Source organism: Entelurus aequoreus, linkage group LG17 (assembly GCF_033978785.1).
Source record: "Entelurus aequoreus isolate RoL-2023_Sb linkage group LG17, RoL_Eaeq_v1.1, whole genome shotgun sequence".
Taxonomy (NCBI): Eukaryota; Metazoa; Chordata; class Actinopteri; order Syngnathiformes; family Syngnathidae; genus Entelurus; species Entelurus aequoreus.
Window position 1 is genome coordinate 14,501,015 of NC_084747.1, and position 72,089 is coordinate 14,573,103.

The window sequence follows — 72,089 nt, forward strand, 5'->3', positions numbered from 1 at the left end:
AATCACAAGTCAGTAGGAGCTGCTTTGTTCTCGTGTTTGGAGAAAGCTGAAGAGTGATTGTCAGCCTGACATTGATGTGTCTCTGAGAACTGAACACATTTTTATAACTTATAACAAAATGTGTGTTTATACAGTAACCTGCTCACATGAGTCACATTACAGCAGGGGTGTCAAAGTCATTTTAGCTCAGGGGCCGCATGGAGGAAAATCTATTTCCACTTGGCGGGACAGGGAAAACCATGGCATGATAACTTAAAAATACAAGTACGACAAATTCAGATTGTTTTTTTTGTTTTACTTTGGCCCAAAATAGAACAAGCACATTCTGAAAATGTACACATCACAAATAAAACATTTTTGCGACATCCAGTGGACACAATTAGAACAGCAGTTTCTGTCATTAAAAAATGCAGCTGAATTTTACACTTCGCAAACTCATCTCGCGGGCCGGATTGAACCTGTTATGCCCGAATGTCGAGGGGGGGTGGGGGTTGGGTTGTGGGTGTTGGGGGTTAATTGTTCATATGTCTCTGATTTGCACATCAATCAGTCTGAGGAGTAAAAGTTGGCAGTTTGTTATGCAAACAGTTACCCAGCATCACTTATGCGTCAACGTCAGTTTTGATACATCTCAACTTTGCAGTGAAAAAGGGTGTAGTGCAGGTTTTTGAGCGTGCACAAACTTGACACATGAGGCCCCAGGTCCCTGGACTGAAGAAGGAGTAACCAAGCACTTGAAGCATCATCTATCTTACTGTTCAGGAAGGTTTCAGATACAGAGAAGACATGGGGTCATGAGTAGATAAGATTATGCTCAAAATAATCCAAGTTTGTATGAATACCTCAGATATTTGTGAAAGAAGCCGTGAGGAGGTCCTGGGTAGGGTGGATGTCACCACATATGAGCAACATACCACAAACTAAACAGCTATTTTTCCCCCCCTCCGAGGACTCTGGCTTCCTCCCACCTCCAAAAACATGCACCTGGGGATATGTTGATTGGCAACACTAAATGGGCCCAGGGGATAAATGTGAGTGTGAATGTTGTCTGTCTATCTGTGTTGGCCCTGCTATGAGGTGGCGACTTGTCCAGGGTGTACCCTGCAATCCCGAACGGGACAAGTGGTAGAAAATGGATGGACAGTTATTTTCCCTTGTGTGTTCTTATGTGTTTTACTGCGTCTGCATTATGTGTGAACCTTTTACAGCACACTGAACAACTAAATGTTTTTTCTCCAGCGTGTGTTCTCATGTGTCGACACAAAGAGCTGCTATGAGGAAAGCTTTTGCCACAAACTGAACAATTAAATTGTTTTTCACCTGTGTGTGTTCTCATGTGTTGAGTCAAATGGCTCTTAACAGAAAAGCTTTTGCCACATGCTGAACAATTCAATGTTTTTTCATCTCTGTGTGTTTTCATGTGTCGAGACAAACTGCTCAAAATAGAATAGTTTTTACCACAAATCGAACAGTTAAATGTTTTTTTACCTGTGTGTGTTCTCATGTGTTCAGTCACATTGCTAGTTTGAGAAAAGCTTTTGCCACAAACTGAACAACTAAATGGTTTTTCACCTGTGTGTGTTCTCATGTGTTGAGCCACATGGCTATTTCGAGAAAAGCTTACGCCACAAACTGAACATTTAAATGGTTTTTCACCTGTGTGTGTTCTCATGTGTTGAGTCAAAATGCTATTTTGAGAAAAACCTTTGCCACAAACTGAACACTTAAATGGTTTTTCACCTGTGTGTGTTCTCATGTGTCGAGTCAAACGGCTCTTTTTAGTAAAACTTTGACCACAAATTGAACAGCTCAAACATTTTTTACCTCTCTTCTTCGTAGAGCATTCAGAGTGTTTGTTGTCAGTGTGAGTCCTCATATCACCTTCACAGTCTGTATCGCTGCTCAAAGGTTTTCCAACCTCGTCTTCAGCCTCACTATCTGATAGTGGAGCTAAGAAGTTGTCTACTTGTGGTTTCTCTTCATCATTTTCAGTCTTCACAGAGAGAATACTCAGTGGAAACTTGGTGTAATCAGCTTCCTCTCGTCCTAGAAGACACTCTCCCTCCTGAGTGATGCAGAGTTCCTCCTCTTCCTTTTTAATGTGAGGGGGCTGTGAAGCCTCCTGCTTCAAAGTGGAGCTGCCCTCCTTAGGCTGAAGGGGAAGTTCTTTACAGTCAGTTTTCCTACTCATAGGTTCTTCAACCTCGTCTTTCGCCTCACTATCTGATAGTGGAGCTAAGAGGTTGACTACTTGTGGTTTTTCTTCATCATCTTCAGTCTTCACAGAGAGAATACTCAGTGGAAACTTGGTGTAATCAGCTTCCTCTCGTCCTAGAAGACACTCTCCCTCCTGAGTGATGCAGAGTTCCTCCTCTTCCTTTTTAATGCAGGGTGGTTGTGGAGTCTCCTGCTTCAAAGTGGAGCTCCCCCCTAACTGAGGGGAAACTTCTTCTGGATTACCGATCAGCTGCTGGATGTCTGCAAGACACAAGCACTTTAATTTAGTGTTGTTTTGAAATGTCATCTTAGTGACATCATGCACAAAAGTGCACTAATAGCTTGTTTTAAAATGTCTCTGACAATCTTGCACTTTCTGTTTTTGAATTTACATGAATGTTTGTGCCACTGCTTAATAACTGTTTAATAAATACACTTTTGGTAAATTGACTTAGTTGTGGTTTCCCTCTCTGCATGAAAGTTTAAAATGAGCATATATTAATGCAGTATGAAGAAGAATGTTTTAATGTAGACACATAGAATCATCATACTGCTGTGATTATATGCATCAAGTGTTCATTCAAGGCTTAGGCAAAATATCCAGATATATATGGCCTAAAAATATTGAGATATTAAAAAAAGGCCATATCGCCCAGCCCTAGGATGAGCTACAAGTTTTAGAAGCTGAGTGATAAGCAGATCAAGCAATTAGCACTATTGCTAAGTGCTAAACAAAAAATACAAAGTATGAACATAACTAATTTCTGTAGAAACTGCTCAAATGCTGAAACTGAACTGAAATGCTGATGGAATAGGGCTGGGCAATATGGCCAAAAATATGATCACGATTATTTTGTGTATACCATCCCATCCGATCTTGATTAATATAACATTGTTAAATTTAATTAAAGGCAGATAATAGCGAGTACAGTTGCATCCCTACTATTTACTACCACAGTATCTTGTAACAGACATTTCCGCCATGTTTGATGGAGGTAATATATGCTCACAGCTGACAACTGTCATTTTGTTCATATCTATAATTGTGTTTACTAGAGGTGTAACGTACAGGTCACCCACGCTTTGGTCCGTACCTGGTTTTAGGACCACAGTTTTGCTTCTTTTTCCTTACATTTTGTGGGGGTAAAGAGAACAACCTGTTTTCCTTTTTTTTTGCTTGTCATCACAAACATTCTGCAGGAAACAAAGTATCAGTGGTGTACTGAATACTGTAGGATTTTTAATTCAAGTTAACATTTACTAAACAAAATTTTATTTTATTTTTTTAAATATTCCTTAATTACTTTAAAATGTCAGTACTTTTTACCAGTGCTTGGAAAAAAGCAAGCGGTTCCCCGATTTTATATTTAATAAAAGTACATTAATTTGAGGTACTGTAAAATAATGTGTACCAACACATTAAACAAGTATAATGATTATTTCAGGGACAAAAATGTTTGTATCCAAAAACTCAAAAATGATTTAAAAAAAAGAGTGTAGGCAGAGTTTATAGTACACAAATATTTACATGCAAAAATTGCTTTTTTCTGATTAAATTAGTTGGTGTGTTTAATCTCCCAGTTAGGACGAATACAGTAGTTCACTCACACACACATTCTCACACACACAGCATCACGATATCAAGTATCGTTGCTTGCCTACTGTTTACTACTGCGGTAACTTCTAACAGACATTTCCGACATTTTGGATCAAGGTAAAAATGCTAACAGGTTCTTTGTTTACATTGTCAACAAAGTCGGCTAATTTCTATTTTTAGGGCTTGGAATTCCAAATAGCTTTCAAACTACGGAAATCAACTCACTCACCTTCATCTTTCGTCTTTATCTCCGTTGGTGATTTGCTGGAAGTTGGTGGCGCTGATTCTCTTTCATGTTCTCTTTTAGCGGACGTCGCCATCTTAGCATAGCAGTAGTCGTCCATCTTCTATCACGTCTTCAATCTTCACTTCAGATAACACGCCATCGCTCCACACTCAAAGTATGTTCCCTGGCGAATAGTTGAGGTATTTGATGCTATTTTTGAATCTATAAGATCGTAAATGTGAAACTTCTCCGGAAAGCCACGCCGCTAAGTCCGCCATCTTGGACTTTCTGCTTTACCACTGTTCGATGTGTTTGCGCATGCGCCAGAAGTTTGCAACTTCCGTTCGACAACTGCACTTTAAAAATTAAAATACCTTTTGAATAACTAGCGACCCTTTTCATCTTTTCTTACATTTCTGGCTCATAATTGAAGTGCTACTTATCGCGAAAATATTTTTGATATCAAAATACTTTGGAAATAGAAATTAAACAAAAGTCTACAATGTTGTATTCTGTCTTTTATTGCAGTGGTCCCCAACCTTTTTGTAGCTGCGGACCGGTCAACGCTTGAAAATGTGTCCCACGGACAGGGGGGGATTATTATTATTATTACTTTTTTTTTTGTCATAAAAAAATACAATCATGTGTGCTTACGGACTGTATGCCTGCAGACTGTATTGATTTTTATAGATATATAACAGTGGCGTGCGGTGAGGTTATGTCTGGTGAGGCACTGACTTCATCACAGTCGGATTTACAAACTTATGAACCCTAAATAGTATCTTATTAACCATTTGATTGGCAGCAGTTAACGGGTTATTTTAAAAGCTCATACCAGCATTCTTCCCTGCTTGGCACTCAGCATCAAGGGTTGGAATTGGGGGTTAAATCACCTACATTGATTCAAGGGCGCGGCACCGCTGCTGCCCACTGCTCCCCTCTCCTCCCAGGGGGTGAACAAGGGGATGGGTCAAATGCAGAGGACAAATTTCACCACACCTAGTGTGTGCGTGACAATCATTGGTACTTTAACTTAACTTTAACTTTACACATACAAACTGTAGCACACAAAAAAGTACATTTGATTAAAAAAACGTCATTATGGTCTCACCTTTACTTATAAGTGCGGGAACAGTGGTGTTCGTGTTGGAAGAGTTGTGAATGAATGAAATATGAAATCCGTGCTGCAGTCTGCAGGTGTACCTAATGTTGTGTCCCTGCGGTCGTTCGCGGCTCCTCCAGCGCGAGCATTGTTGTTTTTGCACTTTTTGGCTTCTTGTTAAGTGACTTTTTTTGGGTGGATTCGGTCTTGCACGTGGAGGGTTTGGGTGTGGGCTTTGGTTGGTGTGGCGCTCCCGTCGGGCGGTGCATTCTGCGGCGGAGGTGCTTGGCACCAGGAGGCGGGGTTATGAGACGAGCCTCTCACAGTGCGTCTTCGCAGCAGAGTTTTATGATCGCTCAGTACAAGAAATACGTTACACACATACAGTTGTTGACAAAATACACTGTACATTATATACCTCAGCTAACTAAACTATGGAAATGTATAATATAATTCATATAGCAATACGGTCTCACTGCACAGCAGGCCAGCAGTTAGCCGAGTCATTGTGCACAATCCATGTTGAGGCACAACGCAGTGACGTGCCTCAACTGGCTGCTGATCACCGTCTCTTCTCAGTATTTGAACGGCAAATGTGAAAATAAAAATAAAAATAATTAAAACTGGTGAAGTTAAATGGAAAATAACTTTAGTATAATCACTGGATACATATAACAATTTAAGTATTTTTTTTTTCTTTTTACTTTTTTTGACTGCATGCCACTGATATATAACGTAGGAACCAGAAATATTAATAACAGAAAGAAACAACCCTTTTGTGTGAATGGGGGAGGGGTTTTTTTTGGGTTGGTGGACTAATTGTAAGTGTATCTTGTGTTTTTTATGTTGATTTAATCCAAAAGTAAAAATAAAATAAAATGTTTTATTTTTTTTTATTTTATTTCTTGTGCAGCCCGGTACCAATCAATCCACGGACTGGTACCGGGCCGTGGCCCGGTGGTTTGGTACCACTGTTTTAGTGGGTTCAAGCAAACGGCAAGTTGTTTGACAAAGTAAGTGTTGTGAAAGTGTGAAACTCACACTACCCCAGTATACATTTTCAACATTATAGCATTTCACCCTTTTGACGTTTTTTCGTCTTGACTTTTATCAGTAATATCCTCACTGAACGATGACTTGTACTCGACCTCGGACCAACTGCACTCAGTGAGGAAACAAACACGCTCACATAAATATTGCTCTTATTGCAAGCATAGACAGCAGAACACTTCTATTTTCACTTTTGTACACTGACTTTAGTTATCTGCTGCACTGACAAGATGCCTGCTCGGTGCGTGTTGGCGACTGTAGCCAAACTGCTGTGTCAAAACTGGCGTGTGACGTCACCATTGACTTTTTTCTTTTACACACACCCGGGAACATGAAAACAAAATAATGGGCTCTGTTGGCCACTTACTTAATAAACATACAGGACAAAGTGCGTCCTGATTCTTTGATTCTATTTAAACTTGATGTGTGCCGATGATAAGAAAGTTTGTCGCTGCATTACTGATTAATAACCTCACTTTTATCTGAAGTTCCATCGAGGTTTGTTTTGAAGCGAAAGTGGGCGCAGAGCACATCCCTCTACCACTGGTGTGTGACGTCATCGCTGCCTGTGCGATGCGCACTGCCTTCCTGCGCCGGTCAAAACCAACACTGTGATTAATCATCATTCATTCATGGTAACGCGATATATTCTTTTTAATAATCACATCCGTTAACATTGACAGCCTTAGTTGAACCCATACTTTTTTTCTGAAAACTCTTTAAATTTCTGACCTGTAAATTGTGGCCCATTATCAGTGTTACTCCCTCCGAGGTCTTAATTAAGGCTCAAGTCATTCGTTTTTCTCACAGACATTTATTTCAGCCACATCTTCTTCACGTTACCTACGATGCCAAATATAATGCCGTCAGAAGTAATAAAATAAGCAAAAATAACTTACAATTAGTCTGACATCCAAAAAGAAAATACATAGATTTCACAAACATATCAGATAAGACATGGGGTCATGAGTAGATAAGATTATGCTTTATACTAATCCAAGTTTGTATGAATACCTCAGATATTTGTGAAAGAAGCAGTGAGGAGGTCCTGGGTAGGGTGGATGTCACCACATATGAGCAACATACAACAAACTAAAAAGCTAATTGGTTTTTTTCCCTTATGTGTTCTTACGTGTTTTACTGCATCTGCATTATGTGGGAACCTTTTACAGCACACTGAACAACTAAATGGTTTTCCTACAGCGTGTGTTCTCATGTGTCGAGTCAAAGGTTATTTTGAGAAAAGTTTTTGCCACGAACTGAACAATTAAATGGTTTTTCACCTGTGTGTGTTCTCATGTGTTGAGTCAAATGGCTATTTTGAGAAAAGCTTTCGCCACAAACTGAACAATTAAATGGTTTTTCACCTGTGTATGTTCTCATGTGTCGAGTCAAAAAGCTAATTCGAGAAAAGCTTTTGCCACAAATCGAACAATTTAAATGTTTTTCAACCGTGTGTGTTCTCATGTGTTGAGTCAAACGGCTCTTTTTAGTAAAACTTTCAGCATAAACTGAGCAGCTCAAACATGTTTTACCTCTCTTCTTTGAAGAGCATTCAGAGTGTTTGTTGTCAGTGTGAGTCCTCATATCACCTTCACAGTCTGTATCACTGCTCAAAGGTTCTTCAATCTCGTGTTCAGCCTCACTATCTGATACAAAATTAGAATGATATGGCATCAGAGGGTTGGTCTTGAATTGGGTAAGAAGCTATTTAACCAATAGAAAACAATATGTGAAGATGGGTGAACATACGTCAACACGTCTAGATATATATTGTGGTGTACCCCAGGGATCAATACTGGGACCAAGATTGTTTAATCTTTATACAAAAAACATTTGTAAAGTTACAAAAGACTTAAAGTTAGTTTTATTTGCAGACGACACAGCTGATTTCTGTTCTGGGGAGAACACACAGAAGATAATACAAATAATAACAGAAGAAATGAACAAATGAAAAAGATGGTTTGACAAAAACAGACAATCTTTGAATCTCAGTAAAACTAAAATAATGCTATTTGGCAACAGTAGAAGAGAAAGTCAAACACAAATACAAATAGACGGAGTAGATATTGAAAGGGTAAAATAAACTAGATTTTTGGGTGTAATAATAGATAACATGAACAGGAAATATCATATAAAAAAATATACAACATAAGGTAGCAAGAAACATTTAAATAATGGACAAAGCAAAACATGTTCTAGACCAAAAATCACTTCATATTCTCTACTGCTCACTAGTGTTACATATCTGAGTTATTGTGCAGAAATATGGGGAAACTACAAAAGTGTGCTTCATTCATTAACCGTGTTACAAAAAAGATCAATTACAATAACACATAATGTTGGATATAGAGAACACACAAACACTTTATTTATTGAGTCAAAAATATTGAAGATCAATGATTTGGTAAAATTGCAAAAAGCTAAAATGATGTACAAAGCAAACTATAACATGCTACCCAAGAATGTACAACAATTCTTCTCAAGAGGAGAAATATAACCTTAAAGGGAAAACTAATTTAAAACATTTGTATGCTCATACAACACTTTAAACCTTTAGCATATCAGTATTTGGAATGATTAAGTAAAGAAGTTAAACAATGTACTGATATGATCCAGTTTAAGAGGTTGTTCAAATGAATAGTGCTTACAAAGTACACAGAAGAATAATTATGAGAAATGCCTTCAACCTTATTAAAAATGTGATTCTTCATCTCAGTATGTTTATCATGACTAACTTAAAGGCCTACTGAAACCCACTACTACCGACCACGCAGTCTGATAGTTTATATATCAATGATGAAATCTTAACATTGCAACACATGCCAATACGGCCGGGTTAACTTATAAAGTGACATTTTAAAATTCCCGGGAAATATCCGGCTGAAACATCGCGGTATGATGACGTATGCGCGTGACGAAGTCCGAGTAATGGAAGTTATGGTACCCCGTAGAATCCTATACAAAAAGCTCTGTTTTCATTTCATAATTCCACAGTATTCTGGACATCTTTTGCAATTTTTTTAATGAACAATGAAGACTGCAAAGAAGACAGTTGTAGGTGGGATCGGTGTATTAGCAGCGGACTACAGCAACACAACCAGGAGGACTTTGTTGGAGCGCTAGCCGCGCTAGCCGCCGACTTCACCTTGACTTCCTACGTCTCCGGGCCGCCAAACGCATCGGGTGAAGTCCTTTGTCCTTCTGCCGATCGCTGGAACGCAGGTGAGCACGGGTGTTGATGAGCAAATGAGGGCTGGCTGGCGTAAGTGGAGAGCTAATGTTTTTAGCATAGCTCTGTGCAGTCCGGTTGCTAAGTTAGCTTCAATGGCGTCGTTAGCACAGCATTGTTAACCTTCGCCAGCCTGGAAAGCATTAACCGTGTATTTACATGTCCACGGTTTAATAGTATTGTTGATTTTCTATCTATCCTTCCAGTCAGGGGTTTATTTCTTTTGTTTCTATATGCAGTTAAAGCAAGATGCTATCACGTTAGCTCGTAGCTAAAGCATTTCGCCGATGTATTGTCGTGGAGATAAAAGGCACTGAATGTCCATTTCGCGTTCTCGACTCTCATTTTCAAGAGGATATAGTATCCGAGGTGGTTTAAAATACAAATCTGTGATCTACAATAGAAAAAGGAGAGAGTGTGGAATCCAATGAGCCAGCTTGTACCTAAGTTACGGTCAGAGCGAAAAAAGATACGTCCATCGCTGCCTCTCAAGTCCTTCACTGTAACGTTCCTCATCTACGAATCTTTCATCCTCGCTCAAATTAATGGGGTAATCATCACTTTCTCGGTCCGAATCTCTCTCGCTCCATTGTAAACAACGGGGAATTGTGAGGAATACTAGCTCCTGTGACGTCACGCTACTTCCGGTACAGGCAAGGCTTTTTTTTTTATCAGCGAGCAAACGTTGCGAACTTTATCGTCGATTTTCTATACTAAATCCTTTCAGCAAAAATATGGCAATATCGCGAAATGATCAAGTATGACACATAAAATGGATCTGCTATTCCCGTTTAAATAAAAAAAAATCATTTCAGTAGGCCTTTAATTATCTATTACAAGAACTGCTGTATTAATCATTCACTTATGTAATCAGTAAATGAACATATGTATTTGTAAACACTCTGAAGTGGGAAAGGGGTAGGATTAAATAACCTTTTCTTTTTCCTACTCCTTTTGATGTAAAGAGAAATGATATGAAATTGTGTGATGTATTATACTGTAAGTATGTTTATGTTCGAAATAAAGCGGAAGAGCGATTGTCAGCCTGACATTGATGTGTCTCTGAGAACTGAACACATTTTTATAACTTATAACAAAATGTGTTCATACAGTAACCTGCTCACATGAGTCACATTACAGCAGGGGTGTCAAACTCATTTTAGCTCTGGGGCCGCATGGAGGAAAATATATTTCCACGTGGGTGGGACGGGTAAAATCCTGGCATGATAACTTAAAAATATGACTTCGACAATTTCAGATTGTTTTCTTTGCTTTACTTTGGCCCAAAATAGAACAAGCACATTCTGAAAATGTACATATCACAAATAATCTTCTTGACAAAACACTTAAAATTAGTTAAAAATTTAGAGAAAAAAAATGGTGCATTTTCAAAAACACCTTGAAGACATACTTGCCAACCCTCCCGAATTTTCCGTGAGACTCCCGAATTTCAGTGCCTCTCCCGAAAATCTCCCGGGACAACCATTCTCCCGATTTCCACCCGTGCCGGCCCAGTCACATAACATCTACGGCTTTTGGAGCTCAGTGCACAACTGCACATTTATAGCTTAGTTATCCATAAGTTTATCTATAACCCATAAAGTAGACAGGCACGGAGCTATTTCTCAGCGTGTGTTTATTCCACCCAGCACGTTAAAACAGTGACACACAACATCCGGATTCCCATCATGCATTGCTTCAAAATTACAGCAAGTAGTAATGTCCAAAAATATAACAGAGACAAAGCAGAAGAACGAAGAAGAGACAGTCATGGCGAGGACGAGTAAAAAGAAGAAGTACGCTTGCAAGTTCCAAAATGATTGGAAACAAGTATTTCAGTGTAACACATGCCGAGACAAAGATGGCTATGCTGATAGCTGCAAGCAACATCCCGTTCTCATTTGCGGATGCTTTCAACAAATCCGTGAAACATATGTTCCCGGATTCAGAGATCGCTCGCCAGTACTCAAATGGCAGAACAAAGGCTACTCAAATAGTGAAAGGTAAGTGTTTTTTTGTTTTGTTAAGTAAGCAGCAAGTACAGTACAGTTAGTGGAACAACTGTGTTTTCATTACTGTGTACTGTACTACATATATATATAATTATATATATATATAATTATATATATATATATATATATATATATATATATATATATATATATATATATATATATATATATATATATATACTTGAATTTCAGTGAATTCTAGCTATAAATATACTCCTGCCCCCTTAACCCCCCATCTCCTGAATTCGGAGGTCTCAAGGTTGGCAAGTATGCTTGAAGAACACAATGAATTTAGACTTAATCTAAGTGTTTCTACAAAGCAATTCAACTTTAAGTCACAACCCTTCTAGGATTGAACAAAAACTAAAATAAAGCATGAATAAAAAACTATTCTATGAATCAACTACCTCATTTGTCATTTCCACATATTAATCCTGTGCTAACTCAACAAACCATACAAACTGAGGTAGAAACTATTCAAGAGTGTTGAGTTACTTCCTGTCTTCTAGACATAATGTGTATTGATAGAAAAATAAAAGCTGTGCAATGTGTGAACAATTTCAACAAAGCACAAATAAAAAGTTAAAAGACTGACAGTATTGCAGTAAATCACACACTGTTCACTTTCTTTACATTTGCACAGAAGACAATCATTTTCACAGAACTATATCAGTGTGCAGTGTCTCATGCTGCATTTTAAGTGGGGTTACTGATTGCTTATTTTACTCCTGTTTTACGTTGGGTGGAGGGGGAGGAGTCACAGCCCCGCTTTACCGTGTACCTCTTGCTTGGTATACTTGCTCACCCTGGTATGAACTATTTGCTTGCCTAACAGAATTGCTATTGCGACATCCAGTGGACACATTTAGAACAGCAGTTTCTTTCATTAAAAAATGCAGCTGAATTTTACACTTCACAAAACTCATCTCGCGGGCCGGATTGAACCTGTTATGCCCGAATGTCGCGGGAGGTGGGGGTTGGGTAAAAGTTGTCACTTTTTTATGGGAACAGTTATCCGCATCACTTATGCGTCAACATCAGTTTTGATACATCTCAACTTTGCAGTGAAAAAGGGTGTAGTGCAGGTTTTTGAGCGTGCACAAACTTGACACATGAGGCCCCAGGTCCCTGGACTGAAGAAGGAGTAACCAAGCACTTGAAGCGTCATCTATCTTACTGTTCAGGAAGGTTTCAGATACAGAGAAGACATGGGGTCATGAGTAGATAAGATTATGCTCCAAATAATTCAAGTTTGTATGAATACCTCAGATATTTGTGAAAGAAGCAGTGAGGAGGTCCTGGGTAGGGTGGATGTCACCACATATGAGCAACATACCACAAACTAAACAGCTAATTGGTTATTTTCCCTTGTGTGTTCTTTTGTGTTTTACTGCGTCTGCATTATGTGGGAACCTTTTACAGCACACTGAACAACTAAATGTTTTTCCTCCAGTGTGTGTTCTCGACACAAAGAGCTGTTTAGAGGAAAGCTTTTACCACAAACTGAACAATTAAATGGTCTTAGTCCAGTGTGTTCTCATGTGTCGAGTCAATATTCTCTTAACAGAAAAGCTTTTGCCACAAACTGAACACTTATATGGCTTTTCATCTGTGTGTGTTCTCATGTGTTCAATCAAACTGCCCTTAAAAGAAAAGCTTTTGCCACAAACTGAACAACTGAATGGTTTTTCACCTGTGTGTGTTCTCATGTGTTCAGTCAAATATCTCTTAACAGAACAGCTTTTGCCACAAACTGAACAATTAAATGGTTTTTCACCGTTGTGTGTTCTCATGTGTTGAGTCAAATAGGTATTTCGGGAAAAGCTTTCACCACAAACTGAACAATTAAATGGTTTATCTCCTGTGTGCATTCTCATGTGTTGAGTCAAAGAGATATTTTGAGAAAAGCTTTTGCCACAAACTGAACACTTAAATGGTTTTTCTCCTGTGTGCGTTCTCATGTGTCGAGTCAAATGGCTTTTTTGAGTAAAGCTATCGCCACAAATTGAACAATTAAATGTTTTTTCCCTTGTGTGTGTTCTCATGTGTCGCTTCAAAGAGCTATTTTGAGAAAAGCTGTTGCCACAAACTGAACAACTAAATGGTTTTTCACCTGTGTGTGTTCTCATGTGTTGAGTCAAAGAGCTATTTTGAGAAAAGCTTTTGCCACAAACCGAGCAGCTCAAACATTTTTCACTTGTCTTCTTTGAAGAGCATTCAGAGTGTTTGTTGTCAGTGTGAGTCCTCATATCACCTTCACAGTCTGTATCGCTGCTCAAAGGTTCTTCAACCTCGTCTTCAGCCTCACTATCTGATAGTGGAGCTAAGAGGTTGTCTAATTGTGGTTTCTCTTCATCATCTTCAGTCTTCACAAAGATAATACTCAGTGGAAACTTGGTGTAATCAGCTTCCTCTCGTCCTAGAAGACACTCTCCCTCCTGAGTGATGCAGAGTTCCTCCTCTTCCTTTTTAATGTGAGGGGGCTGTGAAGCCTCCTGCTTCAAAGTGGAGCTCCCCCCTAACTGAGGGGAAACATCTTCTGGATTACCGATCAGCTGCTGGACGTCTGCAAGACACAAACAACAAAAACACACTTTCTTCTATGTACTGTATGTAGTGTGTAGTGTTTCATGGCCATTCATTTAGCGCCTTGCCAGAATGATGGACCAATGTTTACATGACTTGTCATAGACTCAGAAAAGTTCAGCTAGAATCACAGAAAGTAGAAAACATCTGCTTCGATGGACATTAGGATACTACAAACTAACAGTGGGGAAAAAGTCAATATTGAAATACATCACAAAACTAAAAAAGATAATATCTATTTCAAAGAAGTCTGTCTCAAAGAAGTCTGTAGTTAAGAAGTAGAGGACTTTTTTAGATACCAAATGCAAGAAATTTGATCCACCTTCTGTACAATTGCAATGATCATTTTATTTACTTTTTTTTTACCCAGTTTGTCCCAAAAAATATTACTGGCATCTAGTGTACTTATATAGATTTATTTTAAGCATTTTTTTTTATTTTTCAAAGACTCTATAAAAATCGCAGTAAAACTCCATGTCACAATATTGCAATGGACTATTGTATCGTGACTCAAGTACCGTGATACATAGTTTATCGTGAAGTCCTTGCCAATACCTCGTCTAGGGCTGGACAATTATGGCAAAACATACCAATAACTATTATTTTGAGTCATTTTGGAATCACGATAAATAACACCATTATTTATTCATTTGAAAACGTAAAAACAGTCCCACTAAAATTCAATTTTAAATTGAATCTAAAAGAACAATCAGATATCCACGAGTAACAAATAAATAACACGTAAAATTACAATCATACTAACAATAAATTAAAATGACTATAGCAATATGAAAAACAAATCTAATTCAGGTTTTCGGTTTAAATTTTTCTGAATTCCGTTTCTTACCTCTTACACTTATTTTACCACAATAGATTGTTTGCTTTTCGTGTCATAAATAACATTTTCCAAAATCAATCAACCAATCAATCAAGGCGAAAAGTGTGAGTTTTGACAAAACTTGAGGCTGTAAAATAAAGAAAGCCTCTCATGTTGCAACTGCTTTTCTGTTTGTACATTGATCTTACATCGTGATGCCGTTCACAACAACACAAGAAGTGTTTTGTGGTGTATGGATTGTTCTTGCTAGCTTTAGCTTCGTAGTTTAGTCGCTGTTTCAAGTGGCCGTCTCCACATTGTTTAGTTCGGGACAGCGTGGTTGAGTGTTTCGGGGATGAACGAGGGGTACCGGACACAATATTTTCACAAACAAATTTTGCTTTTCCTCACAATGACAACATTTCACTCACATTTATGTCAATTTCTGTGAAATTCTGCATTTACCAGCAGATTCTGTTTTAGTGGTCAATTCCGAAGTTACGCTAAAGCGAAAATCATGTGGTCTTACTTTTTTGTTGAGTACAGTGATTACTGATTAGGCATATTGTTTATTGTTTATTGAATGGGTCCCCATTAGCTGACGCCAAAGCCACCGCTAGTCTTCCTGGGGTCCATATAGGAGCATACAAAACAAAAATACAAAGAATACATGCATTACCAAACATTATACAAAAGAGAAGTACAACATAAGATAAAAAAGCTAGTTAAACCCAGTATTAAAAATTCATGTCATGTGGGCAGCTGCAACAGGTGTATCTTCAAAGCTGTCTTGAATGACAATTTACTTTGTGAGAGATTAATGTGAGATGGCAACCGATTCCAGAATGATATACATCTATACAGGACTGTATGTTTGAGGGGATTGGTCCTGGGAACAGGAAGTGCCAAATAGCCATTGCTGGCATTCCTAGTGTCATGAAAAGGTGTGTTAGTTGATTTTAAAAACTGTTTGTAAAAGTAATCTGATGATTGATCTAACATGATAGTTCTAAAGAACATAAGGAGACTACAATGCATCTTTTGTTCAACAGATAACCAGGACAGGTGTGAGTGCATATCTGAAATATTAGTGCGCAAAGAACATTTAAAGGCCTACTGAAAGCCACTACTACCGACCACGCAGTCTGATAGTTTATATATCAATGATGAAATCTTAACATTGCAACACATGCCAATACGGCCGGGTTAACTTATAAAGTGACATTTTAAATTTCCCGCTAAACTTCCGGTTGAAAAAGCCTTTGGAGGATGACGTATGCGCGTGACGTAGCCAGGGGAACAGAGGTATGCCTTCCCCATTGAATACAATACAAAAAAGATCTGTTTTCATTTCATAATTCCACAGTATTCTGGACATCTGTGTTGGTGAATCTTTTGCAATTTGTTTAATGATCAATGGAGATTACAAAGAAGAAATTTGTAGGTGGGATCTGTGTATTAGCGGCTGGCTGTAGCAACACAACAAGAAGGACTTACTTGGATAGCAGACGCGCCAGCCGATGCTAGCCGCCAACCACGTATGTGTTGGGGTGAAGTCCTTCGTCGCGCCGTCGATCGCTGGAACGCAGGTGAGCACGGGTGTTGATGAGCAGATGAGGGCTGGCTGGCGTAGGTGGAGCGCTAATGTTTTTATCATAGCTCTGTGAGGTCCGGTTGCTAAGTTAGCCTTAGCGTCGTTAGCAACAGCATTGTTAAGCTTTGCCAGGCTGAGAATTATTAACCGTGTAGTTACATGTACATGGTTTAATAGTATTGTTGATCTTCTGTCTATCCTTCCAGTCAGGGATTTATTTATTTTGTTTCTATATGCATTTGAGACAGATGCTATCACGTTAGCTCATGCTAAAGAGCTTCGTCGATGTATTGTCGTGGAGATAAAAGTCACTGTGAATGTCCATTTCGCGTTCTTGACTCTCATTTTCAAGAGGATATAGTATCCGAGGTGGTTTAAAATACAAATCCGTGATCCACAATAGAAAAAGGAGAGAGTGTGGAATCCAATGAGCCAGCTTGTACCTAAGTTACGGTCGGAGCGAAAAAAGATATGTATTTCACTGCATTCTAGTCTGTCACTCTAACGTTCCTCATCCACGAATCTTTCATCCTCGCTCAAATTAATGGGGTAATCGTCGCTTTCTCGGTCCGAATAGCTCTAGCTGCGTTGAAAACAATAGGAAAATATGAGGAAGTGAACAACGGACAACGTCACGTTACTTCCGGTAGGGGCATGGTTGTTTTTTTTTATCAGCGACCAAAAGTTGCGAACTTTATCGACGTTGTTCTATACTAAATCCTTTCAGCAAAAATATGGCAATATCGCAAAATGATCAAGTATGACACATAGAATGGATCTGCTATCCGCGTTTGAATAAAAAAAAAATCATTTCAGTAGGCCTTTAAGTACCAGTCTACAAAACCAAGGCCTGTCTGACTTGACCCATTGTTGAGGATATCAAGTAGGTGGAGCACTTTCTGACCTTGGCTAAACCTCTTCATTAAAATACCATCAATATGATCGGACCATGACAGTTGATTATCTAATAGCACACCAAGCAGTTTTGCTTTCTTAACCTGCTCAATAGGTATACCTGGCATTGAAAGATGAAGCTGAGGGTCATCAACAAGCATATGCCTGGATCCAAAATGAATACTTTTCGTTTTGTCAATATTCACAACAAGTTTACGATCTTTTACCCAGCATGACACTCTCTCCAGGTCCTGATTGAAGTTATTTTCTATGTAATTTAAGGTAGAGGCAGTACTGTACAGAGTTGTGTCATCTGCATACGTAACCATATTGGTGTTTGTTGTAACACAGGGAAGATCGTTAGTAAAAATAATAAAGCGTAAAGGACCTAAGCAGCTTCCTTGAGGCACGCCGCATTAATTGTACTTGCGTTCAGATAGGCTACCATTAAAACACACTCTCTGTGATCTTCCTGATAGATAGATCAACATCCAAGAAAGTGACATCCTATTAAAACCATATTTTCTCAGTTTGGAGATCATTACGTCGTGGTCTACGACATCGAATGCCGCACTTAAGTCAATCAGGACAGTGCCAACCATCTTCTTGACATCTATTTGTGACAGCCAGTCATCAGTCAGCTGAGCTAGAGCAGTAGATGTTGAGTGACCTTGCCTGTAAGCATGCTGGGAACACCACATCACTTTGTTGTAGGTAAAGTCATCTTGAATTTTGTTTGAAAACAACTTTTTCCATCAATTTCCTAAGAACTGGAAGTATGCTTATTGGTCTACTGTTTTTACCAGTGACATTTTTATTTTTGTCCTTAGGATGACATTGGCCTCCTTCCAAACCCCAGGACAGACTCCATATCTTAATGACTTATTAAATATATGACAAATCGGAGTTGATACATGGCATGCCGCAATTCTTAACAATTTGCCATCTAGCGTGTCCGTCCCCGCAGGTTTATCAGATGGCAAGTGATGACAACAATTTCTCAATATCAGAATTACTAACGGGTACAAAATGGAACCTGCAGCTTTTACCCTTCATTATGTGATTTTCAATTAATGTGCATGAGAGGGAGCCATCAGAAGGTGTCATATTTACTCTCAAGTTTTCCACCTTCTTTGTGAAGTAATTATTAAAATATGTGGCAATCTCCATTGGCTTAGTCAGGTAAGCTCCATCAACTTCTATAAACAAATTTGTTTTACATGATGCTGATCTTCCCATTATTTGATTTAAAATGTTCCACAATGGTTTTCCATCATGTCTAGAGTAATTGATCTTTGTCTGATAATATACCTTTTTATTACTTCTATTTGTTTTAGTTATACAATTTCTTAATTTACTTTCGATCATCTCATCAGAAAGTAGACCAGAAGAGGCTGGTTATGTTGCTTCATAAGTGCTTTGAGGTCATTCCCTAACCAGGGGGCGCCATTTGCCCTGACAGTTGTTTTCCTTACAGGAGCATGCTTATCTGCAAAAATAACTTCATGAATGTGCTCAAAGAAGCTTCAGGATCCTCCTCAAGACACACAGTTAACCAGTTAACATCATCTTTAAATTTTACCTCATTAAAATATTTATAGGACCTTTTATGTATAATCCCACTAGGAGCCTTGGAGAGCTTGGTCTTCCTCTTTATTGCAACTAGGTTGTGGTCCGTAAAGCCAAGAGCTATTGATACTGTTTTAGTGCATTAATCAGGAACATTAGTGAATAGGTGGTCAATGCATTTGGATGATTTTAGCCAATTTCTATTTATAGTTGATCTGGTTGGTAGTGTAATGGTCTGTGTGAGGTTACAGGCATGAGCTATAGCAATGAGTTTATTTTTCAGTGGGTACATAGTAGACCAATCAATGCTTGTGTCCCCAGTAAAATATATCTCTCTGTTCTCATCACTAGATTTATCCAACATCTCGCATATTAAATCCAGGTATTTTATGTGAACCTGGATCCACAGGGCCTCAATATCGGCCAACATTAAATAATTTCTTACTTTCACAGGACTGTGACTCTGCACATACACAGCTACACCTCCACCATATCTTGTTCTATCCTTCCTAAAAATTGTTTATCCATCTACAGCTAAGTCAACATCCTCAAAAGAGGAGTCAAGATGGGTTTCAGATAGGGGTGTAACGGTACGTGTATTTGTATTGAACCGTTTCGGTACGGGGGTTCCGGTTCGGTTCGGAGGTGTACCGAACGAGTTTCCACACGGACATATTAAGATAGTACTTTATTGATTCCTTCAGGAGAGTTCCCTCAGGAAAATTAAAAAGTAGTAAGTAGCGTAACGCACGTTGTGTAAACAATGCACACCGAGGCACAACACACGGCATGCTAGCAGCTAACGGGCTAGGATAGACTGACCATACGTCCTCTTTTCACCGGACATGTCCTCTTTTGCGGAGCTGTCAGGACGGAGTTTCTTAAATGCCTCAAATGTCCGGCATTTTGAGTTAGGGTTGCGTGTATTTTCAATGTACGTTCAGGGTTAAGAAGGGGTTAAAAACAAAACAAATTGTGCGCGCAGCAGCATTGGTGAGGGAGGGGCAGAGACAGAGAGAGCGAGAGAGTTATGATAAACGCGTATGCCTCGCCAGACTCTGCTTTTTATCCATAGATTTATCAGATTTAATTCCACCAAAAATATTTTTGGTGGAAGATTTTGCAAATTTGGTAAATAAATAACCCAAAAATTTATATTTTGTTGTTTTCTTACTGTACCGAAAATGAACCGAACCGTGACCTCTAAACCGATGTATGTACCGAACCGAAATGTTTGTGTACCATTACACCCCTATTCATCAGACATCGAATGTGTCAAGATCACTGATGTCGTTAAAGACCATGACTTTCTCCTCTTCTGGGGTCGTACCGTTCAGCTTGACAAAAACTTTACAGTGCATGTAGACTGAATTTTGCCTTGCTTCCCGAGGATTCGTGCGCGCCTGGCGATCTCACCATTCCTTTTGGTGAGGTGTTCGTTAATGTACACCTCCGTTCCTTTTAAAACCTACTCAGTGGCCTAGTGGTTAGAGTGTCCGCCCTGAGCTCGGTAGGTTGTGAGTTCAAACCCCGGCCGAGTCATACCAAAGACTATAAAAATGGGAACCATTACCTCCCTGCTTGGCACTCAGCATCAAGGGTTGGAATTGGGGGTTAAAGGCCTACTGAAATGAATTTTTTTTATTTAAACGGGGATAGCAGATCTATTCTATGTGTCATACTTGATCATTTTGCGATATTGCCATATTTTTGCTGAAAGGATTTAGTATAGAACAACGACGATAAAGATTGCAACTTTTGGTATCTGATAAAAAAAAGGCTTGCACCTACCGGAAGTAGCGTGACGTAGTCAGTTGAACATATACGCAAAGTTCCCTATTGTTTACAATGATGGCCGCATGAAGTGAGAGAGATTCGGACCGAGAAAGCGACAATTTCCCCATTAATTTGAGCGAGGATGAAAGATTTGTGGATGAGTAAAGTGCAAGTGAAGGACTAGTGGGGAGTTGAAGCTATTCAGATAGGGAAGATGCTGTGAGAGCCGGGGGTGACCTGATATTCAGCTGGGAATGACTACAACAGTAAATAAACACAAGACATATATATACTCTATTAGCCACAACACAACCAGGCTTATATTTAATATGCCACAAATTAATCCTGCATAAAAACACCTGCGTGTTTGTTATGCTAGCTCCTAGCTCCTCTGCTAGCTCCTAGCTCCATAGAACACGCCAATACAATTCAAACACCTGATCAACACACACAATCACTCAGCCCAAAAGACCGTTTACCTAACCCAAGGTTCATAAAGCTTATATATTTTTAAAAAGTTACGTACGTGACGCGCACATACGGTCAAGTTATCGAATGTTTAGCAGCCAAGGCTGCATACTCACGGTACCTGATATTCAGCTGGGAATGACTACAACAGTAAATAAACACAAGACATATATATACTCTATTAGCCACAACACAACCAGGCTTATATTTAATATGCCACAAATTAATCCTGCATAATAACACCTGCGTGTTTGTTATGCTAGCTCCTAGCTCCTCTGCTAGCTCCTAGCTCCATAGAACACGCCAATACAATTCAAACACCTGATCAACACACACAATCACTCAGCCCAAAAGACCGTTTACCTAACCCAAGGTTCATAAAGCTTATATATTTTTAAAAAGTTACGTACGTGACGCGCACATACGGTCAAGTTATCGAATGTTTAGCAGCCAAGGCTGCATACTCACGGTACCTGATATTCAGCTGGGAATGACTACAACAGTAAATAAACACAAGACATATATATACTCTATTAGCCACAACACAACCAGGCTTATATTTAATATGCCACAAATTAATCCTGCATAATAACACCTGCGTGTTTGTTATGCTAGCTCCTAGCTCCTATGCTAGCTCCTAGCTCCATAGAACACGCCAATACAATTCAAACACCTGATCAACACACACAATCACTCAGCCCAAAAGACCGTTTACCTAACCCAAGGTTCATAAAGCTTATATATTTTTAAAAAGTTACGTACGTGACGCGTACGTACGGTACGGTACGTGTTATGCTAGCTCCTAGCTCCTCTGCTAGCTCCTAGCTCCATAGAACACGCCAATACAATTCAAACACATGATCAACACACACAATCACTCAGCCCAAAAGACCGTTCACCTAACCCAAGGTTCATAAAGCTTATATATTTTAAAAAAGTTACGTACATACGCAAAAAAAAGCCAAAGCTGCATACTCACAGTAGCACGTCTGCGTCTTTGTCATCCAAATCAAAGTAATCCTGGTAAGAGTCTGTGTTGTCCCAGTTCTCTACAGGCGTCTGTGTATCCAAGTCAAAAGTCCTCCTGGTTAGAGTCTCTGTTATCCGAGTTCTTCCATCTTGACTGCATCTTTCGGGAATGTAAACAAAGAAGCGCCGGCTGTGTACTGTTGTTGCTGACTACGTTCGAAAAATACGTCCATTTCGCACCGACAACTTTCTTCTTTGCTTGCTCGGCTTCCTTCTCCATAATGCAATGAACATGATTGAAACAGATTCACGAACACAGATGTCCAGAATACTGTGGAATTATGAAATGAAAACAGAGCTTTTTTGTATTGGCTTCAATGTGGAAGGCATACCCGTGTTCCCCGGTTTACGTCACGCGCATACGTCATCCTCAGAGGCGTTTCGAACCGGAAGTTTAGCGGCAAATGTAAAATGTCACTTTATAAGTTAACCCGGCCGTATTGGCATGTGTTATAATGTTAAGATTTCATCATTGATATATAAACTATCAGACTGCGTGGTCGGTAGTAGTGGGTTTCAGTAGGCCTTTAAATCACCAAAAATTATTCCTGGGCGCGGTCACCGCTGCTGCCCACTGCTCCCCTCACCTCCCAGGGGGTGGAACAAGGGGATGGGTCAAATGCAGAGGACAAATTTCACCACACCTAGTGTGTGTGTGACTATCGTTGGTACTTTAACTTAACTTGCGACCCTGTTTTAGGATCGCAATCTTGTTCTTTCTGTTGGTGAAGCGAACGCTAACCGCTGGTGTCGCTCCTTTGGTTCTCGTAGGCAGGGTGTGACAGGCTTCAATGTCCCTCCTGTCCACGGAGATCCCCCTGCTCCCCAAAAAGCCGACCACCTGCTGCTCCAGCGATTCCGTCTCCGACTCAGATTGAACTCCCTCCCGCCCTGCGGGGCTGTTCTCCCATGCTGCCACACTGGCGTAAGACCGGTGTTTGGTCTTCAGTCCGCTGACGATCACGCTGTTCATGCCAGAGAACTGCTCCAAGTCGGCCACACGACATCCCAGAACCTTTATAGCTTTGTCTTTCTCCGTGTTCAGTCTTTATAGTGACTGAATAACACCCATCAGATCCACAATTGTGTTTTGCTGGTCAGCAATTGATGCGATCTCAAAAGATCTCTTAGGGAGGTTTCTAACCGCTCTCCTTGGCTTCGGACCCATGCTAACCTGGGCCACGGCTGAAGGCGAGCCTAGCCCGGCTGCAGTGCAACTGGATCTAGGCTAGAAACGAGCCACACCAACGTAGACACTTAGCGACGCCGGAATTTACTATTTCACCAGGCACTCCAGCACAGCACATGCCGCTCATGGAAGATAAATTCCCGCTGTGAGATTAGAGACTGATCTGAGGTTGATAACTGAGTGAGTGTGAGGAAGGCAAGGGGAAGGGAGAGAGTCTGTGTCATACTAGCACTGTGTCAAACAAAAAGTAGCAAATTCTAGCAGACATGGTCTTTTTTTCCAATCATACGCTCACTCATCCCTTTAACCGTGACATGGTCAAGAATTTGCATGCACGTTCCGCGGGCCGTTCATCTTTCTTTTTTTTTTACGATAACATTTTTATGATCGTGACAAGTCTTAATTGAAATTGAGATTAAAATCGGATTAATTGTCGAGCCCTAACTCAGCCCTACTAAGAACTAGGAAATACAATTCAAAAATGCCCCAAATCAAATCCTGGCGCAACAACATAGTTTTAATCTTTCACTGGCTTTGATTGATTGAAACTTTTACTAGTAGATTGCACAGTACAGTACATATTCCGTACAATTGACCACTAAATGGTAACACCCGAATACGTTTTTCAACTTGTTTTAAGTCGGTGTCCATGTTAATCTATTCATGGTAAAGCTGCTACAGTGTTTACAAGATGGAGGATGACTTAGAGTTAGTGGCTGTTATGTCCACTCTAACATCCATCCAATAACTTGACGGACTCCATGAATAACTTAGCTTAGTAATGTGAGCTGAATATTTCATTTGTGGCATTTGCCAAACAGGAAGCGGTTGTTTTGCTCTTCCACTTTCTTCATTTGACTTTTGCATTCTTTCATCTCCTCTGATGTGAACTCCACTGCCTTCTTCAAGCTAACAATCATGGCGGCTCTTTCTTTACGTTCTTCAACAAGGTCGGCTAATTTCCCATCAACACTTTTTTCAGCGCCTATGATAGCTTTTAAATGACAAAACTTCAAGTCGCTCACCTTCATCTTTCGTCTTTATCTCCGTTGGTGATTTGCTGGAAGTTGGTGGCGCTGATTCTCTTTCATGTTCTCTTTTAGCGGACGTCGCCATCTTAGCATAGCAGTAGTCGTCCATCTTCTATCACGTCTTCAATCTTCACTTCAGATATCGCTCCAAACTCAATGCACGTTTCGTGGCTTTGGAAAATACCAATTGAGATATTTGTTTCTATATTTGCTGTGAATCCTATGACTTTAAGATCGTGAATTCGAAAAATCTCCGAAAAACCATAGCATGCGGTCTTCGTCTTTTTCGTTTGCTTCAAGTACATTTGCGCATGCGCTAGAAGTCAGCAACTTCCGTTTCCTACTCCTCAGCAGTAGTTTTTCAAAATAAAGGCAATTTAATCTTGTTTTAAAGCAATGGTTTGAAAAAGTATCTAACATCAAATACTCAACTACTCTTTGAAAATAAAAATAAAATATATACATACAGGCACGTGCACATACTTTTTCAATGGCTGTTGTTCAAACCAGAAAAAGGGCAAACATCGAAGACAAAAATCACCTACATTTTAAATACTACAAGAAACACATAAATATTTTTCAACCTACTTAGTTGTTTTAGTTAATAACCTTCAGAAAGTCAAATGATTACTCTGAATAAAGAAGAAAAGCACTAAGAGTGTAGATCTCCACCAGGACCAATCCTATTGTTCACGTGCTACTAAATTGTGTGCCATCTCATGTGTATCGTGTGCTGGTATGACAATAAACTTCCATGAATCCTGTAAAACACCAGACAGTTAGTAATATGGTTTCACATAAAAATGTTGGTGAAACTGCTCATTTCTACCTAGCGATAGGTGGCTCTAACTGTAGTGCTAATCACTCACCAGCAGAAAGCCCTCATCGCACTGCTAATCAATAACTACCATCTTAGGCACTTAACATCACTAATCGCCAGTTAACAGCTATCATGCTAAATGTCAACTATCTTAAATGCAAACATGAAAACAAGACACATTAACGTCTTTCCGCATTACAAACATCATAACACAATCTAAACTTATATAAACACATTACTGTCTGAGCATATAAGATATTCAATTGTGTTACATCACAATTTATTATATTGAAATTAGCCATGTGATTAAGATGGGCACGGTCTGACCAATCACAAGTCAGTAGGAGCTGCTTTGTTCTCGTGTTTGGAGAAAGCGGAAGAGCGATTGTCAGCCTGACATTGATGTGTCTCTGAGAACTGAACACATTTTTATAACTTATAACAAAATGTGTTTATACAGTAACCTGCTCACATGAGTCACATTACAGCAGGGGTGTCAAACTCATTTTAGCTCAGGAAAATCATGGTATGATAACTTAAAAATACGACTACGACAACTTCAGATTGTTTTCTTTGTTTTACTTTGGCCCAAAATAGAACAAGCACATTCTGAAAATGTACATATGTCACAAATAATCCTCTTGACAAAACACTTCAAGTTAGATAAAAAATTCTAAGGATAAAAAATGATCCACTTTCAAAAACACCTTGAAGAACACAATGAACTTATACTTAATCTCAGTGTTTCTACAAAGCAATTAAACTTTAAGTCACAACCCATCTAGGATTGAACAAAAAACAAAAACCATGAATAATAACTATTCTATGTATCAACTACCTCATTTGTCATTTCCACATATTAATCCTGTGCTAACTCAACAAACCATACAAACTGAGGTAGAAACTATTCAAGAGTGTTGAGTTACTTCCTGTCTTCTAGACATAATGTGTATTGATAGAAAAATAAAAGCTGTGCAATGATCTGTCAAATCATAGTCAGACGTCAGAAGGCGGGACATATACACCGGAAGTCAGGGGGCGGGACTTTAGTTTATTTGCATTATTTTTTCATATTAAATTTATATGACGTTATTACTTTTTGCCGGAACGTATATCCTATATTCTCTACTGTGTAAATATAGAAAAATAAAAGCAGTGCAATGTGTGAACAATTTCAACAAAGCACAAATAAAAAGTTAAAAGACTGACAGTATTGCAGTAAATCACACACTGTTCACTTTCTTTACATTTGCACAGAAGACAATCATTTTCACAGAACTATATCAGTGTGCAGTGTCTCATGCTGCATTTTAAGTGGGGTTACTGATTGCTTATTTTACTCCTGTTTTACGTTGGGTGGAGGGGGAGGAGTCACAGCCCCGCTTTACCGTGTACCTCTTGCTTGGTATACTTGCTCGCCCCGTATAAACTGTTTGCTTGCCTAACAGAATTGCTATTGCGACATCCAGTGGACACATTTAGAACAGCAGTTTCTTTCATTAAAAAAAATGCAGCTGAATTTTACACTTCGCAAACTCATCTTGTGGGCCGGATTGAACCTGTTATGCCCGAATGTCGAGGGAGGTGGGGGTTGGGTTGGGGGTTCATTGTTCATATGTCTCTGATTTGCACATCAATCAGTCTGAGGAGTAAAAGTTGTCACTTTTTTATGGGAACAGTTACCCAGCATCACTTATGTGTCAACGTCAGTTTTGATACATCTCAACTTTGCAGTGAAAAAGGACGTAGTGCAGGTTTTTTAGCGTGCACAAACTACACATGAGGCCCCAGGTCCCTGGACTGAAGAAGGAGTAACCAAGCACTTGAAGCATCATCTATCTTACTGTTCAGGAAGGTTTCAGATACAGAGAAGACATGGGGTCATGAGTAGATAAGATTATGCTCCAAATAATCCAAGTTTGTATGAATATCTCAACAATTTGTAAAATAAGCTGTGAGGAGGTCCTGGGTAGGGTGGATGTCGCCACATATGAGCAACATACCACAAACTAAACAGCTAATTGGTTATTTTCCCTTGTGTGTTCTCATGTGTTTTACCGCGGCTGCATTATGTGGGAACCTTTTACAGCACACTGAACAACTAAATGTTTTTTCTCCTGTGTGTGTTGTCATGTGTTTAGTCACATGGCTCTTCATAGAAAAGTTTTTGCCACAAACTGAACAACTAAATGGTTTTTCACCTGTGTGTGTTCTCATGTGTTGACTCAAACGGCTCTTTAAAGAATAGTTTTTACCACAAATTGAACAGTTAAATGGTTTTTCACCTGTGTGTGATCTCATGTGTTGAGTCAAATGGCTTTTTAAAGAATAGTTTTTACCACAAATTAAACAGTTGAATGGTTTTTCACCTGTGTGTTTTCTCATGTGTTGAGTCAAACGGCAATTTAGAAAAAAGCTTTTGCCACAAACTGAACAATGAATTGTTTTTTTACCTGTGTGTGTTCTCATGTGTTGAGTCAAATGGTTATTTTGAGAAAAGCTTTTGCTACAAACTGAACAATTCATTGTTGTATTACCTGTGTGTGTTCTCATGTGTCGAGTCAAACGGTATTTTCGAGAAAAGCTTTTGCCACAAACTGAACAATTAAATGGTTTTTCACCTGTGTGTGTTCTCATGTGTTGAGTCAAATTGCTCTTTTGAGAAAAGCTTTTAGCACAAACTGAGCAGCTCAAACATTTTTTACCTCTCTTCTTTGAAAAGCAGTGTTTTTTGTCAGTGTGAGTCCTCATATCACCTTCAGAGTCTGTATCGCTGCTCAAAGGTTCTTCAACCTCGTCTTCAGCCTCACTATCTGACAGTGGAGCTAAGAGGTTGTCTACTTGTGGTTTCTCTTCATCATCTTCAGTCTTCACAGAGAGAATACTCAGTGGAAACTTGGTGAAATCAGCTTCCTCTCGTCCTAGAAGACACTCTCCCTCCTGAGTGATGCAGAGTTCCTCCTCTTCCTTTTTAATGCAGGGTGGTTGTGGAGTCTCCTGCTTCAAAGTGGAGCTCCCCCCTAACTGAGGGGAAACTTCTTCTGGATTACCGATCAGCTGCTGGACGTCTGCAAGACACAAACAACAAAAACACACTTTCTTCTATGTACTGTATGTGTGTGTAGTAGGCTTGTACAGTACACCGATACCAATAAAGTATTGTGGTACTAATCAATTGAAATCGGTACTATACCACCTTTGAAAAGTACCGGTACCGTTCTTTCATCTGAATGCCGCTGTGCGACGGTGACTACAGAAGCCAGGCCCTCAACATCATTGTGTGACTTTTGGATGAATGGTCGAAAATTCCTATAAAGTCAAAGTACCAATGATTGTCACACACACACGAGGTGTGGCAAAATTATTCTCTGCATTTGACCCATCACCCTTGATCACCCCCTGGGAGGTGAGGGGAGCAGTGGGCAGCAGCGGTGGCCGCGCCCGGGAATCATTTTTGGTGATTTAACCCCCAATTCCAACCCTTAATGCTGAGTGCCAAGCAGGGAGGTAATGGGTCCTATTTTTATAGTCTTTGGTAGGACTCGGCGAGGTTTTGAACTCACAACCTACCGATCTCAGGGCGGACACTCTAATCACTAGGCCACACTCCGCAACCTTGCGGACAGCCTTCCCAGGGAGATGTTAGCTCGTAGCTTTTTCACAACACAGCACCAATAATATTATTAAAACACCACTACACGTTACACAAACACAGTGATGTGTATCAATAAACTAAATGAGTCTTATATAATCAACAACATACTCACATCGTCAAAGACTAGAACACCGATTAAACGTAGCAGAGAAACAAGTTACCACACATTCACACACCTCAAAAGGGAAGTGGAAGTGACACAGTCAAGAAATGCTTCAAATAAAAGTATCTGGAGAATTCTTAACAGACATCATATTGAACCCTATGGGTTAGGAATGGGATGGCACTTCCAGTTCATATGTGAGTCAAAGCAGGTGGCCAAATACTTTTGGCAATATAGTGTACTACTCTCATAAGTTAACCAGCTCCCCTGCTGTGCACATGTAGATACGTAGAACTTGATGCCAAATATTAGCGCAGTTAAAACTGCCCAATTAGCAGTCAACTAATGCAAGTGAAATGACTACATTTTGTAACAAATTCCTACCATTTGTGTTTTGTCTTTAATAAAGGTGCCTGCTAAACCTGCTACATGGCTTATCTGTGTACATTTACCCATTGTTTCGTTATTTAGTGCCTAATTAATATTTGGGTGAGTGTGAATGTTGTCTGTCTATCTGTGTTGGCCCTGCGATGAGGTGGCGACTTGTCCAGGGTGTACCCTGACTTCCGCCCGAATGCGGCTGAGATAGGCTCCAGCACCCCCCGCGACCCCGAACGGGACAAGCGGTAGAAAATGGATGAATGGATGGATTTTTCCTAAAGCACAGACCAGGAGTGACAACCATAAATCATGAATACTTTAATATGTCAGTAAAACTTTATGTTTTAATCTAATCCTTGATTATAGCAGACTATATTTAATATGGAAAATTGTAAATTGTTATTTGAGTGCAACAAGAAAAGCCCAATGTGTTTAATGCATTTTAATTTATATTTGAACCTTGTAAATCGTTCTTTGTGAGTGTATAATGTAGTGTAAGATGTTCTCTTTAAAATAAAGCCAATATTGAAATTTTTCATAGTTCCCTTTTTTGGAAAAGTATTTATACATTTAGTACCTGTACTAAATTATTAATATCGGGACAACCCTAGTGTGTAGTGTTTCATGGCCATTCATTTAGTGCCTTGCCAGAATGATGGATCAATGTTTACATGACTTGTCATAGACTCCAGAAAGTAGAAAACATCTGCTTCGTTAGACATTAGGATTGTCAGAAAGTGTTTGTTTTATCTTATTCTGACGCAGTTTTACGATGTTAGATTTCCTGTACTCTTATTTTGGCGATCTGGGACGTCATTTCCTGTTTGTAGCGTTTTCTGCATCATAGGTGAGGGCGGACCAACGTCACTTCCGCCTACCAATCCCCTAGCAACCGGGAATTCGTTGAAAACAACCCAGCTCACAGCGAACACAGCATTGACAGAAAAAGCATTTAACGAGCGTTGTGGCTTGGAAGTCGGCGTTAAATCCTTCATTTACGCATTTTTACTTATTCGCATATCGTGTGAAAAAACGAAAATGTATTATTTGCGTCAGACTCGTCTCAGTGAACTTTAAAGCTTCTCAGGCTTAGCTTAGCTTGCTAGTTAGCTTAGCCTGTGCGCTACTAAGAAAGAGACGCGGAAGTTATCAACAACAAGATCAAGTGTTAGTGTATAAAATATTGAGAGATTTGAGGGCTACATGTATTGTTTAAGTACAACAAAGAGGAGTTTAAACAGAGAAGGGGGAGGTGGCAAAATAACCTAATAAGGAAAGTAATACCAAGATTACGGGTAAATAATACTGGAATGTCCGGCAAAAAACCCAAAAGAAAGCAGACTGACCCCTAGTAGCCTGGTCCTTGTAAGTTGTAGCCTTATGAAGGCGCAGTACAGCAGGCGAATAATGTACAAAATATATGTCTTTGTATTGAAAAGTCTTGCAGACAGCATTTTGCGACTGTTTTCAAAAGTTGATTAAATGGCAACATGAAAATTATAGGGTTTATTGGTTTTTAAAAACCCAACTGTTAAGTGCAAATTTAAACGAAACCGGTTTTCGAAAATATCTAGCTAGGCTATAGACTATATAGTATATAGTATATAGTATAACAACTTCAGCTGTCGAACGTTATAAGGTACAAATTCAACAAGTACAACATTAGCACGGACGGTATAGCCAAGTTGTGGTTAAGAAGGTGGATTTTTGTTCCTTATATTTACCAGAAACGAAGTGATCCAAACACACGACCCGGGACTTTGGGGGACTCCAGTGAGAACTGTCCTTGTTTTCCCCGTGTAAAGCTGCGAGCCATTTGTCTCATCTCTGTGGGCTTTTATCACGCTTTGGCAGAACAAAATACAACCTTTGTTTTCCCTGTTTCCAGTTGTGGTTAGCACAACCAAAAACAACACAGTTTTTCGGCATTTTGGAGGCAGAATGACGGGTTTAACCAGCGTAGGTCGACAGGTTAAAGAGTAATGGCAACGGTTTGTTTTCAACGCCAGTCTGGTTGCTATGGCTCGAAGAACCCGTATGTAGCTCAGTTGCCTGGATGTCGGCCCTCACCTATATGGTCTCTTGGGTGATGGTGGAAACAGCATCGTGTGCGTTCCTGACTATAATGTAAATATACGTCGAATATAGCTATGCTAAAATGCCTATAATGTGTTAGATGTAGCCTTAACCGAGTGTTTGTTTGCAACAATGTTTCTGCATGACGATATAATTCGCCAGCTCAACTTTCGCCCTGTTAATACTTCTTTGTACACAGTAGTTACCCTGTCCTACCACTAGAGGGCGATATAGACCACCTTTAAAGCACTGTCTAAATCAACACTGCTTATTCTCCATTCATTTCTAATAGACGGTTTTAATAGTCCATGTAAATGTGTTTGTATATTTGTTTTATAACACCTTGTAACGGTTTTAAAAGTCCATGTACATTGGTTTGTATATTTGTTTTATAACACCTTGTAGAGTATATTAAATGATATATATCATTATACATATGCTGTTATATTATTGCATAATATATTGCCTAAATGTATCCTAATCATTCTTTGTATGTGTTCCCTTTAGACCACACACACACACACACAAACACACACACACACACACACACACACACACACACACACACGCACGCACACACACACACACACACACACACACACACACACAGACACACCTATACCACACTTGTCCAACTTCACCATTAAAAAGTGCATTCCACATCCAAAGTAACCTACTCTATCACAAGGATACTACAAACTAACAGTGGGGGAAAAGTCAATATTGAAATACTTCGAAAAACTAAAAAAGATAGTATCTATCTCAAAGAAGTCCGTAGTTAAGAAGTAGAGGACTTTTTGAAATATTGAATGCAAAAATGTTGATCCACTTTCTGTACAATTACAATTATCATTTTATTGACTTTGTTTCTGATACAGTTTGTCCAATAAATAATAACTGGCATCTACTGTACTTATATGCAACATTTATTTTAAGCTGTTTTTTATATTTTTCAATGACTTTGTAAAAATGGCAGTAACACTTCATGTCACAATATTACAATAGACTATTGTATCGTGACTCAAGTACCGTGATACATAGTTTATCGTGAAGTCCTTGCCAATACCTCGTCTAGGGCTGGACAATTATGGCAAAACATAATAATCACAATTATTTTGAGTGATTTTGGAATCACGATAAATAATACAATTATTTATTCATTTGAAAACGTAAAAACTGTACCACCAAAACTCAATTTTAAATATGATCTAAAAGAACAACCAGGTATACATTAGTAACAATTAAACGTAAAATAACAATCATGGTAACAATAAATTAAAATTGTTTTTTTCCAGCCCTTGATTAGCAGTATGTTTTGTCTCTTTGTAGCGTTTGATGGACGCTACGTCACTACAGGAATCACTAAGGGTTCAAAAAAGGAGCTAGGCTAACGCCACGCTACTGGGAACTGTAGTTAAGCTACATAGCGTCGCTACTTGTTGTGCACTACTGCCCATCACTGATTCTAACTCGTAAATAAACACTAGCAAAAGTCAGCTAACAATGCAGGTAATGGGGATGCACTCTATTTCGCCTATAAAAAAATATCCCAAACCTTCAAACATTGTTTTATATACACTCCGTATATGTACTGTAATAACAGGCACATTCATAACAACATGTAATATTTACGTATTTTCATCATTTGTTATTATTTTAAGCAAACTGCGGCACATTATTTTCACAGACGCATCAAAACGTTGTGGGGGTAAAGAGAACAACATTTTTTTACCCTCCTTTTTTGCTTGTCATCACAAACATTCTGCAGGAAACAAAGTATCAGTGGTGTACTGAATACTGTAGGATTTTTATTTCAAGTTAACATTTACTAAACAATATTTTCAATTGTTTTTATATATATTCTTTAATTACTTGAAAACGTCAGTACTTATTACCAGTGCTTGGAAAAAGGCCCAGATTGAGGAGTTTTATATTTAATAAAAGTACATTAAAGTGCAGTTTGAATTTGAGGTACTGTAAAATAATGTGCACCAACACATTAAACAAGTTTAATGATTATTTCAGGGACAAAATGTTTAATGTTTAAAAAGTGTCTGCAGAGTTTTTAGTACATGTTGTATTCAAGGATGAGAAACTTTGCAGACACAAACAAAAAGTCTGATTGAAAAATATTTACATGTAAAAATGCCATTTTCCGATTAAATTAGTGTGTTCTTTAAAGGCCTACTGAAAGCCACTACTACCGACCACGCAGTCTGATAGTTTATATATCAATGATGAAATCTTAACATTGCAACACATGCCAATACGGCCGGGTTAACTTATAAAGTGCAATTTTAAATTTCCTGGGAAACTTCCGCTTGAAAACGTCTCTGTATGATGACGTATGCGTGTGACGTCACGACGGCAACGGAAGTATTCGGACCCATACAAACTGCTCTGTTTTCATCGAACAATTCCACAGTATTCTGGACATCTGTTTTGGTGAACCTTTTGCAATTTGTTTAATGAACAATGGAGACAGCAAAAAAGAAAGTTGTAGGTGGGATCGGTGTATTAGCTGCGGACTACAGCAACACAACCAGGAAGACAGAGATGGATAGCAGACGCGTTAGCCGCCGAATTCACCTTAACTTCCTCCGTCTCGCTGACCGCATCTGTGATCGGGTGAAGTCCTTCGTCGCACCGTCGATTGCTGGAACGCAGGTGAGCACGGGTGTTGATGAGCAGATGAGGGCTGGCTGGCGTTGAACGGATAGCTAATGTTTTTAGCATAGCTCTGTGAAGTCCGGTTGATAAGTTAGCTTCAATGGCGTCGTTAGCAACACAGCATTGTTAAGCTTCGCCAAGCTGGAAATTATTAACCGTGTAGTTACATGTCCATGGTTTAATAGTATTGTTGATCTTCTGTCTATCCTTCCAGTCAGGGGTTTATTTATTTAGTTTCTATCTGCATTGGAGCCAGATGCTATCACGTTAGCTCAGTAGCTAAAGAGCTTCGCTGATGTATTGTCGTGGAGATAAAAGTCACTGTGAATGTCCATTTCGCATTCTCGACTCTCATTTTCAAGAGGATATAGTATCCGAGGTGGTTTAAAATACAAATCCGTGATCCACAATAGAAAAAGGAGAGTGTGTGGAATCCAATGAGACCTTGTACCTAAGTTACGGTCAGAGCGAAAAAAGATATGTCTTTCACTGCATTCTAGTCCGTCACTCTAACGTTTCGTCATCCACAAATCTTTCATTCTCGCTCAAATTAATGGGGTAATCGTCGCTTTGTCGCTCCGAATCTCTCTCGCTCCATTGTAAACAACGGGGAATTTTGAGGAATCCTACCTCCTGTGACGTCACGCTACTTCCGGTAGGGGCAAGGCTTTTTTTTTATCAGCGACCAAAAGTATGACACATAGAATGGATCTGCTATACCCGTTTAAATTTTAAAAAATCATTTCAGTAGGCCTTTAATCTCCCAGTTAGGACGAATACAGTAGTTCAGTCACACACACATTCTCTCATTGCCTGCAAGTCTGCAATCGGGGCAGAATTAGTGTCAGCTGCAGCAGATAGTGAAACTGAAGTCTGTCACTAAAGTTGCTGCTTCTTTTCAATGCTGTGTTTCAACTTCTATGCTAGTGTTAGTCATATTTCTTCATTTGATTATTCTGGGCTGCACTTCCGAGCTGTGTAAGGGAAAGAGGCACAACGCTGATTGGACATTAATTACGTCGCGACCATGAATTGCTTACGTGGACCCCGACTTAAACAAGTTGAAAAACTTATTCGGGTGTTGCCATTTAGTGGTCAATTGTACGGAATATGTACTGTACTGTGCAACCTACTAATAAAAGTGTCAATCAAAAAAACAGCCTGACTTTGGCGACCATGGAACAGGAGGTTTCGCACACACACACGTACACAAACACACACATTCTCACACACACAGGATCACGGTCAATAAAGGCGGATTCACGCAGGATTATACCAAGTATCGTTGCTTGCCTACTGTTTACTACTGCGGTAACTTCTAACAGGCATTTCCGCCATTTTGGATCGAGGTTCTTTGTTTACATTGTTCAACAAAGTCGGCTAATTTCTATTTTTAGGTCTTGGAATTCAAACAGCTTTCAAATGAGGGAACGCAACACACTCACCTTCATCTTCGCTTTTCAGATTGTTCTCCGTTGGTGGCGCTGATTCTCTTTCATGTTCTCTTTTAGCGGACGTCGCCATCTTAGCATAGCAGTAGTCGTCCATCTTCTATCACGTCTTCAATCTTCACTTCAGATAACACGCCATCGCTCCACACTCAAAGTCCGTTTCCTGGGCTTAAGAGAAGGCGAATAGTTGAGGTATTTGATGCTATTTTTGAATCTATAAGATCGTAAATGTGAAACTTCTCCGGAAAGCGACGCCGCTTTCCGCTTTACCACTGTTCGATGTTTTTGCGCATGCGCCAGAAGAATGCAACTTCCGCTCGTAAAACCTGCTGCACTTTAAAAATTAAAATACATTTTAAATAACTAGCGGCCCTTTTCATATTTTCCAACATGTATTGCTCATGATTGAAGTGCTCCTGTTAAGCTTTCTATTTTTATTGCGCCCTTACTCACTGTTTGGTTGTTTTTATTTGCGTAGTGTGAATGCGGAAGCGGGTGTGACATTTCCAAAACGTGTGACGTCATCACGTTGTTGTTGTGGGCGGGCTTTTTTCCCTTGGCGGGTGCACATGAAACAACGGTCTGTTTTGATTGATTGATTGATTGATTGATTGATTGAGACTTTTATTAGTAGGTTGCACAGTGAAGTACATATTCCGTACAACGTTGCTTTTATGAATCAATTCAAGTGGATCCTGACTTAAACAAGTTGAAAAACTTATTCGGGTGTTACCATTTAGTGGTCAATTGTACGGAATATGTACTTCACTGTGCAACCTACTAATAAAAGTCTCAATCCATCAATCAAAACAATTGACCACTAAATGGTAACACCCGAATACGTTTTTCAACTTGTTTAAGTCGGGGTCCACTTAAATTGATTCATGATACAGATATATACTATCAGATATATACTATCATCTTAATACAGTCACCACACAAGATAATCACATTGAATTATTTACATTATTTACAATCCGGTGTGTAGAGGGGGGGGGGGTAAGTTTGGTTGTTATCTGATACTGATGATAACAGTTATTATCAGTCATCAACAATTGAGAACAGAGACATGGATATTGGAACAGTGTAGGTCTGACTTAGTGGGCATAGAGAGAGAGAGAGAGAGAGAGAGAGAGAGAGAGAGAGAGAGAGAGAGAGAGAGAGAGAGAGAGAGAGAGAGAGAGAGAGATCAGAAGGCATAAGAAAAAGTATCTGCATTTGATTGTTTACATTTGATTATTAACAATTCAGGGAGGGTGTTAGTTTAGGGTTGTAGCTGCCTGGAGGTGAACTTTTATTGCGGTTTTGAAGGAGGATAGCGATGCCCTTTCTTTTATACCTGTTGGGAGCGCATTCCACATTGATGTTGCATAGAAAGAGAATGAGTTAAGACCTTTGTTAGTTCGGAATCTGGGTTTAACGTGGTTAGTGGAGCTCCCCCTGGTGTTGTGGTTATGGCGGTCATTTGCGTTAAGGAAGTAGTTTGACATGTACTTCGGTATCAGGGAGGTGTAGCGGATTTTATAGACTAGGCTCAGTGCAAGTTGTTTTACTCTGTCCTCCACCCTGAGCCAGCCCACTTTGGAGAAGTGGGAAGGAGTGAGGTGGGATCTGGGGTGGAGGTCTAGAAGTAATCTGACTAGCTTGTTCTGGGATGTTTGGAGTTTAGATGTGAGGGTTTTGGAGGTGCTGGGGTACCAGGAGGTGCATGCGTAATCGAAAAAGGGTTGAACGAGAGTTCCCGCTAGAATCGTCATGGTGCTTTTGTTGACCAGAGAGGAGATTCTGTAGAGAAATCTCGTTCATTGGTTGACCTTTCTGATTACCTTAATTGCCATTTTATCACAGGAAAGATTAGCCTCTAGAATGGAACCTAGGTAGGTGACCTCATCTTTCCTGGTGATAACAATGTCACCCACTTTTATAGTGAAGTCAGTTTTGTATGGAGAATAAAAACATATGAAGAGAAGACGTTGAACGCATACGAGCGTTGTTGAACGTTGCTGATATGCTCTCTGCATATCAGCCTCGTAACGGAGAGAAAGACTAAACCCGAAGATAAAGTTGAGCGAGTTGAAATTTCCAACAGCGTAATTTTGGAGACTGTCATAAACCCCGAAAAGAGCGATTACGAGAAATTAGCCGACTTTGTTGAAGAATGTAAAGAAAGAGCCGCCATGATTGTTAGCTTGAAGAAGGCAGTGGAGTTCACATCAGAGGAGATGAAAGAATGCAAAAGTCAAATGAAGAAAGTGGAAGAGCAAAACAAGCGCTTGTGTAAAGACAATAATGATGTGAAAGAAGAGATGTTGGGGAAGGGTAAGAGATGTGCAGTGTGTGAAGAAAAGACTGGACCACATGTCTACATCAACCTGCAGAGGATTGGAGGAAATAAAGAACAAGAATAATATGATTACTGTCAACTTTTGATTGGGAAGTTCACAAGTGTCACAGCGCATATAGTATAAGAAAGTTACCAAAGAAAAGGTAAATCCTTTGCATTCTTGTTATCCGCCTTGTTAGATTCTTGTAGAAAGTAAACACTTAATACACCTTGTAGTTTTAAACTTAAACTAATTGATGAAGTACTATTTTTGTTGAGTTCATCGGGCTTCAGGCTGTCCCCGGCCGGTTTATATAACTAGAATATGTGTGTATATATATATATATATATATATATATATATATATATATATATATATATATATATATATATATATATATATATATATATATATATATATATATATATATCGCAATAGCAATTCTGTTAGGCAAGCAAATAGTTCATACCGGGGCGAGCAAGTATACCAAGCAAGAGCTATTTTGTTTTCACCGGCGCAGGAAGGCAGTGCGCATCGCACAGGCAGCGATGACGTCACACACCAGTGGTAGAGGGATGTGCTCTGCGCCCACTTTCGCTTCAAAACAAACCTCGATGGAACTTCAGATAAAACTGAGGTTATTAGTCAGTAATGCAGCGACAAACTTTCTTATCACTTAACCCCCCCCCCCCCCCCCCCCCCCCCCCCCCCCCCCCAATGCTCGAATTTGGAGGTCTCAAGGTTGGCAAGTATGAGTGCAGTTGGTCCGAGGTCGAGTACAAGTCATCGTTCAATGAGGATATTACTGATAAAAGTCAAGAGGAAAAAACGTCAAAAGGGTGAAATGTTATAATGTTGAAAATGTATACTGGGGTAGTGTGAGTTTCACACTTTCACAACACTTACTTTGTCAAACAACTTGCCGTTTGATTGAACCCACTAAAAGACAGAATACAACATTTTCGGTTTTTGTTTAATTTCTATCTTCAAAGTATTTTGATATCAACAATGTTTTCGCGATAAGGAGCACTTCAATTATGAGCCAGAAATGTAAGAAAAGATGAAAAGTGTTCAATGACCAGACGGAGGGAAATACTTTGTAGAGTGAACTCTGTTTATTTGCAACTCGCTGGTACAGCTCTAAGTCGTACTGGTTGATATCACAGCATGCCCATGAACCATAGACATCACCGGCTTGCGCATGCGCAGTACACAACAACAAATACGGTGGCTGCCAAGGTACAATATACCAAGAGAGCATTACGTGAATGCTCTACAAAAAGGGCCGGTAGTTATTGTAATATTCCCATGTATGGAATAAACTGTAGGACGATTTCTTCAGGCTTTGAGTTGTGTTTTTATTCCAACAGGTCATCTACATCCAACTTCTCTACCGTTAGCTGTGTTGTCTACTCACTTCCTCATTCCAAGCCAGGACCCCTACCGGGCCACCTTGAGTATGTAGTTGCCTAAACAGATGCCTGATTAAAATGCCACTCATCCAACATAGGGTATTCATTGGCTATGAATATTACAGTTATTTAAAAGGTATTTTAATTTTTTTTAAATTAATTTTAATGATCCGAAGTTGCAACCTTCTGGCGCATGCGCAAACACATCGAACAGTGGAAAAGCGGAAAGTCCAAGATGGCGGACTAAGCGACGTGTCTTTCCGGAGAAGTTTCACATTTACGATCTTATAGATTCAAAAATAGCATCAAATACCTCAACTATTCGCCTTTTCCTAAGCCCACGAAACGGACTTTGAGTGTGGAGCGATGGCGTGTTACCTGAAGTGAAGATTGAAGACGTGATAGAAGATGGACGACTACTGCTATGCTAAGATGGCGACGTCCGCTAAAAGAGAACATGAAAGAGAATCAGCGCCACCAACTTCCAGCAAATCACCAACGGAGATGAAGACGAAAGATGAAGGTGAGTGACTTGAAGTTGTGTCATTTGAAAATGATTTCAAGCCATGAAAACAGAAACTAGCCGACTTTAGGCAAGGCAAGGCAACTTTATTTGTATAGCGCTTTTCATACACAAGGCAGACTCAAAGTGCGTCATAGACAACAAAGTGAAATGAAAGCAAAATTAAAATGCAGACAATAAAAATAAAAACAGTGCAGACGTTAAAAGTTAAAAGATTAAAAGATTTAGCTGAAAGCTAAGGTGAACATACAAGTCTTCAGTCTAGTTTTAAAAGTAGTCAGAGTTGGGGAAAGTCTGACATCTTAAAGTGCTTCACAGACAACAAAGTGAAATGAAAGAAAATAAAAGCAAAATTAAAATGCAGACAATAAAAATATAAACAGTGCAGACGTTAAAAGATTTAGCTGAAAGCTAAGGTGAACATAAAAGTCTTCAGTCTAGTTTTAAAAGTAGTTAGAGTTGGGGAAAGTCTGACATCTTCAGGAAGTTTATTCCAGCTATTTGTTGCATAGTGACTGAATGATGCTCTCCCTTGAATTGAGTTTACTCTTGGAACCGCTAACCGATTGGTCCTCAGAAGATCTTAGTGATCTAGAGGGCTTATATAGTGGGAGCATATCAGTAATATACTTGGGCCCTAGACCATGTAGTGATTTATATGTGAGCAGGAGGATTTTGAAATCAATTCTCTGATGTACAGGGAGCCAATGTAAGGATTTAAGAATTGGTGTAATGTGCTCACATTTTTTGGTCTTTGTTAGAACTCTAGCAGCAGCGTTCTGAACAAGCTGTAGCTGCCTGACAGTTTTTTTTGGGAAGACCTGCAGGGAGACCATTACAATAGTCTAGCCTACTGGTAATACAGACATGTACAAGTTTTTCAAAGTCTTGAGCTGACATGAGCCCTCTAAGTCTTTTTACATTTTTGAGGTGATAGTAGGCCGATTTTGTTACTGATTTGATGTGACTGTCGAAATGTAAATCAGAATCTAAAATAACCCCAAGATTTCTGGCTTTATTGAGGTTTTCAGGGACAGTGATTGAAGGTGTTGGACGACTTTAAACCTTTCTTTTTTAGCACCAAAAACAATTATCTCAGTTTTATCTTCATTTAGTTGTAGGAAATTTTGGCACATCCAGTGTTTGACTTGCTCAATGCACTGGCACAGAAGATCTATGGGGCGATAGTCATTTGGTGATAGCGCTACATAGATTTGGGTGTCATCGGCATAGCAATGATGGTCAATGTTATTATTTTGCATGATTTGTCCTAGTGGGAGCATATAGATGTTAAATAAAGTCGGCCCCAAGATTGAACCTTGGGGGACTCCACACGTTACGTTGGTTGGTTCTGATACAAAGTCACCAATGGAAACAAAATAGTTCCTATCTTGTAGATATGACTTGAACCAGCTTAAAACTGTGCCTGAGATCCCCACCCAGTTTTCCAACCTGTCCAAAAGTATTGAGTGGTCGACAGTGTCAAATGCAGCACTGAGGTCCAAAAGCATTAATACTGAAGTTTTGCCAGAGTCTGTGTTTAGACGTATGTCATTTATAACTTTAAGAAGGGCCGTCTCTGTGCTATGAAGAGGTTGAAATCCTGACTGGAAGTTTGTTGTGGCAGCCAAGAAGTGATTTAGTTGTTGGAGGACAACTTTCTCAATTATTTTACTTATTAATGGTAGATTTGAAATTGGTCTGTAGTTGTTGATAACAGAGGCATCTAGGCTCCGCTTTTTTAGAAGAGGTTTAATGACTGCAGTTTTGAAAGCCTTCGGGAAATTGCCCGATTGAATAGAATGATTAACTATTTGCAAGACGTCTGTTGATACGCAGTCAAAAACATTCTTAAAGAAGTTGGTAGGTAAAACATCAAGGCAGCAGGTGGATGACTTTAGAGCTGTCACCGTTTCCACTAGAGTTTTAGAGTCTATGGCATTAAAGCTTGCCATCATTGCTGTGTTACTTTTGCCTAAATGGGTTGGTGATCCAACTTTTTTACTTGAGATGTTGATGGTGCGTCTAAAGCCTTCAATTGTATGAGTATAAAAGAATGCAAACTCATTGCATTTCTGCGTGGAATGGAGTTCGGCTGGTATTTGTGTTGGGGTTTTAGTCAGTCTGTCAACGGCTCCGAATAGGGTTTTGGCCTTATTTGTGTTGCTGTTTATGATATTGGAGAAGAATGTTTCTCTAGCACTTTTTAAGACTAAATTGTAGGCCTGGAGGCTTTCTTTATAGATGTCATGGTGAATATGAAGTATTGTATTCCGCCAGATTCGTTCAGCCTTCCTGCACTCTCTTCTCTGGGCTGTTACAGCAGCAGATTTTCTCCAGGGTGCCTTTTGCTTGCCAGAAATCGTTTTAACTGTAACAGGTGCAATGATATCTATGATATTCACAATTTTGGAATTAAAGTTGCTTACAAGATCATCAGCATGACATGGGTTTAGAGGTGGTAGTGAGGAGATGGCGTTTTTAAAGTGGACATTAGCATGTTCGTTTATGTACCGCTTTTTGACATTCTTTGATTCTGTTTGTGTGTCCGGAATTACAGAAATATTAAAGAAAACACAGAAATGATCAGACAATGAAGGATCAATCACAAGAACATCAGAAACATTGAGACCTTTTGTGATAATCAGGTCCAGAGTGTGTCCCTTACAATGAGTAGCCTCTTTCACATGTTGAGACAGTTCAAATGTGTCTAAAATAGTAAAAAGTTATTTTGCGCCCTTGTCATTTAAATCGTCAATATGAAAATTAAAATCACCAGTTTTGACCAGGCAGTCAAAGTCAGTGGAGATGCTAGACAATAATTCAGTAAAATCATCGAAAAAATTTGCAGAATATTTAGGTGGCCTGTAGATAATTAACAAGAGAATTTTGGGAGAGCATTTCAACACAGCACACAGGTATTCAAATGATGTAAAATCACCAAGTGACATCTGTTTCCCCTGAAACATGTTTTTAAATATAGCAGCAACCCCTCCACCTCTTTTCCCCGATCTACATATATCAATGAAGTTATAGTTGGGGGGTGCTGTCTCGATCAGAATGCTTGCACTGTTATTTTGTTCCAGCCATGTTTCAGTTAAAAACATAAAGTCAAGTTTAGAAGTGGTAATAAAATCATTGACTAAAAATGATTTGCTATTCAGAGACCTGACATTGAGCAGACCCATCCTGATGGTGTTATTGACAGGCTTCGATGTTGGCTTTGATTTGGAGAGAATAGGAATGAGATTGTTTAGGTTAGCAGGGTGGCTAAGTTTCCCAATGTTTACTCTCTTGGTAGTCACAACAGGAATGTAGAAGGTGCCATGATTTGACGTAGGCAACCTTGGGGTCCAGCTGGTAATGTGGTCTACTGCTGAACCCTTTTCTGTATCAGAAATATTCAGGACTGCTGTCAGGGCGAGGCGGGGTTTGCCGTAAGGGGGAGGGGGAGTGAGCAGCGTCAGAGCTGGGACGAACTACTGAAGGTGGACGTTGAGGGCGTGTAAGGGGTTGGCGTGAGAAAGGTGAAGTATGGCTGGGGGGTTGTGGAGCACGCCTTCGTGGAGGGGGTGGTGGAGGTGAGCGATGATCTAGGGGGGTAAAAATCGGAGTAGGGCGGGGCGTGAGTGGGGGTAGCTCCCGGAACTCCAAGGGGGAGAAGGGGGGAGAAAGGTCTACTTGAGGGAGGGAGAAAGATGGAGATGGGGATGGCTTGGGGGATGTGGGGGAGGGATCTTCATACGCATTCAGAATGGAGGGAGGGGCGGTAGAGGAGGATAGACACCTCTCCTCTTTGCTCTGGTGTATCTCATGGTCGACATTCTCCTTTTGCAATGGCGGTCCTCTTTCGACGTTCCTGATAGGCTGTGTTGTGTCTTCCTTCCTCGGTGGCTCCTCTTGTCTCTTGTCCTTGGCAGTGATGATAGATGCAAGATGCAGGAAGTGAAACATGTTGTTCATGAATAGCTTTACTCCCATCTTATTTAGGCAAAGTACGTCTGCCTTAAAAAGATGCCTGCGGTCCCAGAAAAAGCTAAAATTGTCAATAAAATGCATTGAACGAGCAAGAAGTGCACTTGATAGCCACTTATTCAGCGAGTAAAATCTACTGAATCTCTCAGCTCCTCTCCTGATTGGGGGTAGAGGACCACTGATAAAAACGTCAGCATTCACAGCGCTGACTGTTTCAAAGAGATTATTGAAGTGCTCTTTCAGCTCTCTTGATTGTTGTTTTACAATGTCATTAAAACCAATGTGCAGGATGATATTTTTCACATTTGGGTGTGCAGCGACAATTTCCAGGATTCTTTTTTCCATGTCAGATACCATATCCTTCGGAAAGCAGAGTACTTTGGTGTTATTATAGCTTTTCATATATTTTACAGAATAGTCCCCACAATTTCAGGAGCTCTCGTTAGCTTTCTCTGTGGTGTAAAGTTAGCAGGTCTTACCCTTCTGCGTGGTGATGGTGGGTTATTCAGGCAATCAGAGGGGGATCCATTGTCCATCAACAGTGGGGCAAACCTGTTCTTTAGGTGGACACTTGCTTGCTGGGGAGGTTTATTGGTAGTTCTCCTCTTCTCAGCTGTCCGCTGCTGTGTCCTACGTGGCAGTGGAGTTGATGACGTAGTATGCCTGGCTGAAGATGGTAGCGCAGGCCAGCCGGTCAGATCAGAGATATCGGGGCGCTGGGTCCTGCCAGATATCCATTCTCCCTTGTTGCAGGGAGGTGGTCTTCTCTTTGGCTTCGCACCAAGTGTGTTCCAGGGAGGATTTTCGCTGGTAGATTTATTACCCTCTACAGGGACCTCCCGTTTCTTCGTAGCTTCATTGTTGCTAGTTAGCTGGGTTGTAGCATGGTGCTGTCCAGTGTTTTCAGTCGACAGGAGTGCTAGAGTGGTGTTGTTGCCACATTGTCCATTCACTTCTAAATTCACTTCCAACCGATTCATTTTTATTTCCAACAGTAAAATCTTCTGTAGCAGTTTGTGGTAATCTTCCGTAGAGAAAGGAGGCATCTTCTGCTGATTACCTTTAGCACTGTAGCACAGGCTCGGGCTCAGGCTTATCTTGAATGGTAGGCCTCCTCGCGTAGTGTTGAGGACGTCGTAAAAATATTGAAAAATGCCTCTGTTATCTAAAAGAAAATGTAGTCCCACTGGTTTTGTAAGTATCCAAGAGCTGTTGCTCTTTGTGTAAGAAAATAGTAACAGATAGTAGCAAAAAATGCAAGCAGAAGCGAGAGCAAGCAGAAAAGCATCCGTCCAGCGCAGAGGACGGAAGAAGGTCTTGAACAATGTAAACAAAGAAGCTGTTAGCATTTTTACCTCGATCCAAAATGGTGGAAATGTCTGTTAGAAGTTACCGCAGTAGTAAACAGTAGGCAAGCAACGATACTTGGTATAATCCTGCGTAAATCCGCCTTTATTGACCGTGATCCTGTGTGTGTGAGAATGTGTGTGTGTTTGTGTACGTTACACAACATGTACTAAAAAACTCTGCAGACACATTTTTAAAAAATCATGTTTGTGGATAAAAACATTTTGTCCCTGAAATAATCATGAAACTTGTTTAATGTGTTGGTACACATTATTTTACAGTACCTCAAATTCAAACTGCACTTTAATGTACTTTTATTAAATATAAAACTCCTCAATCGGGGCACCGCTTGCCTTTTTCCAAGCACTGGTAAAAAGTACTGATGTTTTCAAGTCATTAAAGAATATAAATCATTTTGTATTTGAAAATATTGTTTAGTAAATGTTAACTTGAATTAAAAATCCTACAGTATTCAGTACACCACTGATACTTTGTTTCCTGCAGAATGTTTGTGATGACAAGCAAAAAAAAGGAAAAAAGGTTGTTCTCTTTACCCCCACAAAATGTACGGAAAAAGAAGCAAAACTGTGGTCCTAAAACCAGGTACGGACCGAAGCGTGGGTGACCTGTACCGTTACACCTCTAGTAAACACAATCATAGATATGAACAAAATGACAGTTGTCAGCTGTGAGCATATATTACCTCCATCAAACATGGCGGAAATGTCTGTTACAAGATACTGTGGTAGTAAATAGTAGGGATGCAACTGTACTCGCTATTATCCTGCACGGGACAATACGCTTTTAAATAAATTTAACAACGTTATATTAATCGAGATCGGATGGGATAGTATGCACAAAATAATCGTGATCATTTTTTTGCCATATTGCCCAGCCCTTTTCCATCAGCATTTGAGTTCAGTTTCAGCATTTGGGCAGTTTCTACAGAAATGAGTTATGTTCATACTTTGTATTTTTTGTTTAGCACTTAGCAATAATGCTAATTGCTTGATCTGCTTATCAGTCAGCTTCTAAAACTTGTAGCTCATCCTCCTTATATTCACGCTCAAAAATATAAGGTTCTGGATCATAATTTGTCCCAAATTATTCTTTGATGGCACTCATGAGGGCTTAATTAGTAATAGTTGGTGGTGTTGTTGAAGGAAATAGCGAACGTTGTGATGCGTCTGTGAAAATAATGTGCCGCTGTTTGCTTAAAATGATAAAAAGTTATGAAAATACGTAAATATTACATGTTATTGTGAATGTGCCTGTTTATTACATTACATATATACTTACAGCGTGTATATAAAATGTTGTTGGGTGGTTTTGGATATTTTTTATAGGTGAAATAGAGTGCATCCCCATTACCTGCATTGGTTGCTAGCCTTCAGCCCTGTCTGCTAACATCTTCAAAAGTGGTAAAACAAGTGGAACTTCTCCTCTCACTATGTCACAAATCATTATATTGTGTTTTTGTTATGTATACTAAAGGGGAGGTAACGGCAACTGACACCAGAGGGCAGTAATGTTCAATGATTTATTATATACATAAACTGTATATATAATAATCAAACAATAGTAATATAAACTAAAGGAAATGGAGTGTGAACTCGATCCAAAAGTGTATGTGGTGTAAGGCTATGTGTGTAGTTAGCTGAAGTGTGTGTTACCAAGTGTTGAACGAGAGACGAGGAAGTCCAGGGGAAGAGGGAGATCCGTGTCCAAGCGGGAGGTCGAGATCCAAGAGGCAGTCCGGGAAGCAGGGGGAGAAACGAAGTATGTCGCGACACACAGCTCGACACGTGGAACAATGGTAGACTGCAGAAATGACGACAAGGGAAAACGTGAGACCATATAAACACGACGGAGGAAAACACAGAGAACGAAGGAAGGTTTGCATAGAGCAGGACGTGGCTTACTGTACGGGAACAGAAGACTACGGCGAGCGGGGGCAGGTTGTCCAGGCTGAAGAAGGCAGCTTGATCATCAATTCCAGGTGGGTAGATTGCCAATCGTTTGCAGGCTTGTAGCTGCGTGGGCGTGCTGCTCTCAGCGCGAGCAGGGGCGTGTCCGAGCACGCTGTCAGCGGAGAGAGAGGGCATGTGGGCGTGGCCCGCGGTGCGCTCGTCAGGACTCACAGATGAGGGCGCATTGGAATGCGCCCTGGCCGTGACAGTTTTATACTTTTGTGTGGTTTTACTGGTGTCCCAAATGGGTCTGGTCACCCCTCCTCACTAGCTGTGCTACTTCAAGATGACAACTTTGATCCCTGGCCGGGACAGTTTTATACTTTTGTGTTGTTTTACTGGTGTCCCAAATGGGTCTGGTCACCCCCCGTCACAAGCTGTGCTACTTCAAGATGACAACTTTGATAATTTGACATTTCATCATAGTGGCAGCTACAAAATAACCTCGGCCTTATCTCAGTTGAAGATTTCTGTGACTTTGGACAAAACAAAATGGTATTGTTTCCTTGTTTTGAGAGATCACGTCAACATTACTGCATCCTCCCCTATTATGAGCACTTATTTTCACAGATTAAAGACAGACTCAAAAGATGGTAACTTTAAACGCAAATGTTTAGTTATATTATTGTTATAGCTCTCAGGAAAATTTGAGACTAATCCAGGCCCTGACACACCTACACAATGTTTTACACCTGCGGATTTTAAAACTAGATCTGGTTTTGAGATTATTCATATCAATGCTCGGAGTTTACTCCCTAAACTGGATATGATAAAGTTCTGGATAAACTCAACAAATGCTGATATTGTAGTCTTATCTGAAACTTGGCTTAAACAATCTGCTTGATAAAGATATTTACATTCTTGGCTATAATGTCTATCGTACTGACCGAAAAAAGAAAAGGTGGTGGAGTGGCCATGTATATTAAGCAGAGGTTTGATGTTAAATTAGGGCTCTCTGAATCAGTAAGTAAAGAACTTGAACTGTTAGCACTTGAAATTGAATTAGCTAGAAATCACCACATTATGGTAGTGGGGTGTTACAGGCCTCCATCTGCCCCTAGTAATTCCCTATCTACTCTTGTGTTGGGGGCGGGGGGCGTGGATGGTGGCGTGGTTATTTACAGCTAGAATTCACCAACTCGAGTATTTCATATATATTTCATATATATATATATATATATATATATATATATATATATATATATATATATATATATGTATGTATGTATGTATATATATATATATGTATGTATGTATGTATGTATGTATGTATGTATGTATGTATGTATGTATGAAATACTTGACTTTCAGTGAATTCTAGCTATATATATATATATATATCTATATATATATATATATATATATATAGATATATATATATATATATATTTATTTTATTTACATAGAAAAAAAAAAAAATACTTGAATTTCAGTGTTCCGGTGGCTATCCATTAGATGGCAGTATTGTCTTGTTTAACTTCTCCGTTCATGATGAGTATATCATTTCGGCCACTGTGTTCAATGGAGAAGTTTGACAAAAAAATGTTGTGGGAAAGCGCACGTGAGAACAGGCTGTCCCCACTCAGTCTCAGGTCTGCATTGAGCTGGGGGGGGCGTGGCCTCCAGCTCCGGCTGAATACAGGGAGTTTGTCGGGAGAAAATCTCTGCTGGGAGGTTGTCGGGAGAGGCGCTGAATACCGGGATTCTCCCGCTAAGAACGGGAGGGTTGGCAAGTATGCTCCTCGGACGTACTGCAAGTGAAAAAGGGTCATCACATCTTTATGTGCTCGACTCCTCAATCATTGGTATGTTTTCATCTACAAAACCATTTTGGGTATCACTCCATTTTATGTATCTTGTCTTTTAAAGGCCTACTGAAAGCCACTACTACCGACCACGCAGTCTGATAGTTTATATATCAATAATGTAATCTTAACATTGCAACACATGCCAATACGGCCGGGTTAACTTATAAAGTGCAATTTTAAATTTCCCGGGAAACTTCCGGTTGAAAACGTCTAGGTATGATGACGTTTGCGCGTGACGTCAATGGTTGAAGCGGAAGTATTCGGACACATTGTATCCCAATACAAACAGCTCTGTTTTCATCGCAAAATTCCACAGTATTCTGGACATCTGTGTTGGTGAATCTTTTGCAATTTGTTTAATGAACAATGGAGACTGCAAAGAAGAAAGCTGTAGATGGGATCGGTGTATTAGCGGTGGCTGCAGCAACACAACCAGGAGGTCTTAGTTGGATAGCAGACGCGCTACCGTGAGTACAGCTTTGGCTTCCAAACATTTGATCGCTTGCCCGTACGTGCGTGTCGCTATGTGCATGTCACGTACGTAACTTTGGGGAAATATATGTTTCTTGCTGACTCTGATGGCGGCCGGGGTGTCGTCGAAAGCTACAACGCCCGCCGCCGCACCGCTGTCCTCACCTTGACTTCCTCCGTCTCCGGGCCGCCGACCGCATCGATGATCGGGTGAAGAAGACCGTCGCGCCGTCGATCGCTGGAACGCAGGTGAGCACGGGTCGTGATGAGCAGATGAGAGCTGGCGTAGGTGGATAGCTAATGTTTTTAGCATAGCTCCGTGAGGTCCCGTAGCTAAGTTAGCTTCAATGGCGTCGTTAGCAACAGCATTGTTAAGTTTCGCCAGGCTGGAAAGCATTAACCGTGTAGTTACAGGTCCATGGTTTAATAGTATTGTTGATTTTCTGTCTATCCTTCCAGTCAGGGGCTTATTTCTTTTGTTTCTATATGCAGTTAAGCCCGATGCTATCACGTTAGCTCCGTAGCTAAAGTGTTTCGCCGATGTATTGTCGTGGAGATAAAAGTCACTGTGAATGTCCATTTCGCGTTCTCGACTCTCATTTTCAAGAGGATATAGTATCCGAGGTGGTTTAAAATCCAAATACGTGATCCACAATAGAAAAAGGAGAAAGTGTGGAATCCAATGAGCCCTTTTACCTAAGTTACGGTCAGAGCGAAAAAAGATACGTCCTGCACTGCGCTCTAGTCCTTCACTCTCACGTTCCTCATCCACAAATCTTTCATCCTCGCTCAAATTAATGGGGTAATGGTCGCTTTCTCGGTCCGAATCGCTCTCGCTGCATTGAAAACAATGGGGAAATGTGAGGAGCCTTTCAACCTGCGACGTCACGCTACTTCCGGTACAGACAAGGCTTTTTTTTTTTATCAGCAACCAAAAGTTGCGAACTTTATCGTCGATGTTCTCTACTAAATCCTTTCAGCAAAAATATGGCAATATCGCGAAATGATCAAGTATGACACATAGAATGGATCTGCTATCCCCGTTTAAATTTAAAAAAATCATTTCAGTAGGCCTTTAACAAAGAAACAAGGAAGTCACAATCTTCGTTCAATGAATGTTCTTCAATTTGTCATCCCCAAAGTAAGAACTGAACTGGGCAAGAAAGCATTTAGGTTTTCAGCACCGTAGGCTTGGAATAACCTACAATTGAATATTCAACTTCAAACCCTTGTTACATTGAATGAGTTTAAAGCTTCTGTGAAAGGACTGCAGTCTACCTTGTCTGTATGCACATGTGTTATGTGAGCAAGTTTTAATGTTGTACATTTGATGTTTTATGTGTTGTTTACTGTTTTTAATGTAACCTTGCTGCTGCCCTCTTGGCCAGGTCTCCCTTGGAAAAGAGATATTTGATCTCAATGGGATTTTTACTTGGTTAAAAGGCTAAATAAAAAAATAAAACTCCTTATCGCTAAATCCGATGAAGTCTTATACGTCTAGTCTCTTACGTGAATGAGCTAAATAATATTATTTGATATTTTACGGTAATGGGTTAATAATAATTATGATTTCACACTTAAGTCGCTCCTGAGTATAAGTCGCACCCCCGGCCAAACTATGAAAAAAACTCTGACTTGTAGTCCGAAAAATACGGTACACATTTGAAGTACACTCGATGCCAGTAATAATTTTTGGGACAAACTGTCAAAAACAAAGTAAATAAAGTGATCAATGTAATTGTACAGAAAGTGGATCAAATGTATTGCTTTTAATATCTAAAAAAGTACTCTACTTTTTAACTACAGACTTCTTTGAGATAGATATTATCTTTTTCAGTTGTGCGAAGTATTTCAATATTGACTTTTTCCCCACTGTTAGTTTGTAGTATCCTAATGTCCATCGAAGCAAATGTTTTCTACTTTCTGTGATTCTAGTTGAACTTTTCTGAGTCTATGACAAGTCATGTAAACATTGGTCCATCATTCTGGCAAGGCACTAAATGAATGGCCATGAAACACTACACACACATACAGTACATAGAAGAAATTGTGTTTTTGTTGTTTGTGTCTTGCAGACGTCCAGCAGCTGATCGGTAATCCAGAAGAAGTTTCCCCTCAGTTAGGGGGGAGCTCCACTTTGAAGCAGGAGACTCCACAACCACCCTGCATTAAAAAGGAAGAGGAGGAACTCTGCATCACTCAGGAGGGAGAGTGTCTTCTAGGACGAGAGGAAGCTGATTACACCAAGTTTCCACTGAGTATTCTCTCTGTGAAGACTGAAGATGATGAAGAGAAACCACAAGTAGACAACCTCTTAGCTCCACTATCAGATAGTGAGGCTGAAGACGAGGTTGAAGAACCTTTGAGCAGCGATAAAGACTGTGAAGGTGATATGAGGACTCACACTGACAAAAAACACTGCTTTTCAAAGAAGAGAGGTAAAAAATGTTTGAGCTGCTCAGTTTGTGCTAAAAGCTTTTCTCAAAAGAGTAATTTCACTCAACACATGAGAACACACACAGGTGAAAAACCATTTAATTGTTCAGTTTGTGGCAAAAGCTTTTCTCAAAAGTGCCATTTGACTGAACACATGAGAACACACACAGGAGAAAAAACATTTAGTTGTTCAGTTTGTGGCAAAAGCTTTCCTACAAAGAGCCGTTTGACTCAACACATGAGAACACACACTGGTGGAAAATATTTTAATTGTTCAGTTTGTGGCAAAAGCTTTTCTTTTAAGAAGTATTTGAATCGACACATGGGAACACACACAGGTGAAAAAACATTTAGTTGTTCAGTTTGTGGCAAAAGCTTTTCTACAAAGAGCCATTTGACTCAACACATGAGTACACACGCAGGTGAAAAACCTTTTAATTGTTCAGTTTGTGGCAAAAGCTTTTCTCAAAATAGACGTTTGACTGAACACATGAAAACACACACAGGTGAAAAAACATTTAGTTGTTCAGTTTGTGGCAAAAGCTTTTTTACAAAGAGCCATTTGACTCAACACACGAGAACACACGCAGATGAAAAACCTTTTAATTGTTCAGTTTGTGGCAAAAGCTTTTCTCAAAAGAGCCATTTGACTCAACACATGAGAACACACACAGGTGAAAAACCTTTTAATTGTTCAATTTGTGGCAAAAGCTTTTGTCGAAATAGATATTTGACTGAACACATGACAACACACACAGGTGAAAAAACATTTAGTTGTTCAGTTTGTGGCAAAAGCTTTTATCAAAATAGATATTTGACTGAACACATGAGAACACACACAGGTGAAAAAGCATTTAGTTGTTCAGTTTGTGGCAAAAGCTTTTCTACAAAGAGCCATTTGACTCAACACATGAGAACACACACAGGTGAAGATACATTTAATTGTTCAGTTTGTGGCAAAAGCTTTTCTCAAAATAGATATTTGACTGAACACATGAGAAGACACACAGGTGAAAATACATTTAATTGTTCAGTTTGTGGCAAAAGCTTTTCTCAAAATAGATATTTGACTGAACACACGAGAAGACACACAGGTGAAAAAACATTTAGTTGTTCAGTTTGTGGCAAAAGCTTTTCTACAAACAGCCATTTGACTCAACACATGAGAACACACACAGGTGAAAAACCTTTTAATTGTTCAGTTTGTGGCAAAAGCTATTCTCAAAAGAGCCATTTGACTGAACACATGAGAACACACACAGGTGAAAAACCTTTTAATTGTTCAATTTGTGGCAAAAGCTTTTGTCGAAATATCCATTTGACACAACACATGAGAACACACACAGGTGAAAAACCTTTTAATTGTTCAGTTTGTGGCAAAAGCTTTTGTCAAAATAGCTCTGTGACTCAACACATGAGAACACACACAGGAGAAAATACATTTAATTGTTCAGTTTGTGGCAAAATCTTTTCTCAAAATAGCTCTTTGACTGAACACGAGAAGACACACAGGTGAAAAAACATGTAGTTGTTCAGTTTGTGGCAAAAGCTTTTCTACAAAGAGCCATTTGACTCCACACATGAGAACACACACAGGTGAAAAAACATTTAAATGTTCAATTTGTGGTAAAGGCTTTTCTACAAAGAGCCATTTGACTCAACACATCAGAAGACACACAGGTGAAAAAACATTTAAATGTTCAGTTTGTGGTAAAAGCTTTTCTTGTAAGAGGAATTTGACTGAACACATGAGAACACACACAGGTGAAAAACCATTGCACTGTTCAGTTTGTGGTAAAAGCTTTTCTTTAAAGAAGAATTTGAATCGACACGAGAACACACACAGGTGAAAAAACCTTTAGTTGTCCAGTTTGTCGCGTAAGGTTTTCTCAAAAGAGCCATTTGACTCAACACATGAGAACACACACAGGTGAAAAACGATTTAGTTGTCCAGTTTGTTGTAAGCTTTTCTTTAAAGCGCAGTTTGATTAAACACATGAGAACACACACAGATGAAAAACCATTTAAGTGTTCAGTTTGTGGCAAAAGCATTTCTATTAAGAGAATAGTGAATCGACACATGAGAACACACGGGACTAAGACCATTTAATTGTTCGGTTTGTGGTAAAAGCTTTCATCATAACGGCTCTTTGTGTCGACACATGAGAACACACGCTGGAGAAAAAACCATTTAGTTGTTCAGTGTGCTGTAAAAGGTTCCCACATAATGCAGACGCAGTAAAACACATAAGAGCACACAAGGGAAAATAACCAAATAGCTGTTTAGTTTGTGGTTTGTTGCTCATATGTGGCGACATCCACCCTACCCAGGACCTCCTCACTGCTTCTTTCACAAATATCTGAGCTATTCATACAAACTTGGATTATTTGGAGCATAATCTTATCTCCTCATGACCCCATGTCTTCTCTGTATCTGAAACCTTCCTGAACAGTAAGATAGATGATGCTTCGAGTGCTTGGTTACTCCTTCTTCAGTCCAGAGACCAGGGACCTCATGTGTCAACTTTGTGCACGCTCTAAAACCTGCACTAACAGATGGCGGAAATACAAGGTGACGTTAATAATAGTCTTCACATCAATAATATAGCAAACTATATTTGTATGTGTGTCTCACTTTTTCCCAGTTGAATCATTGGTATTACACAAGCACATGTGTGCATTAGTACACATCATGATAAGCAGGGTACTCCTACTGCATTTGTACATCTATTCATTAAAGTTATGTTCAACCACACCCAAACCTGCTCACCCAATTACTTTTTTCAATGACTTTTTCTGTTTCCTTTTCATTCACTACTCAGTTTGTCAGTGTTTTAGCAAGTGTGTTTTTCAAAACCTATTCATAATGTTCAACATTTTAGGATTGTATTATTTTTTGGTCGCAATATTTGACATGTCTAAGAGCAGAATGTTTCCCACATTAACTATTTGTGTGTACATAACTTACTGATTATATTGGCTGAATTTCACATACATATTTTTAGTCATTGCGTTCAACACTTTCAACTGATTTCCAAATGTATTTCTTAAAAAAGCTATCTAGCTGTTATTTGGATGAAACTGTCTAAAACTAATAATGCTAAAGTTTTACAATGCTTTTACTTTTGTGTATTTACTTTTGTTTAGCTGCATCATTTTTAAGGTATTTCTACTACTTCTTGTAGGAACATTGATGAATCTCTCCATATACCGTGTATGTTAACATAATTTTAATGGTTTATCAAACTAGCTGTGTGTATTTAGCTTTATTTGAAGATGTTTTATACGTTTGTGAAGTTTCTTTTTTTGTCACATTTTCCTTTTGATTGATTGAGACTTTTATTAGTAGATTGCACAGTACAGTACATATTCTGTACAATTGACCACTAAATGGTAACAACCGAATAAGTTTTTCAACTTGTTTAAGTCAGGATCCACGTTAATCCTAGGTTAACGTGTTAGCATCATGCTTGTCTGCACATCGAGGCAGAAGAAACATGCCCCTGACTGGAAGGATAGACAAAGTCAATAATACTACTATTACTTCTACTATCAGGAGACACTGAACTCAACCCTGGACCTGTAACAACACGGTTAATGTTGTCCCGACTGGCGAAGACTAGCAATGCTACTGCTAGCGTCGCCATCGAAGCTAACTCTGCTACCGGCTCATCTCAGCTCAAGCTCACCTGTGCTCCAGTGATCGGCGGCTCGGCGGAGGACTTCGCCCCGTTCATCGACACGGTCGGAGGCTCGGCGGCGGAGGTGGAGGACGACCCGGTCATCGGAGAAGGCATCGACTCAGCGGCGGTGAATGACGCGGCGGCTGCGGTGGACGGCGACCCAGACATCGGGGATTGCGGGGAACTGCACGAGATGGCGGGGGTCCACGCGGCCTCTCCCCGGTCCCAGACGGTCGAGGACGCGGCATACACAGGATTTAGAGGCACCTTTACACACACATTTTCGTTATTCTCTTTCTCTTTGTCTTCAAAAAAGCCCGCCAAAAGGAAACCCAACCCCACCCCCAGCAACCCTACCTGGCCTCCCCCTCTCCAACTCTGCCCCTCCCTCCCCCTCCCCCTTCACCTGGAGGACGATCAATATGCCTCTCTCTCTCTCCTCTCTCTCCTTGCTCTTCAACTTCAACAGCAATAATAACCAACAATTTTTCTGGTCAGTACCACAACACAGCGGACTCTGATGCTCTTTTTGGTTCCAGTGGACTACACATCATCCACCTTAATGTGAACAGCCTCTCTGGAGCCAAACTTGACCAAATCAGAGAAATGTTCCTCAACACGAAGGTAAAAATCTTGTGTTTCTCTGAAACCAAATTTGATCAAAGTATTTCTGACTCAGAGATAGAAATACATAACTTTTCGGTTATCAGAAAGGATAGGAATAAACACGGTGGGGGCGTTTGTATGTATATTCACCAAGATATTAAATACATAACTCGCACAGATCTTAACCACAATGACCTGGAATCTGTGTGGGCGGAAATCAAATTTAAAAACGCTAAGCCGGTACTAATAGGGACTGTTTATAGACCCCCTAATCAGAGTGATTTCTATGGGGCTTTGGAAGAATACTTGGCAGGGACAGACAACATGGAGAAAATTATAACTGGGGATCTGAACACAGATATTCAACGCAAAGATGCGCCTGTCTTCAGATCCTTCAGCAAGTTTTGTAATCTGCACGGTCTTTCCCAGCTAATAGCGCTACCCACAAGGGTGTGTGATTCCACCCAATCAACCATAGATCTCATTCTCACTTCAGACCGGCCTAAAATAAAAAATAGTGGGGTCATGATCTGTGGTCTTAGCGACCACTATTTAACCTTCTGCACCCGTAAAATAGCTAAACCTAAAGCCAATGGCCACATAACAGCCCAATCCAGATCCCTCAAAAAATACTCCAATGACAATTTCAATTTAAAATTAGATGAGTGGGACTGGTCCCCTGTGCTCGCGAGCAACCTGGTCGATGTTGCTTGGGATCGGTTCAAAACGGCGTTCCTAAAGATACTAAATGACATGGCTCCCGTGAAAACAGTCAGGATCAAAGCCCGCTCGGAACCATGGATGAATCCGGACCTATTAGCTGCCATAAAAGACAGAGACAGGAAATACTCTGAATACCAAAAATGTAAAACAGAAGTAGATAAACAACCCAATAATATCAACCTCAAATTACTCCTTTCAACTCTCAAAAAGCAATGCAATAAATTAAGAAATAAGTCAACCAACCTGACTAAATCCTTAAAAAAAAATTACATTAACGACAAAATAGAGGAAAACACAAATAAGCCACGTGAGCTCTGGAAAATCCTCAACAACCAGCTTCCTGGTTGCAGCCAGAAACTTAAAACAAGACTCACCAACATCAGCATCAAGGAGGGTGACTCCCTCATTACAGACAAAATGGAGGTAGCTAGCAGACTTAACATCTTTTTCACCAGCATAGCTGCAACTCTTGTCAACAAGCTGTCCCACCACTCTGGTCGCTTTGGTGTAGAACACATTAAAGCCTTCTACAGAAAGCTAGGAGTATCCAACGATGATTTCAAATTAGAAATGGTCACAGCTGATGAGGTGTTTAAAAAATTGAGCGCGCTCCACCTTAACAAGGCCACCGGCCTTGATAATATTCCCTCCAGATTCCTCAGGGACTCTGCCTCCATCATTGCCCCGATCATCACGCACATAATAAACCTATCAATTACACTAGGCCAAGTACCAAAAGATTTTAAGATAGCAAGAGTAACTCCCCTCTTTAAAAAAGGAAGCAAATTGGAACCTGGCAACTACCGACCTGTTTCTATTCTCAGTTCCGTTTCGAAAGCAATGGAGAAAATAGTTTATGAACAGGTCGATAGTTACCTGGCCACTAATAAACTCATGTACAAATTCCAATCAGGCTTCAGAACTAACCACTCCACTGACACATGCCTTCTCTATCTGACCGACCACATCAAACATGAGGTGGACGCGGGCAAATACTGCGGCATGGTCATGCTGGACCTTCAGAAGGCCTTTGACACCGTTAACCACGCTATACTGTTGGATAAGCTCAGAGCAATCGGATTTAACAAAACCTCATGGAGCTGGATGCAATCTTACTTGGAGGGGAGGGAGCAGGTGGTAGAGGTGAACGGCACCGTGTGTCCCCCCCCTCTCGGTGAGCTGTGGAGTCCCCCAAGGCAGTATATTGGGACCTTTACTGTTCCCAATATACATAAACGACATGTCATCGGCATGCGACTGTGAATTGTTTTTGTTTGCGGATGACTCTGCCTTGCTGGTATCCGGCAAGGACAAGTCACAGGTGGAGAAAATCCTCAGTGCTGAGCTCTGTAGAACTTGCACCTGGCTCGCTGACAACAAGCTATCCATACACTTGGGTAAAACAGAATCCATCCTGTTTGGGTCCCACATCAAACTTAAGAAAGTCAATGACTTCACCATAAAAGTAGGTGACATTGTTATCACCAGGAAAGATGAGGTCACCTACCTAGGTTCCATTCTAGAGGCTAACCTTTCCTGTGATAAAATGGCAACCAAGGTAATCAAAAAGGTTAACCAACGAGCGAGATTTCTCTACAGAATCTCCTCTCTGGTCAACAAAAGCACCTTGAGGATTCTGGCGGGAACTCTCGTTCAACCCTTTTTCAATTACGCATGCACCTCCTGGTACCCTAGCACCTCCAAAACCCTCAAATCTAAACTCCAAACATCTCAGAACAAGCTAGTCAGGTTACTTCTAGACCTCCACCCCAGATCCCACCTCACTCCTACCCACTTCTCTAAAGTGGGCTGGCTCAAGGTGGAGGACAGAGTTAAACAACTTGCACTGAGCCTAGTCTATAAAATCCGCTACACCTCCCTGATACCGAAGTACATGTCAAACTACTTCCTTAACGTAAATGACCGCCATAACCACAACACCAGGGGGTGCTCCACTAACCACGTTAAACCCAGATTCCGAACTAACAAAGGTCTTAACTCATTCTCTTTCTATGCCACATCAATGTGGAATGCACTCCCAACAGGTATAAAAGAAAGGGCATCTCTATCCTCCTTCAAAACCGCAATAAAAGTTCACCTCCAGGCAGCTACAACCCTAAACTAACACCCTCCCCGGATTGCTAATAATCAAATGTAAACAATCAAATGCGGATACTTTTTCTTTTTCTTATGCCTTCTGATCTCTCTCTCTCTCTCTCTCTCTCTCTCTCGCTCTCTATCTCTCTCTCTCTCTCTCTCTCTCTCTCTCTCTCTCTCTCTCTCTCTCTCTATGTCCACTACTTGATGTCCACTACTTGATGTCCATACCCCCCCCCCCTCCACACCCCTGATTGTAAATAATGTAAATAATTCAATGTGATTATCTTATGTGATGACTGTATTATGATGATAATATATATGATAGTATATATCTGTATCATGAATCAATTTAAGTGGACCCCGACTTAAACAAGTTGAAAAACGTATTCGGGTGTTACCATTTAGTGGTCAATTGTACGGAATATGTACTTCACTGTGCAACCTACTAATACAAGTCTCAATCAATCAGTCAATGGAAACGTCACGCACTTTGTCCTGTATGTTTATTAAGTAAGTGGCCAACAGAGCCCATTATTTTGTTTTCATGTTCCCGGGTTGGTGTAAAAGAAAAAGGTCAATGGTGACGTCACACGGCAGTTTTGACACAGCAGTTTGGCTACAGTCGCCAACACGCACCGAGCAGGCATCTTGTCAGTGCAGCAGATAACTAAAGTCAGTGTACAAAAGTGAAAATAGAAGTGTTCTGCTATCTATGCTTGCAATAAGAGCAATATTTATGTGAGCGTGTTTGTTTCCTCACTGAGTGCAGTTGGTCCGAGGTCGAGTACAAGTCATCGTTCAATGAGGATATTACTGATAAAAGTCAAGAGGAAAAAACGTCAAAAGGGTGAAATGCTATAATGTTGAAAATGTATACTGGGGTAGTGTGAGTTTCACACTTTCACAACACTTACTTTGTCAAACAACTTGCCGTTTGCTTGAACCCACTAAAAGACAGAATACAACATTGTCGACTTTTGTTTCATTTCTATCTCCAAAGTATTTTGATATCAAAAATGTTTTCCCGATAAGGAGCACTTCAATTATGAGGCAGAAATGTAAGAAAATATGTAAAGGGCAGCGAGTTATTTAAAATGTATTTTATTTTTTAAAGTGCAGTTGTCGATTGTTTATGACCAGTTAATGCAAATTTCCGGCGCATGCGCAAACACATCGCAGAGTGGTAAAACGGAAAGTCCAAGATGGCGGACTAAGCGGCGTGGCTTTCCAGAGAAGTTTCACATTTACGATCTTATAGATTCAAAAATAGCATCAAATACCTCAACTATTCGCCTTTTCCTAAGCCCAGGAAACGGACTTTGAGTGTGGAGCGATGGCGTGTTACCTGAAGTGAAGATTGAAGACGTGATAGAAGATGGACGACTACTGCTATGCTAAGATGGCGACGTCCGCTAAAAGAGAACATGAAAGAGAATCAGCGCCACCAACTTCCAGCAAATCACCAACGGAGATAAAGACGAAAGATGAAGGTGAGTGACTTGAAGTTGTGTCATTTGAAATTGATTTCAAGCCCTGAAAACAGAAACTAGCCGACTTTATTGAACAATGTAAACAAAGAAGCTGTTAGCATTTTACCTCGATCCAAAATGTCGGAAATGTCTGTTAGAAGTTACCGCAGTAGTAAACAGTAGGCAAGCAACGATACTTGGTATAATCCTGCGTGAATCCGCCTTTATTGACCGTGATCCTGTGTGTGTGAGAATGTGTGTGTGTTTGTGTACGTCACACAACATGTACTAATAAGCTCTGCAGACACATTTTTAAAAAATCATGTTTGTGGATAAAAACATTTTGTTCCTGAAATAATCATTCAACTTGTTTAAAGGCCTACTGAAACCCACTACTACCGACCACGCAGTCTGATAGTTTATATATCAATGATGAAATCTTAACATTATAACACATGCCAATACGGCCGGGTTAACTTATAAAGTGACATTTTAAATTTGCAGCTAAACTTCCGGTTCGAAACGCCTCTGAGGATGACGTATGCGCGTGACGTAGACCGGCGAACACGGGTATGCCTTCCACATTGAAGCCAATACGAAAAAGCTCTGTTTTCATTTCATAATTCCACAGTATTCTGGACATCTGTGTTCGTGAATCTGTTGCAATCATGTTCATTGCATTATGGAGAAGGAAGCTGAGCAAGCAAAGAAGAAAGTTGTCGGTGCGAAATGGACGTATTTTTCGAACGTAGTCAGCAACAACAGTACACAGCCGGCGCTTCTTTGTTTACATTCCCGAAAGATGCAGTCAAGATGGAAGAACTCGGATAACAGAGACTCTAACCAGGAGGACTTTTGACTTCGATACACAGACGCCTGTAGAGAACTGGGACAACACAGACTCTTACCAGGATTACTTTGATTTGGATGACAAAGACGCAGACGTGCTACTGTGAGTATGCAGCTTTGGCTTCTAAACATTTGATCGCTTGACCGTATGTGCGCAACTTTTTTTTGCGTATGTACGTAACTTTTTTAAAATATATAAGCTTTATGAACCTTGGGTTAGGTGAACAGTCTTTTGGGCTGAGTGATTGTGTGTGTTGATCAGGTGTTTGAATTGTATTGGCGTGTTCTATGGAGCTAGGAGCTAGCATAGGAGCTAGCATAACAAACACGCAGGTGTTTTTATGCAGGATTAATTTGTGGCATATTAAATATAAGCCTGGTTGTGTTGTGGCTAATAGAGTTTATATATGTCTTGTGTTTATTTACTGTTTTAGTCATTCCCAGCTGAATATCAGGTACCGTGAGTATGCAGCCTTGGCTGCTAAACATTTGATAGCTTGACCGTATGTGCGCATCACGTACGTAACTTTTTAAAAATATATAAGCTTTATGAACCTTGGGTTAGGTGAACGGTCTTTTGGGCTGAGTGATTGTGTGTGTTGATCAGGTGTTTGAATTGTATTGGCGTGTTCTATGGAGCTAGGAGCTAGAAGAGGAGCTAGGAGCTAGCATAACAAACACGCAGGTGTTTTTATGCAGGATTAATTTGTGGCATATTAAATATAAGCCTGGTTGTGTTGTGGCTAATAGAGTATATATATGTCTTGTGTTTATTTACTGTTGTAGTCATTCCCAGCTGAATATCAGGTCACCCCCGGCTCTCACAGCATCTTCCCTATCTGAATAGCTTCAACTCCCCACTAGTCCTTCACTTGCACTTTACTCATCCACAAATCTTTCATCCTCGCTCAAATTAATGGGGAAATTGTCGCTTTCTCGGTCCGAATCTCTCTCACTTCATGCGGCCATCATTGTAAACAATAGGGAACTTTGCGTATATGTTCAACTGACTACGTCACGCTACTTCCGGTAGGGGCAAGCCTTTTTTTTATCAGATACCAAAAGTTGCAATCTTTATCGTCGTTGTTCTATACTAAATCCTTTCAGCAAAAATATGGCAATATCGCGAAATGATCAAGTATGACACATAGAATAGATCTGCTATCCCCGTTTATATAAAAAAAAATCATTTCAGTAGGCCTTTAATGTGTTGGTACACATTATTTTACAGTACCTCAAATTCAAACTGCACTTTAATGTACCTTTATTAAATATAAAACTCCTCAATCGGGGCACCGCTTGCCTTTTTCCAAGCACTGGTAAAAAGTACTGACGTTTTCAAGTCATTAAAGAATATAAATCATTTTGTATTTCAAAATATTGTTTAGTAAATGTTAACTTGAATTAAAAATCCTACAGTATTTAGTACACCACTGATACTTTGTTTCCTGCAGAATGTTTGTGATGACAAGCAAAAAAAAAGGAAAAAAGGTTGTTTTCTTTACCCCCACAAAATGTACAGAAAATAAGCAAAACTGTGGTCCTAAAACCAGGTACGGACCGAAGCGTGGGTGACCTGTACCGTTACACCGCTAGTAAACACAATCATAGATATGAACAAAATGACAGTTGTCAGCTGTGAGCATATATTACCTCCATCAAACATGGCGGAAATGTCTGTTACAAGATACTGTGGTAGTAAATAGTAGGGATGCAACTGTACTCGCTATTATCCTGCACGGGACAATACGCTTTTAAATAAATTTAACAACGTTATATTAATCGAGATCGGATGGGATGGTATGCACAAAATAATCGTGATAATTTTTTTGGCCATATTGCCCAGCCCTATTCCATCAGCATTTGAGTTCAGTTTCAGCATTTGGGCAGTTTCTACAGAAATGAGTTATGTTCATACTTTGTATTTTTTGTTTAGCACTTAGCAATAATGCTAATTGCTTAATCTGCTTATCACTCAGCTTCTAAAACTTGTAGCTCATCCTCCTTATATTCAGGCTCAAAAATATAAGGTTCTGGATCATAATTTGTCCCAAATTATTCTTTGATGGCACTCATGAAGTCTGCCTTAACTAGTAATAGTTGGTGGTGTTGTTGAAGGAAATAGCGAACGCTGTGATGTGCCTGTGAAAATAATGTGCCGCTGTTTGCTTAAAATGATACAAAGTTATGAAAATACGTAAATATTACATGTTATTATGAATGTGCCTGTTATTACAGTACATATATACTTACAGCGTGTATGTAAAATGTTGGACGGTTTTGGATATTTCTTATAGGTGAAATAGAGTGCATCCCCATTACCTGCATTGTTAGCTGACTTTTGCTAGCGTTTATTTACAAGTTAGAATCAGTGATGGGCAGTAGTGCACAACAAGTAGCGACGCTATGTAGCTTAACTACAGTTCCCAGTAGCGTGGCGTTAGCCTCGCTCCTTTTTGAACCCGTAGTGATTCCTGTAGCTTAGCTATTTTTCGACCCATGTAGTGACGTAGCGTCCATCAAACGCTACAAAGAAAGAACATAGACTGCTAATCAAGGGCTGAAAAAAAACAGAAAATATCACTATAATCATTTTAATTTATTGTTACTATGATTGTTATTTTACCAGTTATTTATTTGTTACTAATGTATATCTGGTTGTTCTTTTAGATTATATTTAAAATTGAGTTTTGGTGGTACTGTTTTTACGTTTTGAAATTAATAAATAATGGTGTTATTTATCGTGATTCCAAAATCACTCAAAATATTTGTGATTATTATGTTTTGCCATAATTGTCCAGCCCTAGACGAGGTATTGGAAAGGACTTCATGATAAACTATGTATCACGGTACTTGAGTCACGATACAATAGTCTATTGTAATATTGTGACATGGAGTTTTACTGTGATTTTTATAAAGTTACTGAAAAATGTAAAAAAAAACTACTACCGTATTTTTCGGAGTATAAGTTGTTCCGGAGTATAAGTCGCACCGGCCGAAAATGCATAATAAAGAAAGAAAAAAACATATATAAGTCGCACTGGAGTATAAGTCGCATTTTTGGGGGAAATTTATTTTATAAAACCCAACACCAAGTATAGACATTTGAAAGGCAATTTAAAATAAATAAAGAATAGTGAACAACAGGCTGAATAAGTGTACGTTATATGACACATAAATAACCAACTGAGAACGTGCCTGGTATGTTAACGTAACATATTATGGTAAGAGTCATTCAAATAACTATAACATATAGAACATGCTATACGTTTACCAAACAATCTGTCACTCCCACAATCCAAGATGGCAGCCATGTCTATTCTGTGTTCAGTGTGTTCTTACCTGAGGTCTGAGCTTTTGTGTTTTTATGTATGAGATTTTAATTATTTTTAGTCTGAATGAGTGGTACTCTGCAAGATAAACACATTCTCTGCAGAGTGGGATTTCTGGTGGATATATTCTCATCAAATGTCACTGGATTGCCATAGATTTTGGCCTACCAATAATCCACCTGTTCAGGTAGCAGTAGCAGACAGCTAGCACCCTCGGCCTGCCTGTTAGCCTTCCACCATCGGCCTGCCTGCTGTTAGACTTCCACCATCGGCCTGCTGTTAGCCTTCCACCATCGGCCTGTCTGTTAGCCTTCCACCATCGGCCTGCCTGTTAGCCTTCCACCATTGGCCTGCCTGTTCCACCATCGGCAGTAGCAGACAGCTAGCACCCTCGGCCTGCCTGTTAGCCTTCCACCATCGGCCTGCCTGCTGTTAGACTTCCACCATCGGCCTGCCTGTTAGCCTTCCACCATCGGCCTGCTGTTAGCCTTCCACCATCGGCCTGCTGTTAGCCTTCCACCATCGGCCTGCCTGTTAGCCTTCCACCATCGGCCTGCCTGTTAGCCTTCTACCATCGGCCTGCTGTTAGCCTTCCACCATCGGCCTGCCTGTTAGCCTTCCACCATCGGCCTGCCTGTTAGCCTTCCACCATCGGCCTGCCTGTTAGCCTTCCACCATCGGCCTGCCTGCTGTTAGCCTTCCACCATCGGCCTGCTGTTAGCCTTCCACCATCGGCCTGCTGTTAGCCTTGCACCATCGGCCTGTCTGTTAGCCTTCCACCATCGGCCTGCCTGTTAGCCTTCCACCATCGGCCTGCCTGTTAGCCTTCCACCATCGGCCTGCTGTTAGCCTTCCACCATCGGCCTGCTGTTAGCCTTCCACCATCGGCCTGTCTGTTAGCCTTCCACCATCGGCCTGTCTGTTAGCCTTCCACCATCGGCCTGCCTGTTAGCCTTCCACCGTCGGCCTGCTGTTAGCCTTCCACCATCGGCCTGCCTGTTAGCCTTCCACCGTCGGCCTGCCTGTTAGCCTTCCACCGTCGGCCTGCTGTTAGCCTTCCACCGTCGTCCTGCCTGTTAGCCTTCCACCGTCGGCCTGCCTGTTAGCCTTCCACCGTCGGCCTGCCTGTTAGCCTTCCACCGTCGGCCTGCCTGTTAGCCTTCCACCATCGGCCTGCCTGTTAGCCTTCCACCATCGGCCTGCCTGTTAGCCTTCCACCATCGGCCTGCTGTTAGCCTTCCACCATCGGCCTGCCTGTTAGCCTTCCACCATCGGCCTGCCTGTTAGCCTTCCACCATCGGCCTGCCTGTTAGCCTTCCACCATCGGCCTGCCTGTTAGCCTTCCACCATCGGCCTGCCTGTTAGCCTTCCACCATCGGCCTGCCTGCTGTTAGCCTTCCACCATCGGCCTGCCTGCTGTTAGCCTTCCACCATCGGCCTGCCTGCTGTTAGCCTTCCACCCTCAGCCTGCCTGTTTGCCTTCCACCATCGGCCTGCCTGCTGTTAGCCTTCCACCATCGGCCTGCCTGCTGTTAGCCTTCCACCATCTGCCTGCTTGTTAGCCTTCCACCATCGGCCTGCCTGCTGTTAGCCTTCCACCATCTGCCTGCTTGTTAGCCTTCCACCATCGGCCTGCCTGCTTGCCTTCCACCATCGGCCTGCTGTTTGCCTCCAGCCATTGGTTTCGTCTACGGGCTTCCACCCATCGGCCTTGGTTGCTAGCCTTCAGCCCTGTCTGCTAACATCTTCAAAAGTGGTAAAACAAGTGGAACTTCTCCTCTCACTATGTCACAAATCATTATATTGTGTTTTATACTTTTGTGTGGTTTTACTGGTGTCCCAAATGGGTCTGGTCACCCCCCTCACAAGCTGTGCTACTTCAAGATGACAACTTTGATAATTTGACATTTCATCATAGTGGCAGCTACAAAATAACCTCAGCCTTATCTCAGTTGAAGATTTCTGTGACTTTGGACAAAACAAATGGCTGCATACTATGGTAGAGTCCATTCATTCTTATTGTTTCCTTGTTTTGAGAGATCACGTCAACATTACTGCATCCTCCCCTATTATGAGCACTTACTTTCACAGATTAAAGACCGACTCAAAAGATGGCAACTTTAAGCGCAAATGTTTAGGTATATTATGATGGGATGACAATGGGAAACCTTGGAGTGGACCGCAGATCAGCCTCGGCTCTGTAGTCACGTAGTCACCGCCACACAGCGGCATTCAGACGAAAGAACTGTACCGGTACTTTTCAAAGGTGGTATAGTACCGATTTCAATTGATTAGGACCGCAATACTTTATTAGTAGCAGTATACCGTACAACCCTACTACACACACATACAGTACATAGAAGAAAGTGTGTTTTTGTTGTTTGTGTCTTGCAGACGTCCAGCAGCTGATCGGTAATCCAGAAGAAGTTTCCCCTCAGTTAGGGGGGAGCTCCACTTTGAAGCAGGAGACTCCACAACCACCCTGCATTAAAAAGGAAGAGGAGGAACTCTGCATCACTCAGGAGGGAGAGTGTCTTCTAGGACGAGAGGAAGCTGATTACACCAAGTTTCCACTGAGTATTCTCTCTGTGAAGACTGAAGATGATGAAGAGAAACCACAAGCAGACAACCTCTTAGCTCCACTATCAGATAGTGAGGCTGAAGACGAGGTCGAAGTAACTTTGAGCAGCGATACAGACTGTGAAGGTGATATGAGGACTCACACTGACAACAAACACTCTGAATGCTCTTCAAAGAAGAGAGGTAAAACATGTTTGAGCTGCTCAGTTTGTGCTAAAAGTTTTTCTGTTAAGAGCATGTTGACCCGACACATGAGAACACACACAGGTGAAAAAACATTTAATTGTTCAGTTTGTGGCAAAAGCTTTTCTCAAAATAGCTCTTTGACTGAACACATGAGAACACACACAGGTGAAAAAACATTTAAATGTTCAGTTTGTGGCAAAAGCTTTTCTCAAAATAGATATTTGACTGAACACATGAGAAGACACACAGGTGAAAAAACATTTAGTTGTTCAGTTTGTGGCAAAGGCTTTTCTACCAGGAGCCATTTGTGTCAACACATGAGAACACACACAGGTGAAAAACCTTTTAATTGTTCAGTTTGTGGCAAAGGCTTTTCTCAAACGAGCCATTTGATTCAACACATGAGATCACACACAGGTGAAAAACCTTTTAATTGTTCAGTTTGTGGCAAAAGCTTTTCTCAAACGGGCCATTTGATTCAACACATGAGATCACACACAGGTGAAAAACCTTTTAATTGTTCAGTTTGTGGCAAAAGCTTTTGTCGAAATTTCCATTTGACTGAACACATGAGAACACACACAGGTGAAAAACCATTTAATTGTTCAGTTTGTGGCAACAGCTTTTCTCAAAATAGCTCTTTGACCCAACACATGAGAAGACACACAGGTGAAAAAACATTTAAATGTTCAGTTTGTGGCAAAAGCTTTTCTCAAAATAGATATTTGACTGGACACATAAGAACACACACAGGTGAAAAAACATTTAGTTGTTCAGTTTGTGGCAAAAGCTTTTCTACAAAGAGCAATTTGAGTCAACACATGAGAACACATGCAGGTAAAAATCCTTTAAATTGTTCAGTTTGTGGCAAAAGCTTTTCTCAAAAGAGCCATTTAACTCAACACATGAGAACACACACAGGTGAAAAACCTTTTAATTGTTCAGTTTGTGGCAAAACCTTTTCTCAAAAGAGCCATTTGACTCAACACATGAGAACACACAGGTGAAAAACCTTTTAATTGTTCAATTTGTGGTAAAAGCTTTTCTTGTAAGAGGAATTTGAACACATGAGAACCCACACAGGTGAAAAACCATTGCACTGTTCAGTTTGTGGTAAAAGCTTTTCTCAAAATAGCTCTTTGACTCAACACATGAGAACACACACAGGTGAAAAAACATTTAAATGTTCAGTTTGTGGTAAAAGCTTTTCTTGTAAGAGGAATTTGACTGAACACATGAGAACACACACAGGTGAAAAACCATTACACTGTTCAGTTTGTGGTAAAAGCTTTTCTTTAAAGAGGAATTTGAATCGACACATGAGAACACACACAGGTGAAAAAACATTTAGTTGTTCAGTTTGTGGCGTAAAGTTTTCTCAAAAGAGCCATTCGACTCAACACATGAGAACACACACAGGTGAAAATTTTTTTTAACTGTTCAGTTTGTGGTAAAAGCTTTTCTTTTAAGAGGAATTTGAATCGACACGTGAGAACACACACAGGTGAAAAAACATTTAGTTGTTCAGTTTGTGGCAAAAGCTTTTCTTTTAAGAGGAATTTGACTGAACACATGAGAACACACACAGGTGAAAAACCATTGCACTGTTCAGTTTGTGGTAAAAGCTTTTCTTTAAAGAAGAATTTGAATTTGTCGCGTAAGGTTTTCTCAAAAGAGCCATTTGACTCAACACATGAGAACACACACAGGTGAAAAACGATTTAGTTGTTCAGTTTGTTGTAAAAGCTTTACTTTAAAGCGCAGTTTATTAAACACATGAGAACACACACAGATGAAAAACCATTTAAGTGTTCAGTTTGTGGCAAAAGCATTTCTATTAAGAGAATAGTGAATCGACACATGAGAACACACGGGACTAAGACCATTTAATTGTTCAGTTTGTGGTAAAAGCTTTCATCATAACGGCTCTTTGTGTCGACACATGAGAACACACCCTGGAGAAAAAACCATTTAGTTGTTCAGTGTGCTGTAAAAGGTTCCCACATAATGCAGACGCAGTAAAACACATAAGAACACACAAGGGAAAATAACCAATTAGCTGTTTAGTTTGTGGTATGTTGCTCATATGTGGTGACATCCACCCTACCCAGGACCTACTCACTGCTTCTTTCACAAATATCTGAGGTATTCATACAAACTTGGATTATTTGGAGCATAATCTTATCTCCTCATGACCCCATGTCTTCTCTGTATCTGAAACCTTCCTGAACAGTAAGATAGATGATGCTTCGAGTGCTTGGTTACTCCTTCTTCAGTCCAGAGACCAGGGACCTCATGTGTCAACTTTGTGCACGCTCTAAAACCTGCACTAACAGATGGCGGAAATACAAGGTGACGTTAATAATAGTCTTCACATCAATAATATAGCAAACTATATTTGTATGTGTGTCTCACTTTTTCCCAGTTGAATCATTGGTATTACACAAGCACATGTGTGCATTAGTACACATCATGATAAGCAGGGTACTCCTACTGCATTTGTACATCTATTCATTAAAGTTATGTTCAACCACACCCAAACCTGCTCACCCAATTACTTTTTTCAATGACTTTTTCTGTTTCCTTTTCATTCACTACTCAGTTTGTCAGTGTTTTAGCAAGTGTGTTTTTCAAAACCTATTCATAATGTTCAACATTTTAGGATTGTATTATTTTTTGGTCGCAATATTTGACATGTCTAAGAGCAGAATGTTTCCCACATTAACTATTTGTGTGTACATAACTTACTGATTATATTGGCTGAATTTCACATACATATTTTTAGTCATTGCGTTCAACACTTTCAACTGATTTCCAAATGTATTTCTTAAAAAAGCTATCTAGCTGTTATTTGGATGAAACTGTCTAAAACTAATAATGCTAAAGTTTTACAATGCTTTTACTTTTGTGTATTTACTTTTGTTTAGCTGCATCATTTTTAAGGTATTTCTACTACTTCTTGTAGGAACATTGATGAATCTCTCCATATACCGTGTATGTTAACATAATTTTAATGGTTTATCAAACTAGCTGTGTGTATTTAGCTTTATTTGAAGATGTTTTATACGTTTGTGAAGTTTCTTTTTTTGTCACATTTTCCTTTTGATTGATTGAGACTTTTATTAGTAGATTGCACAGTACAGTACATATTCTGTACAATTGACCACTAAATGGTAACAACCGAATAAGTTTTTCAACTTGTTTAAGTCAGGATCCACGTTAATCCTAGGTTAACGTGTTAGCATCATGCTTGTCTGCACATCGAGGCAGAAGAAACATGCCCCTGACTGGAAGGATAGACAAAGTCAATAATACTACTATTACTTCTACTATCAGGAGACACTGAACTCAACCCTGGACCTGTAACAACACGGTTAATGTTGTCCCGACTGGCGAAGACTAGCAATGCTACTGCTAGCGTCGCCATCGAAGCTAACTCTGCTACCGGCTCATCTCAGCTCAAGCTCACCTGTGCTCCAGTGATCGGCGGCTCGGCGGAGGACTTCGCCCCGTTCATCGACACGGTCGGAGGCTCGGCGGCGGAGGTGGAGGACGACCCGGTCATCGGAGAAGGCATCGACTCAGCGGCGGTGAACGACGCTGCGGTGGACGGCGACCCAGACATCGGTGATTGCAGGGAACTGCACGAGATGGCGGGGGTCCACGCGGCCTCTCCCCGGTCCCAGACGGTCGAGGACGCGGCATACACCGGATTTAGAGGCACCTTTACACAAACATTTTCGTTATTCTCTTTCTCTTTGTCTTCAAAAAAGCCCGCCAAAAGGAAACCCAACCCCACCCCCAGCAACCCTACCTGGCCTCCCCCTCTCCAACTCCGCCCCTCCCTCTCCCTCCCCCTTCACCTGGAGGACGATCAATATGCCTCTCTCTCTCTCTCCTCTCTCTCCTTGCTCTTCAACTTCAACAGCAATAATAACCAACAATTTTTCTGGTCAGTACCACAACACAGCGGACTCTGATGCTCTTTTTGGTTCCAGTGGACTACACATCATCCACCTTAATGTGAACAGCCTCTCTGGAGCCAAACTTGACCAAATCAGAGAAATGTTCCTCAACACGAAGGTAAAAATCTTGTGTTTCTCTGAAACCAAATTTGATCAAAGTATGTCTGACTCAGAGATAGAAATACATAACTTTTCGGTTATCAGAAAGGATAGGAATAAACACGGTGGGGGCGTTTGTATGTATATTCACCAGGATATTAAATACATAACTCGCACTGATCTTAACCACAATGACCTGGAATCTGTGTGGGCGGAAATCAAATTTAAAAACGCTAAGCCGGTACTAATAGGGACTGTTTATAGACCCCCTAATCAGAGTGATTTCTATGGGGCTTTGGAAGAATACTTGGCAGGGACAGACAACATGGAGAAAATTATAACTGGGGATCTGAACACAGATATTCAACGCAAAGATGCGCCTGTCTTCAGATCCTTCAGCAAGTTTTGTAATCTGCACGGTCTTTCCCAGCTAATAGCGCTACCCACAAGGGTGTGTGATTCCACCCAATCAACCATAGATCTCATTCTCACTTCAGACCGGCCTAAAATAAAAAATAGTGGGGTCATGATCTGTGGTCTTAGCGACCACTATCTAACCTTCTGCACCCGTAAAATAGCTAAACCTAAAGCCAATGGCCACATAACAGCCCAATCCAGATCCCTCAAAAAATACTCCAATGACAATTTCAATTTAAAATTAGATGAGTGGGACTGGTCCCCTGTGC

The 72,089-nt window shown here is 40.3% G+C and overlaps 4 protein-coding genes across 5 annotated transcripts; 2 read left to right on the top strand and 2 right to left on the bottom strand.

Moving 5' to 3' along the window:
- Positions 1–244: 244 nt before the first annotated feature.
- On the bottom strand, positions 245–35,854 carry LOC133632501 (zinc finger protein 771-like). 2 transcript variants are annotated; one of them, XM_062024957.1, is made up of 2 exons: positions 35,540–35,854; positions 245–2,478 (listed from the first exon to the last, which is right to left on the bottom strand). In XM_062024957.1, the coding sequence occupies exons 1-2, from the start codon at positions 35,640–35,642 to the stop codon at positions 1,145–1,147; spliced, it is 1,437 nt and encodes a 478-aa protein (XP_061880941.1). In that variant the 5' UTR covers positions 35,643–35,854; the 3' UTR covers positions 245–1,144. The 2 variants fall into 2 exon arrangements, with proteins under 2 accessions (XP_061880941.1, XP_061880940.1); XM_062024956.1 differs by lacking the exon at positions 35,540–35,854 and adding an exon at positions 4,044–4,332.
- LOC133632528 (gastrula zinc finger protein XlCGF8.2DB-like) lies at positions 11,634–24,683 on the bottom strand. Its single transcript, XM_062024996.1, has 2 exons — positions 24,384–24,683; positions 11,634–14,002 (listed from the first exon to the last, which is right to left on the bottom strand). The coding sequence occupies exons 1-2, from the start codon at positions 24,496–24,498 to the stop codon at positions 12,948–12,950; spliced, it is 1,170 nt and encodes a 389-aa protein (XP_061880980.1). The 5' UTR covers positions 24,499–24,683; the 3' UTR covers positions 11,634–12,947.
- A 15,594-nt stretch (positions 35,855–51,448) lies between the features above and the next one.
- LOC133632493 (zinc finger protein OZF-like) lies at positions 51,449–53,471 on the top strand. Its single transcript, XM_062024947.1, has one exon. It carries the CDS (start codon positions 51,768–51,770, stop codon positions 53,325–53,327), a length of 1,560 nt encoding a protein of 519 aa, XP_061880931.1. The 5' UTR covers positions 51,449–51,767; the 3' UTR covers positions 53,328–53,471.
- Positions 53,472–66,964: 13,493 nt separating this feature from the next.
- LOC133632540 (zinc finger protein ZFP2-like) lies at positions 66,965–68,527 on the top strand. The gene has a single exon (XM_062025011.1). The coding sequence runs from the start codon at positions 67,285–67,287 to the stop codon at positions 68,344–68,346; it is 1,062 nt and encodes a 353-aa protein (XP_061880995.1). The 5' UTR covers positions 66,965–67,284; the 3' UTR covers positions 68,347–68,527.
- The last annotated feature ends 3,562 nt before the right edge of the window (positions 68,528–72,089 follow it).

Bases quoted from the DNA above. Each gene is read 5' to 3' on its own strand.
- LOC133632501 (XM_062024956.1), bottom strand. From the start codon at position 4,158: ATGGACGACTACTGCTATGCTAAGATGGCGACGTCCGCTAAAAGAGAA. The intron at 2,479-4,043 runs GTGAGTGAGTTG...TGTGTCTTGCAG, and splicing joins GATAAAGACGAAAGATGAAG to ACATCCAGCAGCTGATCGGT.
- LOC133632528 (XM_062024996.1), bottom strand. From the start codon at position 24,498: ATGGACGACTACTGCTATGCTAAGATGGCGACGTCCGCTAAAAGAGAA. The intron at 14,003-24,383 runs GTGAGCGACTTG...TGTGTCTTGCAG, and splicing joins GATAAAGACGAAAGATGAAG to ACGTCCAGCAGCTGATCGGT.
- LOC133632493 (XM_062024947.1), top strand. From the start codon at position 51,768: ATGAGGACTCACACTGACAAAAAACACTGCTTTTCAAAGAAGAGAGGT.
- LOC133632540 (XM_062025011.1), top strand. From the start codon at position 67,285: ATGAGGACTCACACTGACAACAAACACTCTGAATGCTCTTCAAAGAAG.